The sequence below is a fragment of the Lissotriton helveticus genome, chromosome 3_1, assembly GCF_964261635.1.
Source record: "Lissotriton helveticus chromosome 3_1, aLisHel1.1, whole genome shotgun sequence".
Taxonomy (NCBI): Eukaryota; Metazoa; Chordata; class Amphibia; order Caudata; family Salamandridae; genus Lissotriton; species Lissotriton helveticus.
The window spans coordinates 510,634,632-510,706,720 of NC_136061.1; positions in this window are offsets into that span (position 1 = coordinate 510,634,632).

A 72,089-nucleotide genomic window follows, 5' to 3' on the forward strand; every position below is an offset into this window, starting at 1 on the left:
TCTGGGGGATCTGTAGCTGAGTGTGGTGCAGTGTGTTGCTTGTTGGAGAACTGGATGCCAATGTTGATGTACCAATGAAGGATGGTGGTGTGGTTGTCCCCTTGCCAGAAGTTTATGACCCCCTGCCACATGTAGTCTGTGTAGGTGAGGGCATGCGTGCTGATGTAGTTATTGATGGCTTAGCGTAATTGTGGGAGTAGGCCTGGAGATCTGTAGATGAGTGTTAGACTGTGGGTGGTCAGGGGGTTGGTGTGAAACCTGAAGTGCAGGTGCTTTACTAAGCTGAGTGTGTCCATCTTGGTGTATGTGACTCTGAGGGTGTACTTCTGAATGAATTGCAAGTCATCCTCCTAGATTGTTGGTGTGGTCCCTGCGGGTGATCTTGTATCAGTCTGCGATGGCAATGTTGAAGTTGTGTGCTGAGGATGCCTTCAACCAGGTTACTGTAATGAAGGCTATGTGTGGGGCTGTTGTGTTTTGGAGGTAACAGAGTAAAATGGCAACATGCTGGTGGATGGAGGGGGTGTGCAGTAGGAGGCACATGACCTGGTTGTACGGACATGGTCTGTTATGCGGGGCAGCGCAGTGTTGACAGTAGGAGTTGCACACACAGCATGCGAAGCTTTCGTGTGTGCGCTTAGGCGTTGCCTGATAGCAGGTGGTTGACTGTCTGGTGTTCATTGTTTGGAGGGTGGCTGGAGCATGAGTCTGTTGTGTTACGTGGGTCATGCAAGGACCACAGGGTCTTGCACTGTGCACGTTGCAGGCGCTAACGGTCCTGCCTTTGGCATGGAGTTGGTGCAACAGTGGCACAGACAAGCTGCTGCCTGCATTAAGAATGGGTGGAGGGAGGGAGGAACATCTGGGAGGCGTGTGTGTGGCCGACACAGGGCACTTAGTGGTGCGGTGCCGCAGGGGAGGCAGCAGGAGGAATGAGTGAACACCTGATGGTGAAAGGGGTGAGACACCATGCAAAAACTAGCACACAAAGACAAGGAGGTTTGAAAGGCACAATGTAACAGGTGTATGGAAAATAAGGAGTGTCTGGTTACTCATGGGTCACTGAAAGAAAATGGATGAACAAACACCAAAAATGATGGGCACAGGATCAGGTAGCAAAAGGCCAAGCTGCGCACAGGACACAAAGCGTCAGCAGGTGTTGCCTGCCCGTTGTGGGTAGCAACCTGCACAAATACATACACAACCATGTACTTCATGAACAATAGGGATCATTTGCCATGATAAACTGCATGCATGTTGCCACAGTACACATACTCCCATATGCACAATCTTTGTCATTTATGTCAAAGATGACGCATGCAAAGTGACAAGAGATCTGCGGTGACAGTGATGAGGCACATTGTACTGTGGTGAACACATTTTCTACACAAACAGATCAAGTATGTGTTGAGGCCATACTTCCGGAGCTAATGTCCATGGCCTGTGCCATTGCTCTGAAGAAAAGAACAGTCATGCAATGAGTTTACCTGTACTGCTGTTGAAACAATGTGCACAGAACTTCCTGGGACTGTCAGGGCCTTGAATCCTCAGAAACGTGCGATGCTCAAAGTGGTCCATCTCCCGATAGCCCCTTGGTCTGAGTAGAAATGACAGACTCAAACGGGTGATCGGGCGAGGGAATGAAAGGAAGGGAACAGCTGGGAGGGAGATCTGAAACAAAGGCAAACACGCATAAGGATTCAACACTTCTCGTCACTGAATCACAGAATACCTCAGGACCTATACTGTAACAGTTACACCTGTAAAGGAAAACAACAGCCACTGTATCCTAGTTGGGATCACAGTAATGAAAGTGATACTAGATCTGAGGAGCAGACAAGGGCATTACTACACACTAACAAAGAAGGCTGTTCCATACGTTTACATGTATTTATCCAGCATTTATCATCATACCCAAAAAAGTCTTAACTGCCACGCAGCTGGGAAATTTTAGCTTACTTCTGGACGAGCTCTACATGCCCCTGCCATGAATACATAGATGAACAATCCACATGGATTCATAGCACATGGAAAGGTGATGAAACACCATAACACACCAAAGATTATGTTGTACGAGTTGTTAAAGAACTGGCCAATATTATGATCCTATTCCAAGGATTGTGCAACTAGCACAGGGTTCACAGAAGATACAAAAAAGGTAGCAGAGTATTGCAACTATATGAAGGGGGTATAATGCTCTGCAGGCTGTTTTAATGCAATTAGAGCCATGCGGTAATCCAGAAAATCACAGTGTATGAATAAGGCTCCAATATATAGAAAATCGAATGTGCTGCAGTCCAACTCACACAAAGCCAAATATCCGTAGTTACCCCTGGGAATCGATGAGGGTCAAGAATGGAAATTACACATCCCCCGCAAGAGCCTTAAGAAGCTCATCCAATGAGGGAGGGAATTAGGTAAAGACAAGGCAGCCCCGCGAGAGCCAGTCGTTGGCTCATCCAACTGGGCTTTGAAATGCTAAACAGAACAAGCTGCTGGGCTGGAACTCAACAGAGAGTAATGATGAGCGATGGCACAAAGCCACCCCTACTGTGACCAGGATATGCAGCACGCTACAAGAGTATCATGGGATTAACGACACCCGACTGGTGCCAAGGAAGTGTTTACATTTGCTACAGCCCAACGTTGTGATGTCATCAGCGCAACGTTCTTGGCATCATGTGAATAGAATGTCAAAATCAACTTACCGAGAAGGCTTGCAAAGCAGTGTTCTCCACCGGGCCTGAGGAAGGGACGTGACAGTGACATGACATACTGGAACAAGGGGCAATGCATCCATACAAACAGACTCACAGGACAGTTGACAGAACATGTGGGACGTACGCTGGCCCACAGCTTCACAACATGGTTGTTGGAAAGCAAAATGTACTGGCACACAAGATTAAGTGGATGAGCCAAACACATCCTGTTGCACACAGCGAGGCTGCAATTCCCCATAGAGCCTGTGGTTGTGATGTCCCACACATTGTCAACCCGTGGTATCCGCAATGTGTCAGGGACAAGGTTTACACACATTGATGCCTTCACCAGAGTCCACACTCCACTACAGATGACTGTCAAGAAGGGTGACTGCCCTGTCATGGGAGTGATGTAACATCTAATTTGATCCATGGTGACGAGACATGTATGGATGGTACTACAACATTTACAGAAACAGTTCCCACACATTCCAAAACTATACCAACCCCAAACAGCCTGTTTGGATCTCTTACCCGAACTGACAATTTCACACGTCCGTGCATGGAACCCTGATTCGGCCCACGGTGCAATCATCATGAGGAATAGCAGGAGGACTAAGATGACACGAACAGACAACAGGCACAGCAACCTGGGAATGACAGACACACAGGTCACCGGTAATAATCTTTGCAAAAGACATGGGCATGTACGAAACAGGATCAATGTAGGACACATGTAAATTTCAAGCTAAGTCATTGCGCATTACTGTGTGGCATGATAAAAGCACTTGCGGGAAACATCAGAACACTCATCAAAGTTACTTTGGATACAGTCAACTGGATACACACATTGCAACACAAGCCACTCAATGCTACAAGCTTGCACACTCATTCCCACTGACTCACAATTATGAGAAGAAGTTGCGTATGAGCTGACTCCAGATATCATCCTCCTGCTCCTCATCACTTGCATCGTGACCAAGCCCTAGATCCTCAACGGGTGGATGTTTCTGCTCCTCAGGATCCAGGATGAGGGGCACTGCCTTCTCAACTGCCATGTTGTTCAGAATGCAGCACACGATGAAGATCTTACAGACTTTGTCCGGTGCACATGGGAGGGATCCGCTGGTCTTATCGAGGCATCTGAATCGGCTCTTCAGGAGGCCAAACGTCCTCTAAATCACTCGCCTGGTCTGCCTGTGTGCATTATTGTAAATCTGATCTGCAGCTGTTCTTGGGTTGCGGAGAGGTGTCATTAGCCATGGCATGTTAGGATATCCCGAGTCACCTACAAAAATACATCATGTAAATAAGTGGGTAAGGACATGCCATCGGAGCTAAAGATACTGAAACACACAGGAAAAACAGAGTTTACCCACCAACAAGACAAGCCCAATCGTTGCGCAGCTGCAGCATCATTTGTGGCACCCTGCTATGCCTCATGATGCATGCATTTTGTGCCGATCCTGGAAAACGTGCACAAACGTGGGAAATCAGCATGTTAGCAAGACACACCGCCAGGGCATTTATTGAATGATAATGTTTACGGTTGCGGTAAGCCTGCTCCTGAGCCTGTGGTGGCACCAAAGCCACATGTGTCCCATCAATGTCAATGGACCCAATGGGAAACATTGTTTAGAACGCGGTGTTTACACCGCAGTGCCTTTATAACGCTGCCATTACAACACTAGTCGTTACTACGACTTGCGCTGGATGGCGCTGTTGGGCAAGGAATGTTGTAAATTTATATTCCAACACATTCCCTACTGTTACGTGGACTGGTGTTAGAATATAAAATTATAAGATTCCAAAATCCACGCCCTCTAACGAAAGTCGTTGTAACGACTTGCGTTGTAATGCCCGCGTTGTCAAGTACCGCGATCTTTTAGATCGCGTTGTACTGACATACATCCGACCCAATGACATGTGGCATCCCTCCCAGGGCATAGAAATCACCCTTGACATCTCTCAACTCCTCAGGAGTTGGAAATTTGATGAATTCATCAATGTGCTCCAACATGGCTGCCAAAACATCATGCAGTACACGGCTGAACATCGTCTGAGACATTCCACCGACATCAGCTATGGTTAATTGAAACGTACCTGTAGCAAAAAAAGGAAGGGCTGCCATCACCTTTATTTTTGGGGTCAGCGCAGTAGGATGTGTTGCGGTTGGAGATGTGGTGCCAGCTTGTTCATCAACTCCTGAATCAACTGTCGAGTGAATCTGTAATGTCGGATACAGGCACGTTCCCTCATGGTAGCCGAGTCTGGGAATGGCCTTGGTAGAGGCGGTGCCCTGCAGGACATATTTGGGAATAATGGAGATTAACAGTCAGCCAACATCAATGGCAATGTACATAGCACATGCAAAACTCCTACTACACATCAGGTCACTATGGAGGCTGGCATGTGCAATACATCCAGGACACATATGATATGCCAAGTTGCTGGCACTCTTATGAAAACCCAGATACACCTGTTGATTGACAAATAAACATGACGCCCTGAAATGAGCTGCTGCTCTGGTCTGAGTGAACAGCCCAAGATATCACTGGAGTGGAATACCTGTAGTGGAAGGTTGTCATCCCATCCAGACAGCTGTCTGCAAGGCACATGCACAGGTCACATGGAATGTCAAATGTACATGTCAAACACATTGCGATTAAGGTGTGCATTTGACAACAAAACAACACAGCCATTGTCACGATGCAGACATGTATGCTTGGGGAAAAATGATGTCTGATGCCATCAGACCCAAAAGCCGTGGAAATGCACATGTGGTATGGTCTGCGTGGATGTGAAACCATTCCCATCTCAACATAGACCCATGTTAGATGCACCAACAGCAGATGCAGTTTATGCAACACAAACAGCAAGCTCAATGTTAAACATGACATACACCAGACATAGTCACATAGGGTCATGCTGAGCGTGAAATGTCAAGTGACAAAGTGTCCCGGTCCCTGGCATCAGAAGACCGATGCCAGTGATGATGACTGTGCCATCCCAGTGTTGCTGTGCATGACACAATCTGCATAATGATACACATGGGACAAGTGTCAAGGTGATGTGGGCCACAGAGTGCCCCATCACACATGAAATGTGTCAACAGGTCATCACACATCGATTGTGCAACACGATTAGATGTGCTATATCACTGGCAGCCACACCTAGGGCCTGCACATGAAAGTATGCAATGACAAGAACTTGATAGACATCCTTGTTTGAACCGTACCCCTACATCCCTGCCATGTTTGCACCTCGTATCACTATTGTAATGGTGCCATGTGTGAGCGTGTTAGACGCACCGTACCCCTGCATTCACAACAGCATGTTAAACGCACCCTACCCCTGCATTCACAACAGCGTGTTAAATGAACGTGTTAAATGCCCCGTACCCCTGCATTCACAACAGCGTGTGAAACGCACCGAGTTAAACGCACCGTACCCCTGCATTCACAACAGCGTGTGAAACGCACCGTACCTCTGCATTCACAACAGTGTGTTAAACGCACAGTGTTAAATGCACCGTACCCCTGCATTCACAACAGCGTGTGAAACGCACCGTGTGAAACACACCGTACCCCTGCATTCACAACAGCATGTGAAACGCACCATACCCCTACTTTCAGGGTGTGTGTGCACCTCGTATCACTATTGCAATGGTGCCATACGCGAGTGCGTGAAACGCACCGTACACGTGTGTGGATTTCAAATTAAATGAGGGGACTAGTAGTAGGCCCTGAATGCATCCTGGGTGTCATGGATACTGATTTTTGAGTAGCTATTTGTCCAACAGGTGACGTGCAAAAGTCAGTTGGCCCAAAAAATGCAATGTTGCAAAATTATTGTTGAGCTGAAGCTCAAATTTTGAACGATATGAATGCGTGTCAGAGCTTTATGTTTAAAGGGATTGGAGGAGACATACGATGCAAATGAATCTGACCTATCACTCTGTACTCCTCGAACTGAAAGCCCCTCAGCAGCACAGATTTAAGGCAGCATGAAGCCCTGAGAGGGCACTTGCCTACACAACATTGGAGTGGACCACACTGCTGCTGTCTCTGTATCCTCTGGCATTTCATGGCTCGTACTATGGAGAGGGCCCCAGCCTTCACTGAGGAGGAGAACCCGGCCCTCCTGGACAGCCTCCTACCACAGTACAGCAAGCTGTATGGGAGACCAGAGGAGCAGGTGAGTGCTGACTGCACTTCCTTTGACTGTGCACCTGTTGTGTGAGTGTCACAACAGGCAGTATATATTGGGGGGACAGAAATGCAATGTGGTTTGGAGTGAGTCCCAGGGGGTGTACATGGTGGTGTCTCTCATGCAGAGCATGATGTAGCTCATGTGTGTTCACTCCTCACTTGCATTCTGCTTACTGTGACATTCACTGCATAGTGAATGACACATTCAGCTGTGCCAGTCCTTGGTGGCTTTATTCCCAAATGTCCTGAGGTGGAACAGTGGTCCCCCCGGACAGGTGACTGTACTCACAGATGTTTATGAGTTGAGGGGACCTGTGGTGAGATTTTCCAAATGATGTGTACAACCTCATGGACATTGATGTGTGTGAATGTGCCTTGTCATCTGGGTGAGTGTGTATGTGATGTGTTGTACCACTGCTGCATGGCGTATGCAGCGGCTCTAGTCATCTGATGTGACAAATAAGCAGTGCTGTGTGCCTGACTTGCAAAGCTAGCACGGCACCTGTGACACCCCACTGGCAAGTGGCACATGTGCAAAGTGAGGGTTGTATCCGCTGTTGCCAGAGGCAGGCAAGTGATCTGTGTCAGGGTGTGTCTGTCTGGTGTGCTGAGGGTTCTTCAGTGGAGTAGTTTATGTGACTGCTTTGCATGTGCTGTCCCACACCCTGAAGTTGCATGTGTTGCCCAGTGTGTGCCATAATCAGTGAGTGTGTTGCCCCCCTTACGCCATCTGTTGCCTTTCAATGCCATGTAGTGCATTGGGGCTTGCCCACAGGCCAAATTCACATGGACAATGATGCAAGTCCTGTCAGCATCCTATGCCCTGTTCACATTATCAAAGGTGTGCAAGTGTGTGTCTCTGGGACATGGAGCAGGTGTACTGAGGTTGTTTCACTGTGTCTTCCTGACAGGTAACTGCCTACGAGAAGGGGGAAATCTGGATGGACATTGTCAGGGCCGTCAGGTCTGCGGGGGCCGTCGCCGGCGGCTGAGCAACGTGCAGAAGAGGTGGCAAGACATCCGGTGCTGGACCCGGTATATTGCCCAGGTCAAGCTGAATCTGGAACCTCCACGCCGGCATGGCGGAGGCCATCACCTGACCCCCCACATGCTCCGGGTCCTGGCAGTTATGTTTCCAGACCTCGATAGGCAGTTGCAGGAGAGACAGCAGCAAGGAGGTGGTAGTTACATGGATGTTTGTTGTGCTGTGTGTCACCTGCTTTTTAAAGTGCTCTGAAGCCTGGCTATACTCCCACAGTTGGGGTGTCTGGTCAGACAGGTTATATGTGCAGTGTCTTTTTGGTTGCCCATAGTCACCTGGTGCTCATTTTCATCCTTTCCCCTCCTTAACATGTGTCCCCTGGTCTGCGTGTAATCACATTTGCACATGCTCCTCTAGGGTGCAAGAAAATAAGTGATAATTGATTTCCACATCATGTGGGAGGGTGGTCTGTGACATGGGTTGGGACCTTGCCTGTGCCATGACCCGTGCACTGTGTTTGGGCTTCATATTTGTTTGCACTGATGGTGAGTCTCAACATAGGAGTGTGAGTTTCAACTGCACACCCTTGCAGCATGCATGACTCATGTTGTGTTCTCAGACATGATGTACATCAGTGGGAAATATGCATAGTGCCATGACGGTTGCTCATGGGACAGTCAGCTCATTCCAGACCCACGGATCAGTGTGCCCACTACAGTACCCTGAGACACCCATGCCTCCTAATCATGTGTGTCATCCAATACTGTGCCCATTCTATATGGGATACAAGATTTGGCGTGTGCGTAGTCACACTGAGCAGTGCCTGTGTGCCTATTCACAACAATCTGTTGATGATTGTTTGTCACAAATACGTATTGCCAGCCCCACGAGGTGAGCTTGGGTTACTTTTGGAATTGTTGCTGCACAGTTTTTGTTAGCCTGATTCAGAGGTCTCACTTCTCGAGCTGTATCAATCACATTGACAGAGGGATGGGGGTGTTGTGCAGGAGAGGTCTACCTGGGCCTGCATGATTTAGCCTTGCCAGGTCTGACATGTGGGTGAGAATTGGCTGAACAATGATTCAGCATGCACTGCCCCTGTGATGGTGGCCAGTGATTTCAGTTAGGGCTTGGCAGCCTATGTCATTTTGGTCCAGACATGATTCAGTCTCATACAATGTTGCCCCATGCATGTAGTTCAGATGCAACGCTGTTTTGTGTTAGTGTGCTCACTTCTGTGTTGACATTTTGCCTGGGGATAAGCGTGTGCCCACAATGCAGCAATGATTTTGTTCATCACAATTGCTGGACCAATAGCTTAAGCATTGTCCACAGTTGGGACATGTGTGCCACTCCACATGGCAGCCAGTAGGTTTTATGGGCAAGCAACTGTGTCATCAGGGAATGGATGCCCATTTGAGGACTGACTTATTTCAAGTTGTGTCACATCAATGATTGTACCTTGGCACTCACAACACTTGTTGAAAGTTGTTCATCTTTAGAATGTGTTAATAGGACGAATTGTGTAAAGGACACTTATGTGCCTGCATGATAGTTGTCTCACAAGGTAGTGCACACAAAACAACATTGCAACTTTCTTGAAAGAAGCTGGCACCTTTTCAAAGGGGCCAATGTTAGCGATTAATGGGTGTACCTTGATCTCCATATACATCTCCCCATAGTGGTCTTGAGGTATTGAAACTCCTTTGTTGTCAATTATTCAAACTAATGAGTGTCAAGACATCAAGTCCATTGGTCGATGCATATGGCAAATCTGCAACGCCATTTGTTTCAATCAGTGTTTTATCTTAAAGTGTGCCAGCTGTTTCAATGAATGTGTAAATGTTTTTTGTGTGCATTTCCTTGTGAGACATCTTTCAGGCACATGCGTGTTCCCTTCACAATACGGCGAATTACTCCATTCAATACATGTCGAATGTGTAAAGTATGGTGAGTCTCAAGATATCAACATTTATTTACATTTATTTTTTGCCCAATGTACTTACAGGGCTCTGAGTGTGGTGTCACCTTGGGGAGTGAGGTGGGTTAGTTTGCCATGAGGGACACCACTACTGTTTCTTTTTTTGTGAACTTCAGGTGGCATCACTTCATTGTATTGATCTGCTCTCCTGTAAACAAACACTAGCTTCTCTGTGTAATTCTCATTCAAGTTGTGGCCTGGTGTGTCCTTTGGATCATTGTGTCCAAGTAGCATTGTGGATATACCAACTGGGCAGTACAAGGCTCAAATATGTACAGAGTTATCTGGCTGTTACTCATGATGCAAACAATGACTTGCAGTGTGATCTACTGATTTTGTGTTCATGTGTCAGATGTGTACAGGTGACTGATGCATTTCTGTTTGTTCTCCTTGCCCACAGCATCATCACCAGAAACAGGAGGTGACAGCTGCACAGACCAAGAAGAGGGACCAAGCCACAGTGCCACCAGCGTGGAGGAGTCGGACGGAGCCAGTGGCACGGAGGGTGAGGGGAGCCAGTCTGAGGGCCTGTTGGGAGGCGAAGCATCATTTTACCACGCCAACGGATATGATTCTGGCTCATTGGAGGAGGGGGAATATGCAGCAACCCTAGGCAGCTGCACATAGTCTGTACCCACCCCCTCCAGCACCATCTCCACCCTCCCAGTTGCTCCCGTCCCTTCTGTCAGTGCAGCCCCCCATGTCTCCTTCAGCCTGGCACAGCAGCCCCTGCCCCTGTCACCCCTGCCGCCCTCAGTGTAGAGTCTGTGGACTTACTCCGCCAGTTGCATGTTGGTCAGACATCGATGCTGAGTGTCCCCCATGGCCACACTCAGATACTGACCCAGTTGTTGTCTTTCATGGAGGGCATGTCAGCAATGATGTCTGACCAACGTCGGATAATGCAGTCCATGGACTCCTCACTGATGGCAGCAGTTTCCCTCCTTCAGCGGTCCATCCCCCCTCTCCTTCGGACCCATCCACTCTCCCCTCTCCCATACCTGTCCAACGCACATGCAGGAAGACACCATCACGCAGCCAACAGACACAGGCCGCACACAACCACAAATGGTGAAGCGCACACCTCCTGGCATGCACACTCAGGGGGCTGCAGGCACACCCATGGGGACTGGGCTTAGACCGCATACACGCAGCCAGAGCCACAGTGTGCAAACCTCACAGCCCTCTACCTCCACTCCAATTGTGTCCTCGGGTATAGGGGTTGGGCTGGCCGAACTACGTACTAGTACGAGTCCATCTCTGCACCCACCCCTCATATGTCTGGACACTGCTGGGAGTCCTCTGCACCCACCCTAATACTGTTAGACACTGCTGGTAGTCATATCCACCCATCCCTCAGGTGTCCGGCCACTGGTGGGAGTCATATCCACCCACCCCTCATATGTCTGGCCACTGCTGAGAGTCATATCCACCCACCCCTCATATGTCTGGCCTCTGCTGGGAGTCCTCTGCACCCACCCCCATACTGTTGGACACTGCTGGGAGTCCTCTGCACCCACCCTAATACTGTTGGACACTGCTGGGAGTCCTCTGCATCCACCCGTCATAAGTCTGGCCACTGCTGGGAGTCTTCTGCACCCACCCCAATACTGTTGGACACTGCTGGTAGTCATATCCACCCACCCCTCATATGTCTGGCCACTGCTGGGAGTCATATCCACCCACCCCTCATATGTCTGGCCTCTGCTGGGAGTCTGCTGCACCCAGTCCCATACTGATGGACACTGCTGGGAGTCCTCTGCACCCACCCCCATGCTGTTGGACACTGCTGGGAGTCCTCTGTACCCACCCCTCATATGTCTGGCCACTGCTGGGGGTCCTCTGCACCCACCTCTCTTATGTCTGGCCTCTGCTGGGAGTCCTCTGCACCCACCCCCATACTGTTGGACACTGCTGGGAGTCCTCTGCACCCACTCTTAATATGTCTGGCCTCTGCTGGGAGTCCTCTGCACCCACCCCCATACTGTTGGACACTGCTAGTAGTCATATCCACCCACCCCTCATATATCTGGCTTCTGCTGGGAGTCCTCTGCACCCACCCCTCATATGTCTGGCCACTGCTGGGAGTCTTCTGCACCCACCCCAATACTGTTGGACACTGCTGGTAGTCATATCCACCCAACCCTCATATGTCTGGCCACTGCTGGGAGTCATATCCACCCACCCCTCATATGTCTGGCCTCTGCTGGGAGTCTGCTGCACTCACCCCCATACTGTTGGACACTGCTGGGAGTCCTCTGCACCCACCCCCATACTGTTGGACACTGATGGGAGTCCTCTGTACCCACCCCTCATATGTATGGCCACTGCTGGGGGTCCTCTGCACCCACCTCTCATATGTCTGGCCTCTGCTCGGAGTCCTCTGCACCCACCCCCATACTGTTGGACACTGCTGGGAGTCCTCTGCACCCACCCTTCATATGTCTGGCCTCTGCTGGGAGTCCTCTGCACCCACACCCATACTGCTGGACACTGCTGGGAGTCCTCTGCACCCACCCCTCATATGTCTGGCCACTGCTGGGAGTCCTCTGCACCCACCCCTCATATGTCTGGCCACTGCTGGGAGTCATATCCACCCACCCCTCATATGTCTCGCCTCTGCTGGGAGTCATATCCACCCACCCCTCATATGTCTGGCCACTGCTGGGAGTCCTCTGCACCCACCCCTCATATGTCTGGACACTGCTGGGAGTCAAGTGCACCCACCCCCATACTGTTGGACACTGCTGGGAGTCCTCTGCACCCACCCCTCATATGTCTGGACACTTACGGGAGTTATATCCACCCACCCCTCATATGTCTGGCCACTGCTGGGAGTCCTCTGCACCAACCCCTCATATGGCTGGCCTCTGCTGGGAGTCCTCTGCACCCACCCCCATACGGTTGGACACTGCTGGGAGTCCTCTGCACCCACCCCTCATATGTCTGCCCTCTGCTGGGAGTCCTCTGCACCCACCCCTCATATGTCTGCCCTCTGCTGGGAGTCCTCTGCACCCACCCCCATAATGTTGGACACTGCTGGTCATATTCACCCACCCCTCATGTGTCTGGCCACTGCTGGGTGTCACATCCACCCACCCCTCATATGTCTGGCCTCTGCTGGGAGTCCTCTGCACCCACCCCTCATATGTCTGGAAACTGCTGGGAGTCATATCCACCCACCCCTCATATGTCTGTCCACTGCTGGGAGTCATATCCACCCACCCCTCATATGTCAGGCCTCTGCTGGGAGTCCTCTGCACCCACCACTACACTGTTGGACACTGCTGGGAGTCCTCTGCACCCACCCCTCATATGTCTGGCCTCTGCTGGGAGTCATGTATATGTATAAAATATTTTATAACGCGCTCTGCTACTACAGAGTATCCTGGCGTGATATGTGAACTAAAACAGAGCCAAACCAGAGGGAAAAGAAAAGCAATGTCATATCCACCCACCACTCATATGTCTGGCCACTGCTGGGAGTCCTCTGCACCCACCCCTCTCCTTCGGACCCATCCACTCTCCCCTCTCCCATACCTGTCCAACGCACATGCAGGAAGACACCATCACGCAGCCAACAGACACAGGCCGCACACAACCACAAATGGTGAAGCGCACACCTCCTGGCATGCACACTCAGGGGGCTGCAGGCACACCCATGGGGACTGGGCTTAGACCGCATACACGCAGCCAGAGCCACAGTGTGCAAACCTCACAGCCCTCTACCTCCACTCCAATTGTGTCCTCGGGTATAGGGGTTGGGCTGGCCGAACTACGTACTAGTACGAGTCCATCTCTGCACCCACCCCTCATATGTCTGGACACTGCTGGGAGTCCTCTGCACCCACCCTAATACTGTTAGACACTGCTGGTAGTCATATCCACCCATCCCTCAGGTGTCCGGCCACTGCTGGGAGTCATATCCACCCACCCCTCATATGTCTGGCCACTGCTGAGAGTCATATCCACCCACCCCTCATATGTCTGGCCTCTGCTGGGAGTCCTCTGCACCCACCCCCATACTGTTGGACACTGCTGGGAGTCCTCTGCACCCACCCTAATATTGTTGGACACTGCTGGGAGTCCTCTGCATCCACCCGTCATATGTCTGGCCTCTGCTGCACCCAGTCCCATACTGTTGGACACTGCTGGGAGTCCTCTGCACCCACCCCCATACTGTTGGACACTGCTGGGAGTCCTCTGTACCCACCCCTCATATGTCTGGCCACTGCTGGGGGTCCTCTGCACCCACCTCTCTTATGTCTGGCCTCTGCTGGGAGTCCTCTGCACCCACCCCCATACTGTTGGACACTGCTGGGAGTCCTCTGCACCCACTCTTAATATGTCTGGCCTCTGCTGGGAGTCCTCTGCACCCACCCCCATACTGTTGGACACTGCTAGTAGTCATATCCACCCACCCCTCATATATCTGGCTTCTGCTGGGAGTCCTCTGCACCCACCCCTCATATGTCTGGCCACTGCTGGCAGTCTTCTGCACCCACCCCAATACTGTTGGACACTGCTAGTAGTCATGTATATGTATAAAATATTTTATAACGCGCTCTGCTACTACAGAGTATCCTGGCGCGATATGTGAACTAAAACAGAGCCAAACCAGAGGGAAAAGAAAAGCAATGTCATATCCACCCACCACTCATATGTCTGGCCACTGCTGGGAGTCCTCTGCACCCACCCCTCTCCTTCGGACCCATCCACTCTCCCCTCTCCCATACCTGTCCAACGCACATGCAGGAAGACACCATCACGCAGCCAACAGACACAGGCCGCACACAACCACAAATGGTGAAGCGCACACCTCCTGGCATGCACACTCAGGGGGCTGCAGGCACACCCATGGGGACTGGGCTTAGACCGCATACACGCAGCCAGAGCCACAGTGTGCAAACCTCACAGCCCTCTACCTCCACTCCAATTGTGTCCTCGGGTATAGGGGTTGGGCTGGCCGAACTACGTACTAGTACGAGTCCATCTCTGCACCCACCCCTCATATGTCTGGACACTGCTGGGAGTCCTCTGCACCCACCCTAATACTGTTAGACACTGCTGGTAGTCATATCCACCCATCCCTCAGGTGTCCGGCCACTGCTGGGAGTCATATCCACCCACCCCTCATATGTCTGGCCACTGCTGAGAGTCATATCCTCCCACCCCTCATATGTCTGGCCTCTGCTGGGAGTCCTCTGCACCCACCCCCATACTGTTGGACACTGCTGGGAGTCCTCTGCACCCACCCTAATATTGTTGGACACTGCTGGGAGTCCTCTGCATCCACCCGTCATATGTCTGGCCTCTGCTGCACCCAGTCCCATACTGTTGGACACTGCTGGGAGTCCTCTGCACCCACCCCCATACTGTTGGACACTGCTGGGAGTCCTCTGTACCCACCCCTCATATGTCTGGCCACTGCTGGGGGTCCTCTGCACCCACCTCTCTTATGTCTGGCCTCTGCTGGGAGTCCTCTGCACCCACCCCCATACTGTTGGACACTGCTGGGAGTGCTCTGCACCCACTCTTAATATGTCTGGCCTCTGCTGGGAGTCCTCTGCACCCACCCCCATACTGTTGGACACTGCTAGTAGTCATATCCACCCACCCCTCATATATCTGGCTTCTGCTGGGAGTCCTCTGCACCCACCCCTCATATGTCTGGCCACTGCTGGCAGTCTTCTGCACCCACCCCAATACTGTTGGACACTGCTGGTAGTCATATCCACCCAACCCTCATATGTCTGGCCACTGCTGGGAGTCATATCCACCCACCCCTCATATGCCTGGCCTCTGCTGGGAGTCTGCTGCACCCACCCCCATACTGTTGGACACTGCTGGGAGTCCTCTGCACCCACCCCCATACTGTTGGACACTGATGGGAGTCCTCTGTACCCACCCCTCATATGTATGGCCACTGCTGGGGTCCTCTGCACCCACCTCTCATATGTCTGGCCTCTGCTCGGAGTCCTCTGCACCCACCCCCATACTGTTGGACACTGCTGGGAGTCCTCTGCACCCACCCTTCATATGTCTGGCCTCTGCTGGGAGTCCTCTGCATCCACACCCATACTGCTGGACACTGCTGGGAGTCCTCTGCACCCACCCCTCATATGTCTGGCCACTGCTGGGAGTCCTCTGCACCCACCCCTCATATGTCTGGCCACTGCTGGGAGTCATATCCACCCACCCCTCATATGTCTGGCCTCTGCTGGGAGTCATATCCACCCACCCCTCATATGTCTGGCCACTGCTGGGAGTCCTCTGCACCCACCCCTCATATGTCTGGACACTGCTGGGAGTCAAGTGCACCCACCCCCATACTGTTGGACACTGCTGGGAGTCCTCTGCACCCACCCCTCATATGTCTGGACACTTACGGGAGTTATATCCACCCACCCCTCATATGTCTGGCCACTGCTGGGAGTCCTCTGCACCCACCCCCATACGGTTGGACACTGCTGGGAGTCCTCTGCACCCACCCCTCATATGTCTGCCCTCTGCTGGGAGTCCTCTGCACCCACCCCCATAATGTTGGACACTGCTGGTCATATTCACCCACCCCTCATGTGTCTGGCCACTGCTGGGTGTCACATCCACCCACCCCTCATATGTCTGGCCTCTGCTGGGAGTCCTCTGCACCCACCCCTCATATGTCTGGAAACTGCTGGGAGTCATATCCACCCACCCCTCATATGTCTGTCCACTGCTGGGAGTCATATCCACCCACCCCTCATATGTCAGGCCTCTGCTGGGAGTCCTCTGCACCCACCACTACACTGTTGGACACTGCTGGGAGTCCTCTGCACCCACCCCTCATATGTCTGGCCTCTGCTGGGAGTCATATCCACCCGCCACTCATATGTCTGGCCACTGCTGGGAGTCCTCTGCACCCACCCCTCATATGTATGGCCTCTGCTGGGAGTCCTCTGCACCCACCCCCATACTGGTGGTGGACACTGCTGAGAGTCCTCTGCACCCATCCCTCATATGTCTGGCCTCTGCTGGGAGTCATATCCACCCACCCCTCATATGTCTGGGCACTGCTGGGAGTCATATCCACCCACCCCTCATATGTATGGCCTCTGCTGGGAGTCCTCTGCACCCACCCCCATACTGGTGGTGGACACTGCTGAGAGTCCTCTGCACCCATCCCTCATATGTCTGGCCTCTGCTGGGAGTCATATCCACCCACCCCTCATATGTCTGGGCACTGCTGGGAGTCATATCCACTCAACCCTCATATGTCTGGTCTCTGCTGGGAGTCTTCTGCACCCACCTCCCATATGTTTGGCCTCTGCTGGGAGTCATATCCACCCACCCCCATACTGTTGGCCTCTGCTGGGAGTCATATCCATTTCACCCACCCCTCATGTGTCTGGCCACTGCTGGGATTCATATCCACCCACCCCTCATATGTCTGGCCTCTGCTGGGAGTCCTCTGCACCCACCCCTCATATGTCTGGCCTCTGCTGGGAGTCATATCCACCCACCGCCATACTGTCGGCCTCTGCTGGGAGTCATATCCATTCCACCCACCCCTCATGTATCTGGCCACCTCCTGTGGGGCATCTGATCTGCATGCCCTGCACTGTGAAAGGAAAGGAGAAGTCTGGTAAGCAGAGTGCTTCAGAACTGGTTTGGACTGGGCAAAGGTCCCTCTCCCCTCATAGAACAAAGGATTTTGGGGTATAAATATTGGGACCCTGATCCCATGAAATTAGATCACTTTGGACTACAAGAAGAAACCTTTACTGAGGAGAGGAACCTGAAGAAACTGAGGAAAGACTATTCCCAAGCTGAAGTGCTGCTTGGGGGATTGGCCTGCAGTGGTTGCCTTACTGCCAAAGGAAGGAGAAAGGAACTTTCTGTACCTTGCTTTCAACTTGTGAAGGATCTCCAAGGGCTTGGAAAAGAGATTGCCTCCTGCTGAAGCCTCAGGGACAACAGACTTCAACCCCCAGCTCCCCAGAGTTCTTTGGATGTACCTGCTGCTGTTTTGGGCCTTCTGAGGAACTTCGTGTGGCAAGGAGCTGGAAGCGCGACTCAATGAGAAGAAGCGTGTCGCTGTCGCTGTGCCTGCCGTCGCAACTCGGAAGGAGGGTGTCGCCGCTGGAACTGTTGCACTGCACCTCATCGGAGAGAAGCGTGCCGCAACGAAGAGGAAGCATGTCTTTGTCGCTGCTGCTGCGGTCGCAACTCCAAAGGAGGGTGTCGATGCTGTCGTTGTCGCATCAGGAGAAGAATCTCGCAAGGAGGTCGGAGCGCGTCGCCATTGCTGTACCTGCCGTCGCAACTCCGAAGGAGGGTATCGCGGCTGGAGCTGTCTCATTGCACCGCATCGACCAATAGCACCTCGCATCCCCGAGAAGCGCGCCGCCGTTAGAGCAGCTGCCATCGCATCTTGGATGTTGCCGCTGTAGTTGTCGCATCGAGCGGCAGCTTCACTCATTGTGGGAGAAGAGCGTCGCCACTGGAGCTGTTGTCGTCGAATTGTAAGGGTGTCGCAACTGCAGTCCACGCATCGAACCGAGAACTTCTTGCATCCCCGAAAAGCGTGCCGCATCTGGAAGATCTTCACATCTTTATTTCTTTGTACCTGAACTTTGATGCATTTCCCATCGCTGCGACTTTGCTTGTTGTGGAAGCGCAACGCAACCTAAGGTACATTGACGCAGAGTGTTGCATCTAAGAACTGAACTGAATTAATGCTTAAATCTACCATCTTAAAGTAATCTGATTGTGTATTTTTGGTCGTTTATGGTCTTGTGGTAACTCTATATAAAGTCTACTTACTTTTTTATATAAAACCTGTGTGCTGTCCATTTGTAGTGTTGTCACTGGGTTACTGTATGTGGTCACAACTACTTAACTTACAATGCCTCTGAAATAAAGCCCTTCTGCTCGTGCCAAGCTACCAAGAGGGTGAGCAGGGGTTATTTTAGGAGTGTAATCCCCTTTTCCTGACTAGAGGAGAGGGTCCCTATTTGTCACAAGTACCTACCTGTGCCAACTACAGACCCCCAAATCTAAGATACACAATCAGTGAGATGAGGGTGGCTAAGCCACTCCAATGCTGAGTCTTTGCATTGTACAGATGTCTTCAAAGAGAACCCACTTCCTGTTGATACCGAAACCACATTAGGTGGTCAAACTCCTTCTATGCACTGTCTTCACTCTGTACAGTGCCTTTTGCTGGTAAGTGAGCCCTTATATGCAAACAATGAATGGGAAACAATGAGACACAGGGGGCCAAGCCCCTACAGCCCAAAACCTTCCCTTTGTACAGAAGCCTTTATGCAACGCTCACTCTTGCCAAACACCCAAGCCCCATTAGATGACCATGCCTCAACAGAGTGCAGCCTTCACCCAGTGCACAGCTCTTCTAGAGTGCTCACTCTTTCCAGACAGGCAAAAACCCTTAGTTGGCCAAGAACCTACTTCATACAGACTTAGCTCTGTGTACAACTCTTCATTGAAAGTCCACTCTCTCCATACACTTAATTCCACTTAGGTTGTCAAGCCCCTACTACCACAGCCTTCACCATGTTCTCAAATCTTCTAGGAGAACCATCTCCCTCTAGACACCCATGCCCCATTAGGTGGCCAAGACCCGACCATGTGCAGCCTCTGCCCTGTACTGACTATTTTGTGAGTAGCTAACCTCTTTTATGCGGTAAACGGTCAAAATATCGAGTAAAAAATATCGAATGGACATAATATCGAGTTTAAAATATAGAATGGACAAAATATCGAATGGACAGAATATAGACATCAAAAATATCGTTTTTAAGGTAAGTAATGTAATATCAAATGTTAAAAATATAGAAAGTTAAAATATCGAAGTATATAATATAGGTTATTAAAATTATCGAATTTTTTATAATATCGAATTTTTATAGTGTTTTTTATGTTATTATATGTGTGAAAAGTGTGTATTTATGTTATAATTAATTTTAATTAATGAATTTTGTTTTTTTAATTTTTGCGTAATTTAATTCTGTAGCGGGTTGTGGGTTTATAGGGGAATAGGGTGGGAAGTAATTTAATTATAATTAATTAAATATGTAAATGTATTTATTGGCATTCATTTTTAATTAATTGTTAATTAATTTATATTTGGTAATTAATTACATTTTAATTGGCAATTAATTTTAATTAATTGATTAATTGCTAAATATGTTAATTTTACTAATTTATTTTCTGTTGCGGGTTGTGGGTTTATAGGGGAATTGGGTGGGAAGTAATTTATTTATAATTAATTAAATATGTAAAAATATTTATTGGTATTTTTTTAGAATTAATTGTTAATTAATTTTTTATGGGTAATTAATTAAATTTTAATTGCCAATTCATTTTATTTAATTGATTAATTGCTAATTATGTTAATTTTACTAATTTATTTTCTGTAGCGGGTTGTGGGTTTATAGGGGAATAGGGTTGGAAGTAATTTATTTATAATTAATTAAATAATTCAATGTATTTAATTGTACTTAATTTGAATTAATTGTTAAAATAATTTGTTATTGTTAATTAATTAATTGTTAATATGTAATTAATTTGGATTAATAGGTAACTAATAGTAATAATTAATTTTAATTTGTAATTTTAATTGATTAATTATTATATTATATTAAATTGGTAATTACTTGTAATTATTTTTTTATAGATATTAATTTATATTTTTTTTAATAATATATGAAGTATTTACTTTCCCTACTGTTGCACTCTCTGGAGTGGGAATAGTAATTTTCACCCCAAGGCTATCCAACGCTTTCCCTACTGTTGCACTCTTTGGAGTGGGAATAGTAATTTTAACCCCTACGCTATCCAATGCTTTCCCTATTGTTGCACTCTTCGGAGTGGGAATAGTAATTTTAACCCCTACGCTATCCAACGCTTTCCCTACTGTTGCACTCTTTGGAGTGGGAATAGTAATTGTTACCCCTACGCTATCCAACGCTTTCCCTACTGTTGCACTCACTGGAGTGGGAATAGTAATTTTTACCCCTACGCTATCCAACGCTTTCCCTACTGTTGCACCCACTGGAGTGGGAATAGTAATTTTTACTTCTACGCTATCCAACGCATTCCCTACTGTTGCACTCACTGGAGTGGGAATAGTAATTTTTACCCCTATGCTATCCAACGCTTTCCCTACTGTTGCACCCACTGGAGTGGGAATAGTAATTTTTACCTCTACACCATCCAACGCTTTCCCTACTGTTGCACTCTTTGCAGTGGGAATAGTAATTTTAACCCCTACGCTATCCAACGCTTTCCCTACTGTTGCACGCTTTGGAGTGGGAATAGTAATTTTTACCCCTACGCTATCCAACGCTTTCCCTACTGTTGCACTCTTTGGAGTGGGAATAGTAATTTTTACTCCTACGCTATCCAACGCTTTCTCTACTGTTGCACTCACTGGAGTGGGAATAGTAATTTTTACCCCTACGCTATCCAACGCTTTCACTACTGTTGCACACACTGCAGTGGGAATAGTAATGTTTACCTCTACGCTATCTAACTCTTTCCCTACTGGGGCACTCACTGGAGTGTGAATAGTAATTTTTACCTCTACGCTATCCAACGCTTTCCCTACTGGAGTGGGAATAGTAATTTTTACCTCTACGCTATCCAACGCTTTCCCTACTGTTACACTCTTTGTAGTGGGAATAGTAATTTTAACCCCTACGCTATCAAATGCTTTCCCTACTGTTGCACTCTTTAGAGTGGGAACAGTAATTTTTACCCCTACGCTATCCAACGTTTTCCCTACTGTTGCACTCTTTGGAGTTGGAATAGTCATTTTTACCCCTACGCTATCCAACGCTTTCCCTACTGTTGCACCCACTGGAGCGGGAATAGTAATTTCTACCCCTACGCTATCTAACGCTTTCCCTACTGTTGCACTCTTTGTAGTGGGAATAGTAATTTTTACCCCTACGCTATCCAACGCTTTCCCTACTGTTGCACTCACTGGAGTGGATAGTAATTTTTACCCCTACGCTATCCAACGCTTTCTCTACTGTTGCACTCACTGGAGTGGGAATAGTAATTTTTATCCCTACGCTATCCAACGCTTTCCCTACTGTTGCACTCACTGGAGTGGGAATAGTAATTTTTACCGCTACGCTATCCAACGCTTTCCCTACTGTTGCACTAATTGGAGTGGGAATAGTAATTTTAACACTCTTGCTATGCTATGGTAATAATATTGTATATTTTGTAATAATAATATGTTAATATATATATGTTTTAAGAAATAAAATATATATTTTTTTATAACTTAAAATTAATTATTTAATAATTTTAAGGTTATTTAATTATTTTTAAGTATATTTTAGTTATTTAAATTTAATATTTTTTTAATTTTACATTAATTTTAATACATTCTATATTTTTACAAAGTACATATTTTTAAACGATATTTTTGATTAGATATTTTTGTACTTACCTGTTTGTAGATAGGACTTCGATATTTTTGTAGTCGATATTTTGGAGTCGATATTTTAAATGCCTATATTTTTGTTGTGGATATTATGTCAGTGATCTCTTTTATGCATTCATTGAGATACAGATGGTCAAGTCCCTACAACACACAGCCTTTGCCTTGTACAGAAGTGCTTACGGAGAGCCCACTGTCTCTATACATGCAAACCCCATTTTTGGTGAAGAGTCTATTATGCAGAATCCTCACCCTGAATACAACTGTTCATTGAGAGGATACTCTGTCAAGAATACCCAAGCCCCATTAGGTGCTCGATTTCGATCCGTTAAAATCACCGTCCGTACGACTCGCATCCGGAGCCGTTTCCGTACGACTCGTACGGACGCCGTACGACCGGACAATTCCGATCCCGATCGGGCGACCCGGACGCGATTCGTACGGTCCACGTCGATTGGTACGGAAAAGCGCACGATCACCTACACACAGTACGGCGCGTACCCCCCATGATCGCAGGGGTATGCGCCGTACCCCTGCGATCATGGGGGTACGTGTCGTACACCCAGCGTACATGGGGGTACGTGCCGTACACCCAGCGTACATGGGGTACGGAACGTACCCCATGTACGCTGGGTATACGGCACATACCCCCCATGATCACAGGGGTACGGCGCACACCCCTGTGATCATGGGGGGTACGCGCCGTACCCGGGGGGGATGTTCCGTACCTGTTTCGGGGCGAACTCTGACTGTACGACAGTTTCCAGCTCCCGTAGAAAAAGGGTCGTACGAAGCGTACACAACACGCATCGTACTTGTTTGGTCGTAAAAAGCAGCCGCGAAACGTATAAACGTCTTGTACAGGGCTTCCGAGGGCGATTCGTATGGGAATTTCATTCGTACGGTTCCTGGTACGATTCGGACAGATAGCTGCATCGGGTGTGGATCGTGCTACGTTGTTCATACGGGGATGGTTACGGGTACGATTCGTATGGAAAAAAATGCTCCGTACGACGATTCGGAGCGCTTTTTACGGGATCGGAATCGACCCCTAGGTGTCCAAGCCCCTACTACACATAACCTTCACCCTCTCCTAACCTCTTCACAGGAAGCTGATCTCTTATGGAAAACCAACCAGACACAGATGGGCAAATCTCTATTGCAAATGTTTTTTTAGGTCTCGCCTACGCAGCGCGCTCACGCTGCATAGGAGGACCTTTAGCCGTTGTTCAGCTCTTTTTCGAAGCACATACTCGTGATTGTAGTGGCATACACCTTGCGGGAGCGCGCAGGGGCACGCCACAAGCACAAGTGTGTGCTTCGAAAAAGAGCAGACTGCTCTCCCAAGCGTGCGTGCCTCGCTCCTCCTCTCCTTCTTGCTTGCGCTCCTTGTTTTCTGGGCTTAGACCGCATACACGCAGCCAGAGCCACAGTGTGCAAACCTCACAGCCCTCTACCTCCACTCCAATTGTGTCCTCGGGTATAGGGGTTGGGCTGGCCGAACTACGTACTAGTACGAGTCCATCTCTGCACCCACCCCTCATATGTCTGGACACTGCTGGGAGTCCTCTGCACCCACCCTAATACTGTTAGACACTGCTGATAGTCATATCCACCCATCCCTCAGGTGTCCGGCCACTGCTGGGAGCCATATCCACCCACCCCTCATATGTCTGGCCACTGCTGAGAGTCATATCCACCCACCCCTCATATGTCTGGCCTCTGCTGGGAGTCCTCTGCACCCACCCCCATACGGTTGGACACTGCTGGGAGTCCTCTGCACCCACCCCTCATATGTCTGCCCTCTGCTGGGAGTCCTCTGCACCCACCCCCATAATGTTGGACACTGCTGGTCATATTCACCCACCCCTCATGTGTCTGGCCACTGCTGGGTGTCACATCCACCCACCCCTCATATGTCTGGCCTCTGCTGGGAGTCCTCTGCACCCACCCCTCATATGTCTGGAAACTGCTGGGAGTCATATCCACCCACCCCTCATATGTCTGTCCACTGCTGGGAGTCATATCCTCCCACCCCTCATATGTCATGCCTCTGCTGGGAGTCCTCTGCACCCACCCCTACACTGTTGGACACTGCTGGGAGTCCTCTGCACTCACCCCTCATATGTCTGGCCTCTGCTGGTAGTCATATCCACCCACCACTCATATGTCTGGCCACTGCTGGGAGTCCTCTGCACCCACCCCCATACTGGTGGACACTGCTGAGAGTCCTCTGCACCCATCCCTCATATGTCTGGCCTCTGCTGGGAGTCATATCCACCCACCCCTCATATGTCTGGGCACTGCTGGGAGTCATATCCACTCAACCCTCATATGTCTGGTCTCTGCTGGGAGTCTTCTGCACCCACCTCCCATATGTTTGGCCTCTGCTGGGAGTCACATCCACCCACCCCCATACTGTTGGCCTCTGCTGGGAGTCATATCCATTTCACCCACCCCTCATGTGTCTGGCCACTGCTGGGATTCATATCCACCCACCCCTCATATGTCTGGCCTCTGCTGGGAGTCCTCTGCACCCACCCCTCATATGTCTGGCCTCTGCTGGGAGTCATATCCACCCACCGCCATACTGTCGGCCTCTGCTGGGAGTCATATCCATTCCACCCACCCCTCATGTATCTGGCCACCTCCTGTGGGGCATCTGATCTGCATGCCCTGCACTGTGAAAGGAAAGGAGAAGTCTGGTAAGCAGAGTGCTTCAGAACTGGTTTGGACTGGGCAAAGGTCCCTCTCCCCTCATAGAACAAAGGATTTTGGGGTATAAATATTGGGACCCTGATCCCATGAAATTAGATCACTTTGCACTACAAGAAGAAACCTTTACTGAGGAGAGGAACCTGAAGAAACTGAGGAAAGACTATTCCCAAGCTGAAGTGCTGCTTGGGGGATTGGCCTGCAGTGGTTGCCTTACTGCCAAAGGAAGGAGAAAGGAACTTTCTGTACCTTGCTTTCAACTTGTGAAGGATCTCCAAGGGCTTGGAAAAGAGATTGCCTCCTGCTGAAGTCTCAGGGACAACAGACTTCAACCCCCAGCTCCCCAGAGTTCTTTGGATGTACCTGCTGCTGTTTTGGGCCTTCTGAGGAACTTCGTGTCGCAAGGAGCTGGAAGCGCGACTCAACGAGAAGAAGCGTGTCGTTGTCGCTGTGCCTGCCGTCGCAACTCGGAAGGAGGGTGTCGCCGCTGGAACTGTTGCACTGCACCTCATCGGAGAGAAGCGTGCCGCAACGAAGAGGAAGCATGTCTTCGTCGCTGCTGCTGCCGTCGCAACTCCAAAGGAGGGTGTCGATGCTGTCGTTGTCGCATCAGGAGAAGAATCTCGCAAGGAGGTCGGAGCGCGTCGCCATTGCTGTACCTGCCGTCGCAACTCCGAAGGAGGGTATCGCGGCTGGAGCTGTCTCATTGCACCGCATCGACCAATAGCACCTCGCATCCCCGAGAAGCGCGCCGCCGTTAGAGCAGCTGCCATCGCATCTTGGATGTCGCATCGAGCGGCAGCTTCACTCATTGTGGGAGAAGAGCGTCGCCACTGGAGCTGTTGTCGTCGCATCGTAAGGGTGTCGCAACTGCAGTCCACGCATCGAACCGAGAACTTCTTGCATCCCCGAGAAGCGTGCCGCATCTGGAAGATCTTCACATCTTTATTTCTTTGTACCTGAACTTTGATGCATTTCCCATCGCTGCGACTTTGCTTGTTGTGGAAGCGCAACGCAACCTAAGGTACATTGACGCAGAGTGTTGCATCTAAGAACTGAACTGAATTAATGCTTAAATCTACCATCTTAAAGTAATCTGATTGTGTATTTTTGGTCGTTTATGGTCTTGTGGTAACTCTATATAAAGTCTACTTATTTTTTATATAAAACCTGTGTGGTGTCCATTTGTAGTGTTGTCACTGGGTTACTGTATGTGGTCACAACTACTTAACTTACAATGCCTCTGAAATAAAGCCCTTCTGCTCGTGCCAAGCTACCAAGGGGGTGAGCAGGGGTATTTTAGGAGTGTAATCCCCTTTTCCTGACTAGAGGAGAGGGTCCCTATTTGTCACAAGTACCTACCTGTGCCAACTAGAGACCCCCAAATCTAAGATACACAATCAGTGAGATGAGGGTGGCTAAGCCACTCCAATGCTGAGTCTTTGCATTGTACAGATGTCTTCAAAGAGAACCCACTTCCTGTTGATACCGAAACCACATTAGGTGGTCAAACTCCTTCTATGCACTGTCTTCACTCTGTACAGTGCCTTTTGCTGGTAAGTGAGCCCTTATATGCAAACAATGAATGAGAAACAATGAGACACAGGGGGCCAAGCCCCTACAGCCCAAAACCTTCCCTTTTTACAGAAGCCTTTATGCAACGCTCACTCTTGCCAAACACCCAAGCCCCATTAGATGACCATGCCTCAACAGAGTGCAGCCTTCACCCAGTGCACAGCTCTTCTAGAGTGCTCACTCTTTCCAGACAGGCAAAAACCCTTAGTTGGCCAAGAACCTACTTCATACAGACTTAGCTCTGTGTACAACTCTTCATTGAAAGTCCACTCTCTCCATACACTTAATTCCACTTAGGTTGTCAAGCCCCTACTACCACAGCCTTCACCATGTTCTCAAATCTTCTAGGAGAACCATCTCCCTCTAGACACCCATGCCCCATTAGGTGGCCAAGACCCGACCATGTGCAGCCTCTGCCCTGTACTGACTATTTTGTGAGTAGCTAACCTCTTTTATGCGGTAAACAGTCAAAATATCGAGTAAAAAATATCGAATGGACATAATATTGAGTTTAAAATATAGAATGGACAAAATATCGAATGGACAGAATATAGACATCAAAAATATCGTTTTTAAGGTAAGTAATGTAATATCAAATGTTAAAAATATAGAAAGTTAAAATATCGAAGTATATAATATAGGTTATTAAAATTATCGAATTTTTTATAATATCGAATTTTTATAGTGTTTTTTATGTTATTATATGTGTGAAAAGTGTGTATTTATGTTATAATTAATTTTAATTAATGAATTTTGTTTTTTAAATTTTTGCGTAATTTAATTCTGTAGCGGGTTGTGGGTTTATAGGGGAATTGGGTGGGAAGTAATTTAATTATAATTAATTAAATATGTAAATGTATTTATTGGCATTCATTTTTAATTAATTGTTAATTAATTTATATTTGGTAATTAATTAAATTTTAATTGGCAATTAATTTTAATTAATTGATTAATTGCTAAATATGTTAATTTTACTAATTTATTTTCTGTTGCGGGTTGTGGGTTTATAGGGGAATTGGGTGGGAAGTAATTTATTTATAATTAATTAAATATGTACAAATATTTATTGGTATTTTTTTAGAATTAATTGTTATCTAATTTTTTATGGGTAATTAATTAAATTTTAATTGCCAATTCATTTTATTTAATTGATTAATTGCTAATTATGTTAATTTTACTAATTTATTTTCTGTAGCGGGTTGTGGGTTTATAGGGGAATAGGGTTGGAAGTAATTTATTTATAATTAATTAAATAATTCAATTTATTTAATTGTACTTAATTTGAATTAATTGTTAAAATAATTTGTTATTGTTAATTAATTAATTGTTAATATGTAATTAATTTGGATTAATAGGTAACTAATAGTAATAATTAATTTTAATTTGTAATTTTAATTGATTAATTATTGCACCCACTGGAGTGGGAATAGTAATTTTTACTTCTACGCTATCCAACGCATTCCCTACTGTTGCACTCACTGGAGTGGGAATAGTAATTTTTACCCCTATGCTATCCAACGCTTTCCCTACTGTTGCACCCACTGGAGTGGGAATAGTAATTTTTACCTCTACACCATCCAACGCTTTCCCTACTGTTGCACTCTTTGCAGTGGGAATAGTAATTTTAACCCCTACGCTATCCAACGCTTTCCCTACTGTTGCACGCTTTGGAGTGGGAATAGTAATTGTTACCCCTACGCTATCCAACGCTTTCCCTACTGTTGCACTCACTGGAGTGGGAATAGTAATTTTTACCCCTACGCTATCCAACGCTTTCCCTACTGTTGCACCCACTGGAGTGGGAATAGTAATTTTTACTTCTACGCTATCCAACGCATTCCCTACTGTTGCACTCACTGGAGTGGGAATAGTAATTTTTACCCCTATGCTATCCAACGCTTACCCTACTGTTGCACCCACTGGAGTGGGAATAGTAATTTTTACCTCTACACCATCCAACGCTTTCCCTACTGTTGCACGCTTTGGAGTGGGAATAGTAATTTTTACCCCTACGCTATCCAACGCTTTCCCTACTGTTGCACTCTTTGGAGTGGGAATAGTAATTTTTACTCCTACGCTATCCAACGCTTTCTCTACTGTTGCACTCACTGGAGTGGGAATAGTAATTTTTACCCCTACGCTATCCAACGCTTTCACTACTGTTGCACACACTGCAGTGGGAATAGTAATGTTTACCTCTACGCTATCTAACTCTTTCCCTACTGTTGCACTCACTGGAGTGTGAATAGTAATTTTTACCTCTACGCTATCCAACGCTTTCCCTACTGGAGTGGGAACAGTAATTTTTACCTCTACGCTATCCAACGCTTTCCCTACTGTTACACTCTTTGTAGTGGGAATAGTAATTTTAACCCCTACGCTATCAAATGCTTTCCCTACTGTTGCACTCTTTGGAGTGGGAACAGTAATTTTTACCCCTACGCTATCCAACGCTTTCCCTACTGTTGCACTCTTTGGAGTTGGAATAGTCATTTTTACCCCTACGCTATCCAACGCTTTCCCTACTGTTGCACCCACTGGAGTGGGAATAGTAATTTCTACCCCTACGCTATCCAACGCTTTCCCTACTGTTGCACTCTTTGTAGTGGGAATAGTAATTTTTACCCCTACGCTATCCAACGCTTTCCCTACTGTTGCACTCACTGGAGTGGATAGTAATTTTTACCCCTACGATATCCAACGCTTTCTCTACTGTTGCACTCACTGGAGTGGGAATAGTAATTTTTATCCCTACGCTATCCAACGCTTTCCCTACTGTTGCACTCACTGGAGTGGGAATAGTAATTTTTACCGCTACGCTATCCAACGCTTTCCCTACTGTTGCACTCATTGGAGTGGGAATAGTAATTTTAACACTCCTGCTATGCTATGGTAATAATATTGTATATTTTTTAATAATATTATGTTAATATATATATGTTTTAAGAAATAAAATATATATTTTTTTATAACTTAAAATTAATTATTTAATAATTTTAAGGTTATTTAATTATTTTTAAGTATATTTTAGTTATTTAAATTTAATATTTTTTTAATTTTACATTAATTTTAATAAATTCTATATTTTTACAAAGTACATATTGTTAAACGATATTTTTGATTAGATATTTTTGTACTTACCTGTTTGTAGATAGGACTTCGATATTTTTGTAGTCGATATTTTGTAGTCGATATTTTAAATGCCTATATTTTTGTAGTGGATATTATGTCAGTGATCTCTTTTATCTATTCATTGAGATACAGATGGTCAAGTCCCTACAACACACAGCCTTTGCCTTGTACAGAAGTGCTTACGGAGAGCCCACTGTCTCTAGACATGCAAACCCCATTTTTGGTCAAGAGTCTATGATGCACAATCCTCACCCTGAATACAACTAATCATTGAGAGGATACTCTGTCAAGAATACCCAAGCCCCATTAGGGGCTCGATTTCGATCCGTTAAAATCACCGTCCGTACGACTCGCATCCGGAGACGTTTCCGTACGACTCGTACAGACGCCGTACGACCGGACGATTCCGATCCCGATCGGGCAACCCGGACGCGATTCATACGGTCCACGTCGATTCGTACGGAAAAGCGCACGATCACCTACACACCGTACGGCGCGTACCCCCCATGATCGCAGGGGTATGCGCCGTACCCTGCGATCATGGGGGTACGTGTCGTACACACAGCGTACATGGGGGTACGTGCCGTACACCCAGCGTACATGGGGTACGGAACGTACCCCATGTACGCTGGGTGTACGGCACATACCCCCCATGATCACAGGGGTACGGCGCACACCCCTGCGATCATGGGGGGTACGCGCCATACCCGGGGGGGATGTTCCGTACCTGTTTCGGGGCGAACTCTGACTGTACGACAGTTTCCAGCTCCCGTAGAAAAAGGGTCGTACGAAGCGTACACAACACGGATCGTACTTGTCGGGTCGTAAAAAGCAGCCGCGAAACGTATAAACGTCTTGTACAGGGCTTCCGAGGGCGATTCGTATGGGAATTTCATTCGTACGGTTCCTGGTACGATTCGGACAGATAGCTGCATCGGGTGTGGATCGTACTACGTTGTTCATACGGGGACGGTTACGGGTACGATTCGTATGGAAAAAAATGCTCCGTACGACGATTCGGAGCGCTTTTTACGGGATCGGAATCGACCCCTAGGTGTCCAAGCCCCTACTACACATCACCTTCACCCTCTCCTAACCTTTTCACAGGAAGCTGATCTCTTATGGAAAACCAACCAGACACAGATGGGCAAATCTCTATTGCAAATGTTTTTTTAGGTCTCGCCTACGCAGCGCCCTCACGCTGCATAGGAGGACCTTTAGCCGTTGTTCAGCTCTTTTTCAAAGCACATACTCGTGATTGTGGTGGCATACACCTTGCGGGAGCGCGCAGGGGCACGCCACAAGCACAAGTGTGTGCTTCGAAAAAGAGCAGACTGCTCTCCCAAGCGTGCGTGCCTCGCTCCTCCTCTCCGTCTTGCTTGCGCTCCTTGTTTTCTGGGCTTAGACCGCATACACGCAGCCAGAGCCACAGTGTGCAAACCTCACAGCCCTCTACCTCCACTCCAATTGTGTCCTCGGGTATAGGGGTTGGGCTGGCCGAACTACGTACTAGTACGAGTCCATCTCTGCACCCACCCCTCATGTCTGGACACTGCTGGGAGTCCTCTGCACCCACCCTAATACTGTTAGACACTGCTGGTAGTCATATCCACCCATCCCTCAGGTGTCCGGCCACTGCTGGGAGCCATATCCACCCACCCCTCATATGTCTGGCCACTGCTGAGAGTCATATCCACCCACCCCTCATATGTCTGGCCTCTGCTGGGAGTCCTCTGCACCCACCCCCATACGGTTGGACACTGCTGGGAGTCCTCTGCACCCACCCCTCATATGTCTGCCCTCTGCTGGGAGTCCTCTGCACCCACCCCCATAATGTTGGACACTGCTGGTCATATTCACCCACCCCTCATGTGTCTGGCCACTGCTGGGTGTCACATCCACCCACCCCTCATATGTCTGGCCTCTGCTGGGAGTCCTCTGCACCCACCCCCATACTGTTGGACACTCCTGGGAGTCCTCTGCACCCACCCTAATACTGTTGGACACTGCTGGGAGTCCTCTGCATCCACCCGTCATATGTCTGGCCACTGCTGGGAGGCTTCTGCACCCACCCCAATACTGTTGGACACTGCTGGTAGTCATATCCACCCACCCCTCATATGTCTGGCCACTGCTGGGAGTCATATCCACCCACCTCTCTTATGTCTGGCCTCTGCTGGGAGTCCTCTGCACCCACCACCATACTGTTGGACACTGCTGGGAGTCCTCTGCACCCACTCTTCATATGTCTGGCCTCTGCTGGGAGTCCTCTGCACCCACCCCCATACTGTTGGACACTGCTAGTAGTCATATCCACCCACCCCTCATATATCTGGCTTCTGCTGGGAGTCCTCTGCACCCACCCCTCATATGTCTGGCCACTGCTGGGAGTCTTCTGCACCCACCCCAATACTGTTGGACACTGCTGGTAGTCATATCCACCCAACCTTCATATGTCTGGACACTGCTGGGAGTCATATCCACCCACCCCTCATATGTCTGGCCTCTGCTGGGAGTCTGCTGCACCCACCCCCATACTGTTGGACACTGCTGGGAGTCCTCTGCACCCACCCCCATACTGTTGGACACTGATGGGAGTCCTCTGTACCCACCCCTCATATGTATGGCCACTGCTGGGGGTCCTCTGCACCCACCTCTCATATGTCTGGCCTCTGCTCGGAGTCCTCTGCACCCAACCCCATACTGCTGGACACTGCTGGGAGTCCCCTGCACCCACCCTTCATATGTCTGCACCCACACCCATACTGCTGGACACTGCTGGGAGTCCTCTGCACCCACCCCTCATATGTCTGGCCACTGCTGGGAGTCATATCAACCCAACCCTCATATGTCTGGCCACTGCTGGGAGTCATATCCACCCACCCCTCATATGTCTGGCCTCTGCTGGGAGTCATATGCACCCACCCCTCATATGTCTGGCCACTGCTGGGAGTCCTCTGCACCCACCCCTCATATGTCTGGACACTGCTGGGAGTCGTGTGCACCCACCCCCATACTGTTGGACACTGCTGGGAGTCCTCTGCACCCACCCCTCATATGTCTGGACACTTACGGGAGTTATATCCACCCACCCCTCATATGTCTGGCCACTGCTGGGAGTCCTCTGCACCAACCCCTCATATGTCTGGCCTCTGCTGGGAGTCCTCTGCACCCACCCCCATACGGTTGGACACTGCTGGGAGTCCTCTGCACCCACCCCTCATTTATTTATTTATTCATTTATTTATTTATTTTAAAATATCTAGAGCGCACAAATACTTTACGGTGTCTCGGCGCTAGAGTTTGCAGATTACGAGGGTTCCGGTGACATCTTACTGATTAAAGAGCCATGTCTTAAGATGTTTTCGAAATGAAAGTAGAGAAGAATGGTCTTTAATCTGGGAAGGGATCTGATTCCATAATTTTGATGCAGCCACTACAAAACGTCTATCTCCCCATGTTACCTTTTTTGTGCATGGGATTTGTAGCTGTTGGGCCGAAGATGAGCGTAGTGTTCGACTGGGTTTATACATTTTAAATGCTCTTTTGAAGAAGTCAGGTCCGTTGTTGTTCAAGGCTTTGTGAATAATGCACATGGCTTTAAACTTTATCCGACTTCTAATAGGTAGCCAGTGGAGCTCGCGAATTGTGGGAGAAATAGAAGCGTGCTTCGGTATCCCCATAAGAATCCTTGCAGCAGCATTTTGGACAAGCTGCAATTTGTTCACAACCTGCTCCTATGTCTGCCCTCTGCTGGGAGTCCTCTGCACCCACCCCCATAATGTTGGACACTGCTGGTCATATTCACCCACCCCTCATGTGTCTGGCCACTGCTGGGTGTCACATCCACCCACCCCTCATATGTCTGGCCTCTGCTGGGAGTCCTCTGCACCCACCCCTCATATGTCTGGAAACTGCTGGGAGTCATATCCACCCACCCCTCATATGTCTGTCCACTGCTGGGAGTCATATCCACCCACCCCTCTTATGTCAGGCCTCTGATGGGAGTCCTCTGCACCCACCCCTACACTGTTGGACACTGCTGGGAGTCCTCTGCACCCACCCCTCATATATCTGGCCTCTGCTGGGAGTCATATCCACCCACCCCTCATATGTCTGGCCTCTGCTGGGAGTCCTCTGCACCCACCCCTCATATGTCTGGCCTCTGCTGGGAGTCATATCCACCCACCGCCATACTGTCGGCCTCTGCTGGGAGTCATATCCATTCCACCCACCCCTCATGTATCTGGCCACCTCCTGTGGGGCATCTGATCTGCATGCCCTGCACTGTGAAAGGAAAGGAGAAGTCTGGTAAGCAGAGTGCTTCAGAACTGGTTTGGACTGGGCAAAGGTCCCTGTCCCCTCATAGAACAAAGGATTTTGGGGTATAAATATTGGGACCCTGATCCCATGAAATTAGATCACTTTGGACTACAAGAAGAAACCTTTACTGAGGAGAGGAACCTGAAGAAACTGAGGAAAGACTATTCCCAAGCTGAAGTGCTGCATGGGGGATTGGCCTGCAGTGGTTGCCTTACTGCCAAAGGAAGGAGAAAGAAACTTTCTGTACCTTGCTTTCAACTTGTGAAGGATCTCCAAGGGCTTGGAAAAGAGATTGCCTCCTGCTGAAGTCTCAGGGACAACAGACTTCAACCCCCAGCTCCCCAGAGTTCTTTGGATGTACCTGCTGCTGTTTTGGGCCTTCTGAGGAACTTCGTGTCGCAAGGAGCTGGAAGCGTGACTCAACGAGAAAAAGCGTGTCACTGTCGCTGTGCCTGCCGTCGCAACTCGGAAGGAGGGTGTCGCCGCTGGAACTGTTGCACTGCACCTCATCGGAGAGAAGCGTGCCGCAACGAAGAGGAAGCATGTCGTCGTCGCTGCTGCTGCCGTCGCAACTCCAAAGGAGGGTGTCGATGCTGTCGTTGTCGCATCAGGAGAAGAATCTCGCAAGGAGGTCGGAGCGCGTCGCCATTGCTGTACCTGCCGTCGCAACTCCGAAGGAGGGTATCGCGGCTAAAGCTGTCTCATTGCACCGCATCGACCAATAGCACCTCGCATCCCCGAGAAGCGCGCCGCTGTTAGAGCAGCTGCCATCGCATCTTGGATGTCGCATCGAGCGGCAGCTTCACTCATTGTGGGAGAAGAGCGTCGCCGCTGGAGCTGTTGTCGTCGCATCGTAAGGGTGTCGCAACTGCAGTCCACGCATCGAACCGAGAACTTCTTGCATCCCCGAGAAGCGTGCCGCATCTGGAAGATCTTCACATCTTTATTTCTTTGTACCTGAACTTTGATGCATTTCCCATCGCTGCGACTTTGCTTGTTGTGGAAGCGCAACGCAACCTAATGTACATTGACGCAGAGTGTTGCATCTAAGAACTGAACTGAATTAATGCTTAAATCTACCATCTTAAAGTAATCTGATTGTGTATTTTTGGTCGTTTATGGTCTTGTTGTAACTCTATATAAAGTCTACTTATTTTTTATATAAAACCTGTGTGGTGTCCATTTGTAGTGTTGTCACTGGGTTACTGTATGTGGTCACAACTACTTAACTTACAATGCCTCTGAAATAAAGCCCTTCTGCTCGTGCCAAGCTACCAAGGGGGTGAGCAGGGGTTATTTTAGGAGTGTAATCCCCTTTTACTGACTAGAGGAGAGGGTCCCTATTTGTCACAAGTACCTACCTGTGCCAACTAGAGACCCCCAAATCTAAGATACACAATCAGTGAGATGAGGGTGGCTAAGCCACTCCAATGCTGAGTCTTTGCATTGTACAGATGTCTTCAAAGAGAACCCACTTCCTGTTGATACCGAAACCACATTAGGTGGTCAAACTCCTTCTATGCACTGTCTTCACTCTGTACAGTGCCTTTTGCTGGTAAGTGAGCCCTTATATGCAAACAATGAATGAGAAACAATGAGACACAGGGGGCCAAGCCCCTACAGCCCAAAACCTTCCCTTTGTACAGAAGCCTTTATGCAACGCTCACTCTTGCCAAACACCCAAGCCCCATTAGATGACCATGCCTCAACAGAGTGCAGCCTTCACCCAGTGCACAGCTCTTTTAGAGTGCTCACTCTTTCCAGACAGGCAAAAACCCTTAGTTGGCCAAGAACCTACTTCATACAGACTTAGCTCTGTGTACAACTCTTCATTGAAAGTCCACTCTCTCCATACACTTAATTCCACTTAGGTTGTCAAGCCCCTACTACCACAGCCTTCACCATGTTCTCAAATCTTCTAGGAGAACCATCTCCCTCTAGACACCCATGCCCCATTAGGTGGCCAAGACCCGACCATGTGCAGCCTCTGCCCTGTACTGACTATTTTGTGAGTAGCTAACCTCTTTTATGCGGTAAACAGTCAAAATATCGAGTAAAAAATATCGAATGGACATAATATCGAGTTTAAAATATAGAATGGACAAAATATCGAATGGACAGAATATAGACATCAAAAATATCGTTTTTAAGGTAAGTAATGTAATATCAAATGTTAAAAATATAGAAAGTTAAAATATCGAAGTATATAATATAGGTTATTAAAATTATCGAATTTTTAATAATATCGAATTTTTATAGTGTTTTTTATGTTATTATATGTGTGAAAAGTGTGTATTTATGTTATAATTAATTTTAATTAATGAATTTTGTTTTTTTAATTTTTGCGTAATTTAATTCTGTAGCGGGTTGTGGGTTAATAGGGGAATAGGGTGGGAAGTAATTTAATTATAATTAATTAAATATGTAAATGTATTTATTGGCATTCATTTTTAATTAATTGTTAATTAATTTATATTTGGTAATTAATAAAATTTTAATTGGCAATTAATTTTAATTAATTGATTAATTGCTAAATATGTTAATTTTACTAATTTATTTTCTGTTGCGGGTTGTGGGTTTATAGGGGAATTGGGTGGGAAGTAATTTATTTATAATTAATTAAATATGTAAAAATATTTATTGGTATTTTTTTAGAATTAATTGTTAATTAATTTTTTATGGGTAATTAATTACATTTTAATTGCCAATTCATTTTATTTAATTGATTAATTGCTAATTATGTTAATTTTACTAATTTATTTTCTGTAGCCGGTTGTGGGTTTATAGGGGAATAGGGTTGGAAGTAATTTATTTATAATTAATTAAATAATTCAATTTATTTAATTGTACTTAATTTGAATTAATTGTTAAAATAATTTGTTATTGTTAATTAATTAATTGTTAATATGTAATTAATTTGGATTAATAGGTAACTAATAGTAATAATTAATTTTAATTTGTAATTTTAATTGATTAATTATTATATTATATTAAATTGGTAATTACTTTTAATTAATTTTTTATAGATATTAATTTATATTTTTTAAAATAATATATGAAGTATTTACTTTCCCTACTGTTGCACTCTCTGGAGTGGGAATAGTAATTTTCACCCCAAGGCTATCCAACGCTTTCCCTACTGTTGCACTCTTTGGAGTGGGAATAGTAATTTTAACCCCTACGCTATCCAATGCTTTCCCTATTGTTGCACTCTTCGGAGTGGGAATAGTAATTTTAACCCCTACGCTATCCAACGCTTTCCCTACTGTTGCACTCTTTGGAGTGGGAATAGTAATTGTTACCCCTACGCTATCCAACGCTTTCCCTACTGTTGCACTCGCTGGAGTGGGAATAGTAATTTTTACCCCTACGCTATCCAACGCTTTCCCTACTGTTGCACCCACTGGAGTGGGAATAGTAATTTTTACTTCTACGCTATCCAACGCATTCCCTACTGTTGCACTCACTGGAGTGGGAATAGTAATTTTTACCCCTATGCTATCCAACGCTTTCCCTACTGTTGCACCCACTGGAGTGGGAATAGTAATTTTTACCTCTACACCATCCAACGCTTTCCCTACTTTTGCACTCTTTGCAGTGGGAATAGTAATTTTAACCCCTACGCTATCCAACGCTTTCCCTACTGTTGCACGCTTTGGAGTGGGAATAGTAATTTTTACCCCTACGCTATCCAACGCTTTCCCTACTGTTGCACTCTTTGGAGTGGGAATAGTAATTTTTACTCCTACGCTATCCAACGCTTTCTCTACTGTTGCACTCACTGGAGTGGGAATAGTAATTTTTACCCCTACGCTATCCAACGCTTTCACTACTGTTGCACACACTGCAGTGGGAATAGTAATGTTTACCTCTACGCTATATAACTCTTTCCCTACTGTTGCACTCACTGGAGTGTGAATAGTAATTTTTACCTCTACGCTATCCAACGCTTTCCCTACTGGAGTGGGAATAGTAATTTTTACCTCTACGCTATCCAATGCTTTCCCTACTGTTACACTCTTTGTAGTGGGAATAGTAATTTTAACCCCTACGCTATCAAATGCTTTCCCTACTGTTGCACTCTTTGGAGTGGGAACAGTAATTTTTACCCCTACGCTATCCAACGCTTTCCCTACTGTTGCACTCTTTGGAGTTGGAATAGTAATTTTTACCCCTACGCTATCCAACGCTTTCCCTACTGTTGCACCCACTGGAGTGGGAATAGTAATTTCTACCCCTACGCTATCCAACGCTTTCCCTACTGTTGCACTCTTTGTAGTGGGAATAGTAATTTTTACCCCTACGCTATCCAACGCTTTTCCTACTGTTGCACTCACTGGAGTGGATAGTAATTTTTACCCCTACGCTATCCAACGCTTTCTCTACTGTTGCACTCACTGGAGTGGGAATAGTAATTTTTATCCCTACGCTATCCAACGCTTTCCCTACTGTTGCACTCACTGGAGTGGGAATAGTAATGTTTACCGCTACGCTATCCAACGCTTTCCCTACTGTTGCACTCATTGGAGTGGGAATAGTAATTTTAACACTCTTGCTATGCTATGGTAATAATATTGTATATTTTTTAATAATATTATGTAAATATATATATATGTTTTAAGAAATAAAATATATATATATTTTTATAACTTAAAATTAATTATTTAATAATGTTAAGGTTATTTAATTATTTTTAAGTATATTTTAGTTATTTAAATTTAATATTTTTTTAATTTTACATTAATTTTAATAAATTCTATATTTTTACAAAGTACATATTTTTAAACAATATTTTTGATTAGATATTTTTGTACTTACTTGTTTGTAGATAGGACTTCGATATTTTTGTAGTCGATATTTTGAAGTCGATATTTTAAATGCCTATATTTTTGTAGTGGATATTATGTCAGTGATCTCTTTTATGCATTCATTGAGATACAGATGGTCAAGTCCCTACAACACACAGCCTTTGCCTTGTACAGAAGTGCTTACGGAGAGCCCACTGTCTCTAGACATGCAAACCCCATTTTTGGTCAAGAGTCTATTATGCACAATCCTCACCCTGAATACAACTGTTCATTGAGAGGATACTCTGTCAAGAATACCCAAGCCCCATTAGGGGCTCGATTTCGATCCGTTAAAATCACTGTCCGTACGACTCGCATCCGGAGCCGTTTCCGTACGACTCGTACGGACGCCGTACGACCGGACGATTCCGATCCCGATCGGGCGACCCGGACGCGATTCGTACAGTCCACGTCGATTCGTACGGAAAAGCGCACGATCACCTACACACCGTACGGCGCGTACCCCCCATGATCGCAGGGGTATGCGCTGCTCCCCTGCGATCATGGGGTTACGTGTCGTACACCCAGCGTACATGGGGGTACGTGCCGTACACCCAGCGTACATGGGGTACGGAACGTACCCCATGTACGCTGGGTGTACGGCACATACCCCCCATGATCACAGGGGTACGGCGCACACCCCTGCGATCATGGGGGGTACGCGCCGTACCCGGGGGGGATGTTCCGTACCTGTTTCGGGCGAACTCTGACTGTACGACAGTTTCCAGCTCCCGTAGAAAAAGGGTTGTACGAAGCGTACACAACACGGATCGTACTTGTCGGGTCGTACAAAGCAGCCGCGAAACGTATAAACGTCTTGTACAGGGCTTCCGAGGGCGATTCGTACGGGAATTTCATTCGTACGGTTCCTGGTACGATTCGGACAGATAGCTGCATCGGGTGTGGATTGTACTACGTTGTTCATACGGGGACGGTTACGGGTACGATTCGTATGGAAAAAAATGCTCCGTACGACGATTCGGAGCACTTTTTACGGGATCGGAATAGACTCCTAGGTGTCCAAGCCCCTACTACACATAACCTTCACCCTCTCCTAACCTCTTCACAGGAACCTGATCTCTTATGGAAAACCAACCAGACACAGATGGGCAAATCTCTATTGCAAATGTTTTTTTAGGTCTCGCCTAAGCAGCGCGCTCACGCTGCATAGGAGGACCTTTAGCCGTTGTTCAGCTCTTTTTCGAAGCACATACTCGTGATTGTGGTGGCATACACCTTGCGGGAGCGCGCAGGGGCACGCCACAAGCACAAGTGTGTGCTTCGAAAAAGAGCAGACTGCTCTCCCAAGCGTGCGTGCCTCGCTCCTCCTCTCCGTCTTGCTTGCACTCCTTGTTTTCTGGGCTTAGACCGCATACACGCAGCCAGAGCCACAGTGTGCAAACCTCACAGCCCTCTACCTCCACTCCAATTGTGTCCTCGGGTATAGGGGTTGGGCTGGCCGAACTACGTACTAGTACGAGTCCATCTCTGCACCCACCCCTCATATGTCTGGACACTGCTGGGAGTCCTCTGCACCCACCCTAATACTGTTAGACACTGCTGGTAGTCATATCCACCCATCCCTCAGGTGTCCGGCCACTGCTGGGAGCCATATCCACCCACCCCTCATATGTCTGGCCACTGCTGAGAGTCATATCCACCCACCCCTCATATGTCTGGCCTCTGCTGGGAGTCCTCTGCACCCACCCCCATACTGTTGGACACTGCTGGGAGTCCTCTGCACCCACCCTAATACTGTTGGACACTGCTGGGAGTCCTCTGCATCCACCCGTCATATGTCTGGCCACTGCTGGGAGTCTTCTGCACCCACCCCAATACTGTTGGACACTGCTGGTAGTCATATCCACCCACCCCTCATATGTCTGGCCACTGCTGGGAGTCATATCCACCCACCTCTCTTATGTCTGGCCTCTGCTGGGAGTCCTCTGCACCCACCCCCATACTGTTGGACACTGCTGGGAGTCCTCTGCACCCACTCTTCATATGTCTGGCCTCTGCTGGGAGTCCTCTGCACCCACCCCCATACTGTTGGACACTGCTAGTAGTCATATCCACCCACCCCTCATATATCTGGCTTCTGCTGGGAGTCCTCTGCACCCACCCCTCATATGTCTGGCCACTGCTGGGAGTCTTCTGCACCCACCCCAATACTGTTGGACACTGCTGGTAGTCATATCCACCCAACCCTCATATGTCTGGCCACTGCTGGGAGTCATATCCACCCACCCCTCATATGTCTGGCCTCTGCTGGGAGTCTGCTGCACCCACCCCCATACTGTTGGACACTGCTGGGAGTCCTCTGCACCCACCCCCATACTGTTGGACACTGATGGGAGTCCTCTGTACCCACCCCTCATATGTATGGCCACTGCTGAGGGTCCTCTGCACCCACCTCTCATATGTCTGGCCTCTGCTCGGAGTCCTCTGCACCCACCCCCATACTGTTGGACACTGCTGGGAGTCCTCTGCACCCACCCTTCATATGTCTGGCCTCTGCTGGGAGTCCTCTGCACCCACACCCATACTGCTGGACACTGCTGGGAGTCCTCTGCACCCACCCCTCATATGTCTGGCCACTGCTGGGAGTCATATCAACCCAACCCTCATATGTCTGGCCACTGCTGGGAGTCATATCCACCCACCCCTCATATGTCTGGCCTCTGCTGGGAGTCATATCCACCCACCCCTCATATGTCTGGCCACTGCTGGGAGTCCTCTGCACCCACCCCTCATATGTCTGGACACTGCTGGGAGTCGTGTGCACCCACCCCCATACTGTTGGACACTGCTGGGAGTCCTCTGCACCCACCCCTCATATGTCTGGACACTTACGGGAGTTATATCCACCCACCCCTCATATGTCTGGCCACTGCTGGGCGTCCTCTGCACCAACCCCTCATATGTCTGGCCTCTGCTGGGAGTCCTCTGCACCCACCCCCATACGGTTGGACACTGCTGGGAGTCCTCTGCACCCACCCCTCATTTATTTATTTATTCATTTATTTATTTATTTTAAAATTTCTAGAGCGCACAAATACCTTACGGTGTCTCGGCGCTAGAGTTTGCAGATTACGAGGGTTCCGGTGACATCTTACTGAATAAAGAGCCATGTCTTAAGATGTTTTCGAAATGAAAGTAGAGAAGAATGGTCTTTAATCTGGGAAGGGATCTGATTCCATAATTTTGATGCAGCCACTACAAAACGTCTATCTCCCCATGTTACCTTTTTTGTGCATGGGATTTGTAGCTGTTGGGCCGAAGATGAGCGTAGTGTTCGACTGGGTTTATACATTTTAAATGCTCTTTTGAAGAAGTCAGGTCGTTGTTGTTCAAGGCTTTGTGAATAATGCACATGCTTTAAACTTTATCCGACTTCTAATAGGTAGCCAGTGGAGCTCGCGAATTGTGGGAGAAATAGAAGCGTGCTTTGGTATACCCATAAGAATCCTTGCAGCAGCATTTTGGACAAGCTGCAATTTGTTCACAACCTGCTCCTATGTCTGCCCTCTGCTGGGAGTCCTCTGCACCCACCCCCATAATGTTGGACACTGCTGGTCATATTCACCCACCCCTCATGTGTCTGGCCACTGCTGGGTGTCACATTCACCCACCCCTCATATGTCTGGCCTCTGCTGGGAGTCCTCTGCACCCACCCCTCATGTCTGGAAACTGCTGGGAGTCATATCCACCCACCCCTCATATGTCTGTCCACTGCTGGGAGTCATATCCACCCACCCCTCATATGTCAGGCCTCTGATGGGAGTCCTCTGCACCCACCCCTACACTGTTGGACACTGCTGGGAGTCCTCTGCACCCACCCCTCATATGTCTGGCCTCTGCTGGGAGTCATATCCACTCAACCCTCATATGTCTGGTCTCTGCTGGGAGTCTTCTGCACCCACCTCCCATATGTTTGGCCTCTGCTGGGAGTCATATCCACCCACCCCCATACTGTTGGCCTCTGCTGGGAGTCATATCCATTTCACCCACCCCTCATGTGTCTGGCCACTGCTGGGATTCATATCCACCCACCCCTCATATGTCTGGGCACTGCTGGGAGTCATATCCACTCAACCCTCATATGTCTGGTCTCTGCTGGGAGTCTTCTGCACCCATCCCTCATATGTCTGGCCTCTGCTGGGAGTCATATCCACCCACCCCTCATATGTCTGGGCACTGCTGGGAGTCATATCCACTCAACCCTCATATGTCTGGTCTCTGCTGGGAGTCTTCTGCACCCACCTCCCATATGTTTGGCCTCTGCTGGGAGTCATATCCACCCACCCCCATACTGTTGGCCTCTGCTGGGAGTCATATCCATTTCACCCACCCCTCATGTGTCTGGCCACTGCTGGGATTCATATCCACCCACCCCTCATATGTCTGGCCTCTGCTGGGAGTCCTCTGCACCCACCCCTCATATGTCTGGCCTCTGCTGGGAGTCATATCCACCCACCGCCATACTGTCGGCCTCTGCTGGGAGTCATATCCATTCCACCCACCCCTCATGTATCTGGCCACCTCCTGTGGGGCATCTGATCTGCATGCCCTGCACTGTGAAAGGAAAGGAGAAGTCTGGTAAGCAGAGTGCTTCAGAACTGGTTTGGACTGGGCAAAGGTCCCTCTCCCCTCATAGAACAAAGGATTTTGGGGTATAAATATTGGGACCCTGATCCCATGAAATTAGATCACTTTGGACTACAAGAAGAAACCTTTACTGAGGAGAGGAACCTGAAGAAACTGAGGAAAGACTATTCCCAAGCTGAAGTGCTGCATGGGGGATTGGCCTGCAGTGGTTGCCTTACTGCCAAAGGAAGGAGAAAGGAACTTTCTGTACCTTGCTTTCAACTTGTGAAGGATCTCCAAGGGCTTGGAAAAGAGATTGCCTCCTGCTGAAGTCTCAGGGACAACAGACTTCAACCCCCAGCTCCCCAGAGTTCTTTGGATGTACCTGCTGCTGATTTGGGCCTTCTGAGGAACTTTGTGTCGCAAGGAGCTGGAAGCGCGACTCAACGAGAAGAAGCGTGTCGCTGTCGCTGTGCCTGCCGTCGCAACTCGGAAGGAGGGTGTCGCCGCTGTAACTGTTGCACTGCACCTCATCGGAGAGAAGCGTGCCGCAACGAAGAGGAAGCATGTCGTCGTCGCTGCTGCTGCCGTCGCAAATCCAAAGGAGGCTGTCGATGCTGTCGTTGTCGCATCAGGAGAAGAATCTCGCAAGGAGGTCGGAGCGCGTCGCCATTGCTGTACCTGCCGTCGCAACTCCGAAGGAGGGTATCGCGGCTGGAGCTGTCTCATTGCACCGCATCGACCAATAGCACCTCGCATCCCCGAGAAGCGCGCCGCCGTTAGAGCAGCTGCCATCGCATCTTGGATGTCGCATCGAGCGGCAGCTTCACTCATTGTGGGAGAAGAGCGTCGCCACTGGAGCTGTTGTCGTCGCATCGTAAGGGTGTCGCAACTGCAGTCCATGCATCGAACCGAGAACTTCTTGCATCCCCGAGAAGCGTGCCGCATCTGGAAGATCTTCACATCTTTATTTCTTTGTACCTGAACTTTGATGCATTTCCCATCGCTGCGACTTTGCTTGTTGTGGAAGCGCAACGCAACCTAAGGTACATTGACGCAGAGTGTTGCATCTAAGAACTGAACTGAATTAATGCTTAAATCTACCATCTTAAAGTAATCTGATTGTGTATTTTTGGTCGTTTATGGTCTTGTGGTAACTCTATATAAAGTCTACTTATTTTTTATATAAAACCTGTGTGGTGTCCATTTGTAGTGTTGTCACTGGGTTACTGTATGTGGTCACAACTACTTAACTTACAATGCCTCTGAAATAAAGCCCTTCTGCTCGTGCCAAGCTACCAAGGGGGTGAGCAGGGGTTATTTTAGGAGTGTAATCCCCTTTTCCTGACTAGAGGAGAGGGTCCCTATTTGTCACAAGTACCTACCTGTGCCAACTAGAGACCCCCAAATCTAAGATACACAATCAGTGAGATGAGGGTGGCTAAGCCACTCCAATGCTGAGTCTTTGCATTGTACAGATGTCTTCAAAGAGAACCCACTTCCTGTTGATACCTAAACCACATTAGGTGGTCAAACTCCTTCTATGCACTGTCTTCACTCTGTACAGTGCCTTTTGCTGGTAAGTGAGCCCTTATATGCAAACAATGAATGAGAAACAATGAGACACAGGGGGCCAAGCCCCTACAGCCCAAAACCTTCCCTTTGTACAGAAGCCTTTATGCAACGCTCACTCTTGCCAAACACCCAAGCCCCATTAGATGACCATGCCTCAACAGAGTGCAGCCTTCACCCAGTGCACAGCTCTTCTAGAGTGCTCACTCTTTCCAGACAGGCAAAAACCCTTAGTTGGCCAAGAACCTACTTCATACAGACTTAGCTCTGTGTACAACTCTTCATTGAAAGTCCACTCTCTCCATACACTTAATTCCACTTAGGTTGTCAAGCCCCTACTACCACAGCCTTCACCATGTTCTCAAATCTTCTAGGAAAACCATCTCCCTCTAGACACCCATGCCCCATTAGGTGGCCAAGACCCGACCATGTGCAGCCTCTGCCCTGTACTGACTATTTTGTGAGTAGCTAACCTCTTTTATGCGGTAAACAGTCAAAATATCGTGTAAAAAATATCGAATGGACATAATATCGAGTTTAAAATATAGAATGGACAAAATATCGAATGGACAGAATATAGACATCAAAAATATCGTTTTTAAGGTAAGTAATGTAATATCAAATGTTAAAAATATAGAAAGTTAAAATATCGAAGTATATAATATAGGTTATTAAAATTATCGAATTTTTAATAATATCGAATTTTTATAGTGTTTTTTATGTTATATGTGTGAAAAGTGTGTATTTATGTTATAATTAATTTTAATTAATGAATTTTGTTTTTTTAATTTTTGCGTAATTTAATTCTGTAGCGGGTTGTGGGTTAATAGGGGAATAGGGTGGGAAGTAATTTAATTATAATTAATTAAATATGTAAATGTATTTATTGGCATTCATTTTTAATTAATTGTTAATTAATTTATATTTGGTAATTAATTAAATTTTAATTGGCAATTAATTTTAATTAATTGATTAATTGCTAAATATGTTAATTTTACTAATTTATTTTCTGTTGCGGGTTGTGGGTTTATAGGGGAATTGGGTGGGAAGTAATTTATAATTAATTAAATATGTAAAAATATTTATTGGTATTTTTTTAGAATTAATTGTTAATTAATTTTGTATGGGTAATTAATTAAATTTTAATTGCCAATTCATTTTATTTAATTGATTAATTGCTAATTATGTTAATTTTACTAATTTATTTTCTGTAGCGGGTTGTGGGTTTATAGGGGAATAGGGTTGGAAGTAATTTATTTATAATTAATTAAATAATTCAATGTATTTAATTGTATTTAATTTGAATTAATTGTTAAAATAATTTGTTATTGTTAATTAATTAATTGTTAATATGTAATTAATTTGGATTAATAGGTAACTAATAGTAATAATTAATTTGTATTTGTAATTTTAATTGATTAATTATTATATTATATTAAATTGGTAATTACTTTTAATTAATTTTTTATAGATATTAATTTATATTTTTTTAAATAATATATGAAGTATTTACTTTCCCTACTGTTGCACTCTCTGGAGTGGGAATAGTAATTTTCACCCCAAGGCTATCCAACGCTTTCCCTACTGTTGCACTCTTTGGAGTGGGAATAGTAATTTTAACCCCTACGCTATCCAATGCTTTCCCTATTGTTGCACTCTTCGGAGTGGGAATAGTAATTTTAACCCCTACGCTATCCAACGCTTTCCCTACTGTTGCACTCTTTGGAGTGGGAATAGTAATTGTTACCCCTACGCTATCCAACGCTTTCCCTACTGTTGCACTCACTGGAGTGGGAATAGTAATTTTTACCCCTACGCTATCCAACGCTTTCCCTACTGTTGCACCCACTGGAGTGGGAATAGTAATTTTTACTTCTACGTTATCCAACGCATTCCCTACTGTTGCACTCACTGGAGTGGGAATAGTAATTTTTACCCCTATGCTATCAAACGCTTCCCCTACTGTTGCACCCACTGGAGTGGGAATAGTAATTTTTACCTCTACACTATCCAACGCTTTCCCTACTGTTGCACTCTTTGCAGTGGGAATAGTAATTTTAACCCCTACGCTATCCAACGCTTTCCCTACTGTTGCACGCTTTGGAGTGGGAATAGTAATTTTTACCCCTACGCTATCCAACGCTTTCCCTACTGTTGCACTCTTTGGAGTGGGAATAGTAATTTTTACTCCTACGCTATCCAACGCTTTCTCTACTGTTGCACTCACTGGAGTGGGAATAGTAATTTTTACCCCTACGCTATCCAACGCTTTCACTACTGTTGCACACACTGCAGTGGGAATAGTAATTTTTACCTCTACGCTATCTAACTCTTTCCCTACTGTTGCACTCACTGGAGTGTGAATAGTAATTTTTACCTCTACGCTATCCAACGCTTTCCCTACTGGAGTGGGAATAGTAATTTTTACCTCTACGCTATCCAACGCTTTCCCTACTGTTACACTCTTTGTAGTGGGAATAGTAATTTTAACCCCTACGCTATCAAATGCTTTCCCTACTGTTGCACTCTTTGGAGTGGGAACAGTAATTTTTACCCCTACGCCATCCAACGCTTTCCCTACTGTTGCACCCACTGGAGTGGGAATAGTAATTTCTACCCCTACGCTATCCAACGCTTTCCCTACTGTTGCACTCTTTGTAGTGGGAATAGTAATTTTTACCCCTACGCTATCCAACGGTTTCCCTACTGTTGCACTCACTGGAGTGGATAGTAATTTTTACCCCTACGCTATCCAACGCTTTCTCTACTGTTGCACTCACTGGAGTGGGAATAGTAATTTTTACCCCTACGCTATCCAACGCTTTCCCTACTGTTGCACTCACTGGAGTGGGAATAGTAATTTTTACCGCTACGCTATCCAACGCTTTCCCTACTGTTGCACTCATTGGAGTGGGAATAGTAATTTTAACACTCTTGCTATGCTATGGTAATAATATTGTATATTTTTTAATAATATTATGTTAATATATATATGTTTTAAGAAATAAAATATATATTTTTTTATAACTTAAAATTAATTATTTAATAATTTTAAGGTTATTTAATTATTTTTAAGTATATTTTAGTTATTTAAATTTAATATTTTTTTAATTTTACATTAATTTTAATAAATTCTATATTTTTACAAAGTACATATTTTTAAACGATATTTTTGATTCGATATTTTTGTACTTACCTGTTTGTAGATAGGACTTCGATATTTTTGTAGTCGATATTTTGGAGTCGATATTTTAAATGCCTATATTTTTGTAGTGGATATTATGTCAGTGATCTCTTTTATGCATTCATTGAGATACAGATGGTCAAGTCCCTACAACACACAGCCTTTGCCTTGTACAGAAGTGCTTACGGAGAGCCCACTGTCTCTAGACATGCAAACCCCATTTTTGGTCAAGAGTCTATTATGCACAATCCTCACCCTGAATACAACTGTTCATTGAGAGGATACTCTGTCAAGAATACCCAAGCCCCATTAGGGGCTCGATTTTGATCCGTTAAAATCACCGTCCGTACGACTCGCATCTGGAGCCGTTTCCGTACGACTCGTACGGATGCCGTACAACCGGACGATTCCGATCCCGATCGGGCGACCCGGACGCGATTCGTACGGTCCACGTCGATTCGTACGGAAAAGCGCACGATCACCTACACACCGTACGGCGCGTACCCCCCATGATCGCAGGGGTATGCGCCGTACCCCTGCGATCATGGGGGTACGTGTCGTACACCCAGCGTACATGGGGGTACGTGCCGTACACCCAGCGTACATGGGGTACGGAACGTACCCCAAGTACGCTGGGTGTACGGCACATACCCCCCATGATCACAGGGGTACGGCGCACACCCCTGCGATCATGGGGGGTACGCGCCGTACCCGGGGGGGATGTTCCGTACCTGTTTCGGGGCGAACTCTGACTGCACGACAGTTTCCAGCTCCCAAAGAAAAAGGGTCGTACGAAGCGTACACAACACGGATCGTACTTGTCGGGTCGTAAAAAGCAGCCGCGAAACGTATACACGTCTTGTACAGGGCTTCCGAGGGCGATTCGTACGGGAATTTCATTCGTACGGTTCCTGGTACGATTCGGACAGATAGCTGCATCGGGTGTGGATCGTACTACGTTGTTCATACGGGGACGGTTACGGGTACGATTCGTATGGAAAAAAATGCTCCGTACGACGATTCGGAGCGCTTTTTACGGGATCGGAATCGACCCCTGGGTGTCCAAGCCCCTACTACACATAACCTTCACCCTCTCCTAACCTCTTCACAGGAAGCTGATCTCTTATGGAAAACCAACCAGACACAGATGGGCAAATCTCTATTGCAAATGTTTTTTTAGGTCTTGCCTACGCAGCGCGCTCACGCTGCGTAGGAGGACCTTTAGCCGTTGTTCAGCTCTTTTTCGAAGCACATACTCGTGATTGTGGTGGCATACACCTTGCGGGAGCGCGCAGGGGCACGCCACAAGCACAAGTGTGTGCTTCGAAAAAGAGCAGACTGCTCTCCCAAGCGTGCGTGCCTCGCTCCTCCTCTCCGTCTTGCTTGCGCTCCTTGTTTTCTCTCACCAGCTCTCGCTCTCAGACTCTCCCTTTCTCTGGCGCCTCTTTCTCCCTCTATGTCGCTCCCCCCTTGGTGTCTGTCCTTCTCTGCCTCTTCCCCATCTCTTTCTTCCCTTTTTTATCTCTCCCCATGCTCTAAATCCTACTTCCTTTTCGGATTATTCTCTTTTGCTGTTCTGTCCACTTTGCACTCGTGGGACATGTAATGTTGTTTACCCAATAATTTAGCAGGACTACATGCCCCAAAATGCAAAGGAAAACAATCTGCACTAAGAAACCTGTTCACATGTGTAGCTGGAACTCCTGAGCTTTGCTTCAGATCCCTGTGATATAAAAGAATATTGGTCAAACGCAGTCCCATTCTAGTGCGAAGATAGTATGACCCTCTGACTGATCTCTTTCCATGTAGAGGTGCAGTTGCCCTATTCGTCCCTCAGATGGGCCCTTATGCAGCTGTGGCAGATTACACGAAGCCCCTGGTGAACTTGTTTGGGTCACAGCATCCACGCTCACCAAGGACGATCTATTTGATCATACCAGGGGTTGTAAATGCTCAGCCTTCTTCTTGGAATTCCGGAATTAAGTCATACCCACTGCATGAGAACAGCAGGGAGACAGGCCATCTGTTCTGCATTGTGATCAAGTCCAGCTGCCCGAAGGACAGGATTATTGACTGTGATGCCCAGCAGGTCCGTGCGATTCACGAAAACTCTCATGCCCTGCTCTGGTCAAGTGGGACCTGGGCGAGGGTTCAAAGGTAGGTGTGCGGTCTTGCCTGGACAACGGAAGTATTGCTAAGTACCTTTTGTGTAATATTGGAGTGGATATGAGCCTCAACTCTCTGGGAGACAGCTTGCTCTAACAATTAACAACAGTGGTTTTTATCTGTTTCAACTTTCATGATTACACATTGAGTTCAATTTTCTAGGAACATTGGGTGCAGTCAGGTTCTAAAAATCTGTAAATCTGGCCCTGAAAATGTTATTGAAGCCCAATCTACTGCATTTGATAATTGTTCTTAAGACTATTAATTTTCATGTATGACGTACTCCTGTATGGTGGGTGAGTAAAATATCCTCTGCTATTTTCATTGAATTTTATTTCACTGAGATTACGTATTCTAAAACAACACATTTGTAGAAGTTCTAAAGAGGTCTTGTCTTCTGATCAGCCTTATTTAATTCTCAGCATACAGAGAGCCTAATTACGAGTCAGTTTGGGCAGAATTACCACATAGAATACCTCTTTGCCTGATTCTGAGTGGGTCAGTGTTCTTTGACATGGTTTTCATAGGCATTGGAACTCCGGACCAGATTTTACCCAGTGGTATATCTACCTGGAAAAATGGCATCAGACACTGGCAGCAGCAGCCAGACCTTTTTGCCCATTTTTTCTGGCACGGGCAGCTTATCATGCTTTCCAACAGACAGAACTTATCTTCCCCTTCCTTTCCCTACTACCCGAATACCCCCTCCTTCCACCTCACCACACACAAAGACACATTTACCTCCTGCTCGGAGCAGATGGTAAATATGTGTTATTTGTAATTCCTTGTGGGTTATGACTAATACTAAATCTGGGTCCACAAGGTTATTCCCCATTTTGTGGGGCTTAACTCATAATTGCATGGCACTAGTGTAGTGGTGACGTAATGCAATATGATTTTTGCTTGGAGAGTTTGCACCCTGCAAGTACCATGCGACTCGTAATCAGGGTCAGAGTGTTCAAGTAGCCGGGCTGTCAGCAATATAGCCTTGATCCACCAATCATCAGCAGATGGAGGCAGCACAGGTACTGATGTTAGTGGCTTATTTACAAGCCCCTTGTGCAGCTGATGCGTCACTTACCGGTGGCAAAAGGTCACGTACCGGTGGTGCAACGGGCTTGTAAATAAGCACCTTTGTTTCTGAATGTTGCCAAGAGTTGCTTCCGGCTACCAAGCTCCCACATGGGAGAGTGAAGGGAAACCTATTCCTCTCCGATACCCCTTGAGTACCTGGGGCCATATTATGGATTAGGGCACACTTTCCCTGTTTGCACCTGGCACACACTAAAACAGGAGCACCAGGTGCAAACAGGGAAAGTGTGTCCTATTACATAGAATGCGCTGCCCCCAGGGCAGCCGTGAACTCGTGCTGCCCTGTGGGCAGCGCATACCTGTGAAATATGGGGCGACTTGGAAGCAGCCGCTCCATGTTTCGCTGTACAGGGGGCAACCCGCCTGCACTATGAAGGGGGATTACAGATCCCCTTGCAGGCAGGTGCAGTCAGTGACTTCACCCACCTGCAGGAGGATGTGTGGGAGGTCCATAGCGCCCTCTTTAGCCCCTGCAGAGTGCTGCTTTCAGGGGGTGCACCGACAGTGCGATACCTTTCAGATGGCGCACTGTCAGTGCGCCTCCTGACAGCTTCTTCGCCTGAGGGAAAGGGATTCCCTATGGGGCATGCCCCCATGCAAATGAGGGAACATCCCCTGTAGATAGCGCTGGTACTTTGTGTGCGCCAGCGCTATCAGTATTACAGAAGGGAACGCACAAGCATCTGTGGCCCTTTCTGTAATACCAAAGTGCCCCGGGGCGCGCAAAGCATGTGCAAACGCACGTTGCACCCCCCGGGCACTCTCTGTAATACGGCCTCTGGTTTCTCACCTCAGAGCACGCACCAAGTGAACTGAACTGCACACCAAACTAAATTGTGAGATTTAGGAATACATTATTGGGCCATATGTATCAAGGCCAAATGGGTTCGCAAATGCCGAAATTCGCAGAATTTCGGCGTTTGCAAACTCATTTTCGCAAAATGGTGCGTATAAAAGAATTTGGGTGCAAAATAAGGAATCGCAAAATTTGCCATTCCTTATTTTGCGATTGCATTTAAGGAATCGCAAATTTTGCGATTCCTTAAATGCAATGTATTAAGCAAAAAAAAAATTCCAAAATGCCCTTACGGAATCGCAAATTAGCACCAAGTTCTAGTTGGTGGTAAGTTGCGATTTCCTTGAAAAATGCACATTTCAGCATTTTTCAAAGTGCCATGTGACGCACATACATGCCCTTAGGGCATGTATGTGCACCACATGTGCACCCATACTTATTTCAGGGGTGCAACAGGGTGTCCTTTGGACACCCCTGCACCCTTGAAATTATTCTCGATTTGCGATTAGCAAATTGCGAATCGCAAATTGTGAATAAATTCTCATTCCTTCCTATGGGCCAGGAGGCCCATAGAAATGAACGGGAAAGTATTCCTTAATTGCGAATTCGCAATTTGCGAATTCGCAATTAAGGAATATCAAGAAAACGCAAAAAAATTGCATTTTTCTTGATACATACCATTTTGCGATTCTTAAATAGCGATTTCTTAAAAATCGCTATTACAGAATCGCAAAATGGTTCCTTGATACATATGGCCCATTGTTCCTAAATTGTGTAGCAACTAAGTGGTGGCTCTTAACAAATTTTCCCCCTTTATTACTATGTTCTGTTGCCCAGTTTGAGAGTTATCACAGTGACCAGGGCTTTAAGTGGGATGAAAAAATTGGGAGGTCTCTCAAAGGGGTGTGGTCAATGTAATTAAGGGCGTGGCTTAAAACACTTAAGCTAAAAATCTGTTTAGCACAGTGTGCCACCCGACATGTATTTTGCTGTTCCTGCCATTGCGACCAGCTATATGATACAAGTCACATCATATCTACAAGTCAGGACTATTGGCTTTGTCAATGGTTGCTAATTGCATACTATAAACAAACATTGGGATAGCCAATAGGTCTCATCTTTGGGACCTTATGAGTGTTTAGCCATGCAATACTTGATGTTCTTGCACCAAGGATATTGTGCTGGATAACTAAACACTTATAAGGTCCCAAAGGCAAGACCTATTATTATATGCACATACCCTCACTAGGTAGCGCGTTGTACTCAATTTAACAATTTTTGTTATAAACCATTGCAAATATTGATTTCTGTTGATTTTTAAATACCAACCTGAAGTTTGTCTCAAGCCTACAACTCTATTATTCTACATGTTTGGTTTTACTTACACTTATAACAACATACTTACCTTTTATTATTATGTTCAGACTGCTATAGCAGGGTATTACAATACACTAACAAAGAGGCACACACGATAAACAACTTGAAATGTTTCTATATTTAAACCAGAAAAGATTGTTCTAAAAAGAACTTTGTAATTTGTAAACGTTTTAAAACTCATTTTGTATTTCTGAAATTCTTTTGCAAGGTTCAACTTAAAAAAGATAAACAGTGTACTTGAACTTGGAGAGAGAAAAAATAAACTATTATGTCTTGGAACACGTGTTCCGAGACTAATTTATTCTGCACCGATGCACTTTATTATACAGCAACCTTGCTGCATCTCCTGCACTAAATGGCCACCCATCTGCTGGCACATCGTATTAGGATCGCTCTGTTCCTGCAGCACTTGGTTGGCACAGTATCACCTGTTCCAATATGGGATCCTGCGTGGAAATGGATGCCTCCTGTGCACCCCCGTTGCCACTCACCTAGAGCACGGCATACATGATGACATGAGCACATGTGCTTCAGCACCTTTATATGACCATGGTAATACTTCATGGAAGTACCGCTCGAAAACTGTTTGTGGCAGATGGTGAATGTCACAAATAGGAGACGTTCTTCTTTCATGGAGGGCAGAAAACTGCCTCAGCAGGGACTCCTGCGTGGTCAGATTTCAAATCTGTCAAAAATAAAGATATAATCACTGTGAAAAGAATACAAGATACAGGGGTTAAATAGTAGAGGCTACATGCACAGCATTGCTGGCCACAATAGCTACTGCTTGTTTCCCTAAATGGCAAACATACACTACGTTTGGGTTGTATATATTAAGAAAAAAATCCGTATCACCTCCGGTCTCTTAAATGGGACATCGAATTGCGCACCATTCACGATTATCAGACATGTCCCAAAAAATAAACAAAGAAGCCGCGTGCCTGTCACGTTCTGTGCCGTTCCATGCTCAGGCCTGATCGCTGGATTTCCTGCCGTTTCCAGTACTTCATACGGAAGATGTTTAGGGGCAGATTTATGAGGCCATTGCGCCACGTTTACGCCGCTGTTGCGTCACGCAAGGCGGCGTAAACGTGGCGCATCCCTACGAACGATTTACAACGTGACGCATCTAGGCAGATGCGTCACGTTGTAAAGCCCTGCGCCGCTTGTGGGCGTTCCGGCGCAGGGGGGGGCGTTCCAGGGCAGGTGCGCCTCTCAAAAGTGGCTGAGTGAAATCTATGAGATTTCACTCAGTCACTTTCAGGCCAATGCTGCGTCAAAAGCCTGCGCCTGCTTGAAGTAGGCGTAGGTCTTGACGCAGCATTGTTAAGATGGGCACCCCCGAGATTTGCTGGAGCTGCGTCGCGCTTGCGACGCAACTCCAGCAATGCGCCACCTTTACGGCACAGATGCGTCACGCATCTGTGCCGTTTTTGCCCCATGGTGCGCCGCATCATAAATGCGGCGCACCATGGGTGGCGGAGCAGGGGCGCACTGTGGCGCATGTTAACTGGCGCATCCCTGGGGATGCGCCAGTTAACATAAATCTGCCCCTTAGTATTTACCTTTGAAACCTGTCTAGTAAAACTGGTTTGCAATATCTGGAATTCTTGGATAGGGAAACTATTTCGAAGACATGTTCGACTGCCCTGGTCTCGACACGACTCTTCTTCGCCTATCATCACTCTGAAAACAGAACGTGTAACAATGACGGAACACTGACTGCTCTGCGAATTCAGTTCACAGAGATGCAGACACGCTCCTGTGTGTGCTCTGGCAGACTCAAGCTGCACGCACACACGCTAATGAGAGGGAACTTGGGACACGAGTGTGAGGGTAACGTGGTCTTCATTGAACGTATTTCATCGACTGCTCTCTTCTTCCAGCCGATGCCTCACAGCACATCAGAAACTCCGCAATGGCATCGACACAGATGGCTGATCTCCCACGGCAAAATAAATCATTAGAGCATTATTCAAAAGCTAGGTTTCTGATAGCATCAGAGTGGTGACTAATAACCGTTAGATCATTTCCGCAGCTATTTAAATAACTACAGGGTATATTCACAAGAACTTGTGATAACTACCGCAAGAGTAGCGTAACACAACTTTCAACATCGCAGCACATCGCGGGAAAATAACCATGTGTCAACGTGGAATTCACAACAAGGAGGTAGCATGCAAAATCAACGCCACAACGCAAATATGCGGTACGCGAATGCAACAAAAATGCAATGAGGCCAAACACGGTACAAAAAGTAGCGAAAACCGGCCACAGACCTGCAAATCCCACACGTCTGTCGGGACAATCCACCATAAAAACCCCTGTTAAAATATACCAGAGACAAGCCAAAGCACGTAGCAAAATGGATGCACCCTGACCCATCGCAGAGCCAAATTCGAACCCCACAACCCCCAAAGACTACCAGCAAGGAGCAATTGTGTTGGGGAAGGCTAAGGAGAAGAGAGAGAGGAAGACAGGGTGCAGACCACAGGAAAACAAGATCAGCGTCACGGAGGTGACAGAACACTACCAGAAACTGACCCACAAGCAGAGGAATCCAGCACCCCCCAAACAGACACAATGTACACCGCCATAGAGTCTGCATGCAAACAACAATGCACCAACATATATGCCAACACAAAGGCAACACGCACCTCCCCTTCACATCGCAGAGGGGCACACAACACCTGCAGCAGAGCACACAATACAAAGCATCAGTGATGCCAGAGAGGACCACCACACCGTCAACACCGACATCCTACAAAAGCCCATGGATAACCCATGCAACTCCCACCAGGACCCGGACAGCCAAGATACCCAGAGGAGAACACTGAGCCTGCAACAGACCAAACAGCAGGAAGCACCAGCAGGCACAGCTGGATCACAACACTTCACCCACCCACACCTGGCACCCCAATGGCATATGTCAGCAAGCCAAAAGGAGGTGGCCCAACAGGTGTTGGAGGGGACTGAACCCATGGAATGCAAACCAGGACACATATGTAGGGGTCTATCACCCTACAGGGCCCACCCACACCCCACAAAGGAAACCCACACTGCCATAGAGACACAAGCAGATGCACATGCACAGCGCAGAACCACACCTAGGGGCACACAATTAACAGTCACACACCCATGTTGGCTGTGCGTATGACGGCCCTGGCCACTCCCCTCACAAATGGAGTGGGTGACAACAAAGCTACATGTCCAAGCCTCAACCCGCTGCCTCCGGTGACATGTCTGCATCCGTGGTAAACCACACAATGTAAAGGCGTAGGGCCCAGGGACTACATAGGGCATACTACAAGACCACAGGGAAACACGCGGCGATCATGTAGAACTGGCTAAAGGCATGTGTGCCCTGCCCCTTTATTGGCAGAGCCACATGTACAGTGACGCATGTGCTGGATGTTTGTGGGGTGAGTGTAAGCCATTCCGCATGGAATGTCTGGTGTTGGCAACCACTTGGTCATTGTACACTAGTGCAACGCAAACAGAAAGCACATGCAATACAGAGTCAACTGATGAGCAACATGGGGTGATCCGGATAAAGTCCAGAGAACAGCTAACATGCAAACAGAAGTGTCCGTGAGTCGCAGAGCACTGGGCTTTTGACACTGGAGATGAGTGCGCACATGTGCAGAAAAAGTCTCGGATTGTGTCCCTACGATTCATTCCTGATGCAGATGCAGTGGGGTGTGTCAGACCTGCATCATCTTCACCATCAGCGTCTCAGGGCCCCAACAATGTTTGAGGTGAAATACGTGCGTAACCACTCCGCAGCACAAAACACAATCAGCTACGGACAATGGCATGCGGTGCACAGATTCACTGGCACCTGGACTACTGAGCAGGGTAACAGGCCGATGATGGCAGCCACAACAGGCCTGAGCAACCACGAAGTCTGTCAGGACCACTACTTCATCTCTGGCAGATGGCATTTGGAAGTGACCCTTGCGGTGGTAGCGTGTGCCTCCTGTGGTGATGCATTGTCCGAGCCGGTCTGGACTCGCTTTGGTGTGTGAGCCCTGGTGAGACGCATTTGGGTGCGGAGGCTGCGTATAGTGCAAGGCCACAGAGTCATGGTGTTGATAAGCCCATGCTTCAGGGGCCAGCCTGTGTCTCTGGTGAAGGGGGCCCGGACTTGACCAGCACAGAGTTAGTGGCCCCGGATGCACTGCGGCCAGCACAGGCACCCAGCCACAGGACGGTGACTTGTGGTGCTGTCAGATACGCCTTTCAACCTGAGTGGGTAAGCATCATTGTCTGAGGTGTATGTTTCGGAGTGTTTCGGGGGACAGTGGAAGGTGTACTCCAGGGCAAGACGCTGAAAGGTTTGATTTTATCAGGATGCAGCTAATGGAGGAGTGGAACGCAACAGCCCCTTGTCACCACCAATTCAGTACCAGCTAATGGGGGGTGAAAACTGCCCCCTAGTCAATAGGCTCAGACGCCACCACTGTTCGACCAGAGAGTGTCTATGAATGTCGGGTAACAGACTTAGTGGCACCGGGTCTGAGTGGGGATGCAGACTGCGAGGATGCCGGTACACTGATATGGACTCCGCCATTGCTGAATCATGACTCAGTGACATACAGGACCACAGTGTAGGCTGTAGGCAGCAGTCAGCAATGGCCCACAGCCATGTGTCTTTGGCTTGTGATGCACAGCGCTAGTGACACCAGAGCAGTTGTCAGTAGTATACGAACACCTCTGTAACGATGATCCTTTTCTCTCCGCCAAGTTGCAAGGTGACATCCTCTAAGGCCTCCCCTTGCGTGCAATGATGTGTAATCAAAAGTTCTATCCCAAACCTGTGGCCTACTCGAGCACAGCCAGGGCCGAAAACAGTGTAGGCCGGAGGCAGCGGACAGCACAGGCCATTCACAGAGTGTCACCAGCATAAGTTGGTGGCCTCACCAGCCTGCGTAGTTCAGGTTCAGTGGCACCACATTATTATTATTATTATTATTAAGCGTTCTTATATAGCGCTCGATTACCCGTAGGCAAGGGGCCGTAGTGGAGATTACGCAAGCTAATGCCCAGTGCTGCAGAGTGTGAACCTGTGACTTGAGTAGGCGCCGAAACGAGAATTATCGAGTCCGTGGATATTTGGGCTCAAGACCCTGCCGTGTCCGGAATTGAACCCTGATCCCGGGTCTGACCTCTGCTTCAGGGTCTGCCGCCTCTAACCAGTGAGCCACATGTCCGGTCACCTCCCTGAATGTGACCCATCTTTCGCTCGGACAGGGTGGCATCTTCCTATTATTCCTCTCCGTGTGTCCACTGCTTGTGGACTCAACCAATCGTAATTTGCGACTAGGTGCTGGATGTGAGACCTACTGGTCCGCAGGGTTGTCCTGGTCCCTCATCCACAGTACGCCGGATGGCGTAAGACAGGGTTTGTGGCAGCACGGCTCACCGGATGGCATTGGACAGGCATTGTGGCAGCACGGCACTCCGGATGGCGTTGGACAGGGTTTGTGGCAGGATGTGTCACAAGAAGCATATATGGCACTATGCTTTACTGATCGAAGGGAGTCTCGAGCTTGGAGCTTACACTGGCACGTGGTAGGTCCTCCATGACACACGTCGGTGTCGGATGCTGTTCAGTGTGGCCTTGCTGCGTAGGGTCGGGCCTGACGGGTTTGTGGTCCAGCGGGCCAGGGTATTTTAGGCACACAGGATCTCAGGCAACTCTGCTAACAAGGACGGCGTCAGCCTCGTGGCGGGGTGGGAGGCACCGCCCTGGCAGCCTAGGGCTACATGCTTTTGATTCATACCTCTATGATGGCCTGGCGTACGCCAGCCATCCCACTCTGCTCGCGTTCACGGGTGGGGCGTAACAGGCAACATATCCCCAAGGACCCCCACTGGCTGGGGTGACATGGTTGCGTCCACTGTCCACTACACTCCATTTACCAGAGGTGTATGTCACCGTGGATATGGGTGTGTTCTGCATACTGCAGTTTGTTCAGTACTTCGCCGCCACTCTTGGCATTATATACTCTCCCAATCAAGGTTCTACTGCATCCTTCACACATGCCTGGTTGACCACTCTCTCCACATTCGGCTATTGTGTGGCTAAGATGCCATGCCGTTGATGGATCTTGTACACAGCTTGCCCAAGTTACCATTGTGAGTTATTCTGCTGTGTCTGGTGGGTGGGCATGTTGTTGTGCATGTTGGTTGTGATTTTGTGACGTGTGCATTGCCAGAGTTGTGGATTGCATGGTTGTGGAGCTGAGGTGAGTGGGGTGTTAATTGTGAAGTTGGCAATGGGTTTTGCATTTTTCCTTTGTGTGGTCTTGGGATGGCTGGTTACTATTGGACTGTCAGAGAGTGAAGGGATCATCCACACTGGCTGTGTATTTGGAGGCGGCATTGGTGAGGGTCCCACATTGTTCGGGTGTTGCCTGCACATTGATGTGTGACATGTGCTTCCTGTTGCATTGATTGTGTGCTGTGTCACCAGGGGACACAGGTGGGACATGTGTGCAATGGATTGCCCCCTACACGTGCGTGCATCCGGCTTTGGTGTATGATCCTTGCTTGGTCACCAGTAGTTCCTGCGCATTATGTAGCCGTACGGGAACAGGCGGGGGGTCTTGGATGTGGCTGGCAGTGAGACGACTCTGGCGGGTGTTGTTTGGGGTGTGCCGGGGGCCAACAGGTGGTGTACGGCCAGCAGCCTGGTGTGGGGTGGGATGTTGGTTGTCTGCTGTGTTGGTGCCCCAGGCCTGTTAGGCGATGATGGCCAGGATGCATGGGATGGTTGTCCCTTTCAGCCTGTAGTGGACAGTGGCATTGTCAGATGTTGTGCCTGTGAGGCAGGTGCATTTCCTGGGGGGCCGTTGTGATTGGCTGCGCTGCTCCTGTGGTGGTCCGGGGGGGGGGTGCCGCGAGGATGTTGTGTCCCTCTTGGGTCTCCGTGCTGCATGTTCAGTTGCTCCATGGCATCTGTTGCCCTTCCGATGACGCCCTGGGCAGGGCTCCCTATTGTGGTGCAGGCTGCCGTCCAACTTTACACCAGGTCAGAGCAGGTGTAAAATTCCTACTGTTAACGCGCCTTATCGCGTGTTTTGTGTTCTTATCGCTGATCTGTCTGGTTGTTGTGAATGTTGAGGTGTGGTGTTGTCACGGCTTTTGTCACTTGAACACTTACTCTGCATCTCATTAGCGATAGTTGTGGGGGTCCTCTGTGGCGATGTTTTTTGCGGCTGCTATCACTAGAAAAAACGGTGCTGTAGGCTGTTAGCACCAGCTTGTGAATGGTCGGGTAAATTTATCATGACTTTGGCTGCGATAAATTGCAGTTAATTCTGCGATGGCTCCTTATGAATATGCCCCATAGTGATGACATGTTTGTTCTAGAAATGTTTCAACCAAGCTCGGTGTTCACAAGAAATCATTTTAGCCCCCCACATGTGTTTCCCTTGAGTTTTGCAAATCTTAAACGCTGGGTTTATCACATAGTTGAATATGCCCCTTAGTGATGACATGCTTGTTCTACACATGTTTCAACCAAGACCATTGTTCACAAGAAGTCATGTTAGCCTCCACCGCATGTTTTTCCCTTGAGTTTTGCACATCTTAAACGCTGGGTTTATCACATAGTTTTCAACACTTGATGAGACTGATCGTTGATTGATCAGACCCCTGACCCTATTAACTGCAGTCAGGCGCCCAAATGTTTGGTGCCTGTGCTGATCGGTGCTGCGGTGTTATTTTAGGGGTATTTCATAGTTGAATTGGTTTGCGATTCTATCCCAAATGTCTTTTTTACTGCCATGATCAGTGTTGATTTTTTTTTTCTTTTTGCATTTCAAGATTCCATGCTCAGATTAAATAGTTGAAACCAGAACACCCCCTGTACACACATAATGTGCTTCTATGTATCATTTATGTGCAAACTTATACAGTTAAAAAACTCCCTCCATGCCGTGCAGTTTAGTAATGTAGCTGCATATAGTATGTTGGTAGCTCCGAAAACAGTATTTAGGCTTATCAACGGTTTATTCGCGTTTAATATTAGTCTATGAATTTCATGGCAGCAACTAAAAAACAATATTTAAGAAAATATGGTTTTCTCTTTTTTACTTTTGTCAAAAGGGAAAGCGGACATCAAGCGTTGAAGCATCAATGTGAGTGCTTTCCAGTCTTTCATGCAACCATCAAGTATGCTGGCTCAGCTGCTGGATGAGAGGAAACATTACATTCTCATCTTTGGACCTCCATTAAGATGAATGTGCACCTGATGTACTGCAAAATTACTGGTGCTGTTTAATGCAGTGGCCACAGAACGAGCTAATACGGTAAACATCTTCCCACCTTATAAGCAGACGAATAATAAAATATAGGTCATCTTGGCTCAATGAAGAGAAACTCGCATTTTTTTTTTTTGCAGTAGTCACTCTTCGTAGGGATTCAGGCTCATACTGTTTTCTGTAGAGTTGTTTTAAAAGTCAGTCATTCTTTCAAACAAACAGAAAGAAACATAATTAATATTACTGGGAGAGGCAAGATTGTCTTTAACAGAACTGTCAGCACTCTTCAGCTTGAGGAGCAGGGGAGGGGACCGAGCCGATAGTTTATCCTCGGTAAGTTCACCCCGGCTCTCCCACAAACCCTTAATGCAGTGATTTAAGCCAGCCTGGATGTAAAATGTGTCCTTGCTGCCTCGGTCAGGCGGGGGCCGAATGAAGCAATTTCTGGTGACACACTATGAGGAACCGGAGCCAATTAGGCTCCAGTGTTGTTCCCGGGTATTCCCCTACCTGCCAGGGGAGTGTGCAAGCCCCGCTCACTCTGATCTACGAGCATCCATATGAGGCTCAGCTTTCTCTCAAGGGAAATCTGCGACCAACACTTGAAGCAAAGCACCGCTGGCGACGAACAATTGACAACAACAAAAAGTCTGACATATACAATCAAATACTAGACCAGGGGAATTAGGGCACTACGTTAATCTTTAGCCAAAACGAGATACTGCTGCCTTCGATGTTTAAGCTGGGTTAATATTGTTCGTTTGGCTTAAATCACAAAGGCTGCAGTGGGCTGCCTTTCACTCTCCAGGCAACTTGTGTAAATCCCTCTCCTAAGCGTAAGGACGAGGCGAAATAAGCAATCTCTGGCAACTGGCTTTTTTCTCTCCCCAACGGTCATCTACAAATCATCCTATACAGCGCAGCACACAGCCGGAAGCTAAAAAAAATGAACACAGTAATAATTTTCTGTTGACAATGATGTGCCACCAGGTTGATGGAAGGAGCTAACCGTGTGACCTCCAGACTGTAAGTCCTACTGAACAGGGATTCACTCCCAACACCCATGGGGTTGTGAATTCCTGCTAATGGCAGCAGTAGGAGAGATGATAAAATTATGGCAGAGCAGTAATGCTCTCTCAATTAATTTACCATCATGTCGAGGCCATTATCATTGGATGTCATCTGCTGAAATGGAACAAAAATCCAATACCTCTGAAAGTTCCACTCACTTAGCACACTGCACACTCGCAAATCATGTCAGGGCAGCCACTTCGCATAGCTAACCCGCTCATGAAACTTTGATGCTGCTGAGATGGGTGGCAGCTGAGGCAGGGTCAGATGTGACAGACGCTATTGTGTCTGCATTAAAAACTGGGTGAAGCCAGTTTATGTTAGCGGTTGTGCATCGGTTGCCTTCAAACTTTTGTGGGCCATTTACAGAATAAGGGGCATGTTTACATTGCCCCTGCAGCACTTTTACGCCGCTGGGGAGTCACTTTTGTAATGCTCCGAAGGTGCTGTATGCAGGCCTATATTTACAAGGCCATCCAAAGCCACCCTGTGTGCCTGTTCATGGTCTTGTAAATATGGAGTAAAGCAACACTCCGGCAATTTAAATTGCTGCCGGGATATTGTAAATATGCCCCCATGAATGTTGCTCTGGGTGTTCCCACACAACACCCATGGTTTTTGACACTGTCCCAGATTTACGACATAGCGTAAACCTGAGGCATAAATATTGGGCAGCGCCAAAAGTAATACTTCCCAAAGCAGGCGTAACGAGGAGAAATGTTCACATTTCTCCCCTTTCCCAGTGCGCTGCATTCTGCAGCACTCATAGAACAAGAAAAACGCCTCATTTTATTGCTTTTATGCAGGAAGGGAGACCTTCGTGCAGAAAAACAATCATGTGAACAACACAGACACACTTGCACCATGGTGTAAGGGTGCCTGCATTAGTGCTCAACTGCAGTTTATGCGCCGGCACTGGCAGAGAGGACAGGAATGCGTTGTATCTTCTAGACAAGGCGCATTGCTCCCTCTGCTTTTGAAGAAGGGCAGCGCAGGGAGAAGGCTTGCGGCACTGCCCTACGCCAAAATATTGTAAATATGCCCCTAAATGTATACACAGAAAATATAAATACACAATTAATGCAAACATAGTTTTAACTGGGGTGTGTTAGGTTGCAAAAGTAAACTTCGGAAAGTAATTTAAAACTTTACAATTTTAGTCTAATGCTGATATAAAGTGGAGCCATCTGTTGCTAAAATTAGATTTTTAGGCTAAAAGAAATTATAAAAATCGCATTAAAGAATAAAAAAATCTACTTTTTTTGCTGAGAATACATTTACAAAACAATTTTGCAAACTTGAAACAGGGAAAAGTACAGCTTTTGCCAACTTCGACATAAGTTTCCAATTTGACGAAAACCCTTCATTATATTAAGCCTTCACTACAAACTTCGAGAAAATCATGCATTGCAGTGTAAAGTTTATGTACAAGAGAATTTAAACATCCTTTTCTTGCTCAAGAAGCCATCCACAGTATAGTACATAAAATCATCCTTCTGTAAATGTTTAGGCTTAAATGTTCTCTCTGATTTGTTTGCTGTTGACCGCTGTTGCAATTCGTGATACTTTGATAACAAGATCAAAAGACACCAAATGAGATGAGTATAATGGACCAAGAAAAAGGAACTGCGCGTGGGACTCAGAAAAGAAATAAAACGGGATGTACTGCTCATTTGGGTATTGATGGCTCTCCTGACTCAAAATAGCCCATCGCCCAAGCACCGGAATTAAGCTCTGTGATGGGAGCAGTGAAGGGCTCTTCACATGCTGTTTAGACCATAAACCTGACTGCATTATCCGAGCTGTCACTCCTGTAATGAAGCAGTGGTTCCTGGAGGAGGCTTTCAGAGTCGGGCATATCTCCTCCAAGCTAGTTGACATTTTTGAGTGACACTGTATCAAAGGGCCCCAAAGGAGACAAATTGTTCTGCTTCTTAAAGTCAAGCGTCATTATTTATTTGAATGAACATGTTTAAGCTTGTTTTTGTGAAAGGAAATCACACGTATTTTAATGTAAAGTCAAATTAGCGGAATCATTCATAATGAATTGTTGAAAATATTAATGAATCAATAAACCTAGGGCAGGGACATTGTTTAAGGGGTTCACCAGTAGACTGTGCAGTGATCACGCCTTGTAGGCAAATATATAGAAGCGCAATAAACATCATTTATTTTTCCCAGTTTGTTGTGTTCAAATGAATTAGGAATTAGTTAATGTCTTTCAATTGGAGAAAAATTAATTCGATGTGTTGGCCATAAGTAGTGTAAGAATGTTTAGGAGAAATGTCAGCACCAGTTACATCAGTGGTCAGCAACGGAGGGTTGCAGGGGGTGGGTAAGAGAGAAAGTCCCCCTCTTTTACCCGTGGCCGCCACAGTGCAGCAAACGTGGGAATCGGCAGCACCCCCCCACTCTTACTTGCCGCTGTTGTGGGGTGGCAAACCCAGGAATCGCCAGCACCCCCGCTCTTAGCTGTGGCTGCTGTGGGGATTGGGGGGGGGAAGGCAGCAAACGCAGAGACCGCCAGAGACGGCTAAATGTCTAGCCAGTCACTGACTTAGATTACCTTCTGGTCTAGTCTTCCTTTTCCACTTTACTTTTGAGCAGTGCCTGGACACTCAATAGACCTTTATTTGAAAAGATTAACAGTATCCTCCCCAAAAGCAGGCCGATCCTACCCTTCCCCTATCTAGGCCTGACACTAGCCGAGACATTCTGGGGCATATTACCAAGCAATAGCGATAATTATCGCTATTGCTTGGTTAGAGACAAAATTTTACCGCTGAGCTGCGGCGATTTTTATCGCAGATACCAAGGTTTATCACAAATGCGATAAAAAACGGCCGCAATGCATGAATATCGCTGAGAAGTCAGCGATATTCATGCATTACCGAGCTAATGCTCTTAGCCATGTTATCCACCTCCCATTTGATAACATGGCTAAGAACTGCTCAGGGCAGGTGTTAGCTTTTGGAGAATATCTCCAAAAGTTGGTAATAGGAGATAGCGATGTTAGCGACTGTTTCCAGTCGCTAACATCTTGGCACGCCCACTTTGCATGTCATTAGTGATAAATATCACTGACATGCAAAGTGGGGCCCAAGATGGTCGCTATCTCCTACTAGCTGTCGCTAACTGGTGTTAGCGACAGCTAGGTAATAGGGAGATAATTTTATCTCCGCTTTCTTGGGGTTTAAAGCCAAAAAAGCAGAGATAAACCCCCTTGATAATATGCCCCTCTGTTTTTAACAAAAGCGCTTAATAAAAAAATACAAACATGCGCATACAATCATAGAGGGGCTTTCAGGCAGCCCTCTTCATTCAATAATTTGTTGTTGTGTCATTATAATAATAATAATTCCTATATGTAAAGCATAAACATATCACATCTTAAGGTTTCAAGGTGCTGGGGGTGTAGGCAAGATTAAGTGAGCTATTGGCCAGAGTCACAAGGGGGCATATTACCAACGTTAAGCGATATTTATCGCTAACGATGCTTAGCAACGAATTTTTTAACGCTAAGCATCGTCAGAAATTATCGCAGATAAACCTTGCTATTATCAAGGTTTATCGCAAATGCGATAAAAAACGCCCGCAATGCATGAATATCGCTGAAAAGTCAGCGATATTCATGCATTACCGAGCTAATGCTCTTAGCCATGTTATCCACCTCCCATTGGATAAGATGGTTAAGAACTGCTCAGGGCAGGTGTTAGTTTTTGGAGATATTCGCGCTTAGCGCGAACATCTCCAAAAGTTGGTAATAGGAGATAGCGATATTAACGACTGTTTCCAGTCGCTAACATCTTTGCACGCCCATTTTGCATGCCATTAGTGATAAATATCACTGACATGCAAAGTGGGGCCCAAGATGGTCGCTATCTCCTACTAGCTGTCGCTAACTGGTGTTAACGACAGCTAGGTAATAGGTAGATAATTTTATCTCCGCTTTCTTGGCTTTTAAAGCCAAAAAAGCAGAGATAAACCCCCTTGATAATATGCCCCATGGTGCTGAGCTGGGCTGCCGCCGGAGTCAGCCGCTCTGGCCGCAGCGCCACACCTCTCACATAAACATTTTGCTTCTGCCCATCACAGCATAAAGCACAGAGCAATGGGAATTTTGCCCACTAATATATGAGTGCAGTTTTTTGTTTGTTGTAAAAGAGCTGCACCTCAAGTGTCATTCACCAGTAGTCATTGATCAGTCAAGTTCCTCATGGCCATTTTCACATGAAAATCATCCTTGTATTGTTAGGACAAGTTTCTGGTTCTGAAGATTGAAGAAAGTGGGTTATTAGTTGCAAGGATGTGAGTCCTTCATGAGAAATAGTCTGCAATCTTGTGTCTACTGGAAACCACGTACCCCATTTTAGCACGTTATACTCTCAGAGGAAAGAGGCAGAGCAGTTCAATGCTTATTCAGAGGAGGTGGTGTGTGCAAGCACATCAGACAGCATGCATATCACAAACACCCAATCAATTATTGTCCACTCAGTTCTTTTACTTAAAAAAGGAAAAGTACTTTATTTCATACATACTAGGAAACACTACTCATTAACTTACAAATATATACGTGATGGTAGGTGAAAATACCTGTGGTGACACCCCTTAACAGTTCCAACCACTAGAGTGCCCCAAATCCAATAACCACCTTTGCCCCCACATATGCTAGATATAATGCAATTGCATGTAGGTTTAAAAGAGAATCCCTACTGGTTTTGTCAAGGTGCAACCTTATTAATTAAAGCAGAAATATGCAATAAAAACCAATGCAACTCCATTAGAAACACTAAGGATGATAACATCTTAGAATGATATTCACTAACATGCACTGATTTACTGTTAACTTTGTCATTGTCAATAACGCATTTCATTGACCTTCACTAATACATGGAATGATTCACTGATAACGTAATTTTCCATAACATATTTCAGTAATTTATATACAAATGTTTTTCTACTTTTACACATGCAGCCTTATAACTCACCCCAGGTGCCCCTACACTAGAGAACATTTGAGCCTTAGCTCTAAGAGTGCTTGAAACCTGATCACACTTCTCCTAGGGTCAATATTTTTACACTAGAGGAGACTTAAAGTGACATTGGTGGAACTGATGTGGGTGCTTCACTCTTGTCAATGCCCAGAACAATTCACAACCAGTTCATGGTGCCACTCCCCTCTCTGGTGCAGAAAAGGGGGTGGTGATGGACAGAGCATCTGAGTTAAACAGAACACTCATACCCAGTCAAAAGATCAGGGCTTGATCCATCACCGTTTTTTAGCTCACTGCACCATCCCAGTTCAGAACCTGGCTATATGCAAATTAGTCTGTCCCTGTTGACTGGGTATGAGTGTTCTGTTTAATTCAGATGCTCTGTCCATCACCACCCCCTTTTCTGAATCCTCCCCTCTCTGGAGCACCAAAAAAAAGGCATTCACAAATGTTCGAGCTTGCCTCAGGGACTTATAGAGGGAGCCTCCGCAGTGGTTAGTTACAGCACCCGCAGCACTGCCTTTAATGTGGAGTAGGCCGGTCTCTTGTGTGCTTTCTATTTTTTTATGAAACCTTGCACTGCACTTTTTTCTTTTTTGAAAGAGACCAATGATTCCAAACATGGAACCTGCATTCTTCAGATGGTGAGAGCTATTGGGTGCTCCACAGCATCTGCGGCCCATGCCAGCCCAGCCGAAGGCTCCAGGTTCCTGCCGTGAGCTTGTTTCATCCTCGCTCTCATTCCTACAATAAGCACAGGTAGGAGCAGGTATTAAACACTCTTCTCACCTAGAGTTATGACAGGAGGGAAGCTCAGTGGCGTGCACGCCGGGTATAGAGGAGTGGGAAAAGCACCCGACTACAAGACTGCAAAGACTCCAGACATTTTGGGTCTCCAAGGAGATTGGGTCAATGGGGGATGCATTCCAACACCCAAAGATCGGCCCTCATTTTTTATCACCATGTCAGGTATCCTTGGCTTTGCCCCCAGAGTGATGGTGTCTCAATGGACCTATATAATTAGGACGAGGGCCACTTCGCCCCATGGCAATCTTCCCACAGGGGGTTTGGAACTCCATAGGAAGTTTTGGAGATTTCAGTAGGGGGTTGCTACTTGTGTCCCTCACAAATTCAGTCCCTGAGGGATCGTACTTCTCCCTTTGATTTCTTGGGCTCCACTGGGCCAATTTTGATGGTGAAGGTGTAATTATGCGCCAGAGGGCGAGCTGCTGCCACTTGGGGTTTGCCCTTTAGACCTCTAAAGTTTATATTCTTGTCTAAGCTTTTTCTCTCTGCACTTTAGCTGCACATTCAGGTTCTGACCTGCGTCCAGCATCTTGTGTTCTCCTCAACCTCAGCTCTCCTCTGTTGGTGCCCATCAACCATCAAGGCAGAAAAAGCTTGATGTTATTTATTTATTTAATTTGAAGTATTTGTAGAGCATGAACACTCATCCCAAGGGAGATATCACAGCACTAAAACTTACACACATCCACTTTACTGAAGTACTGGGGGAAGGGACGATCTAAGAGATGAAATCAGTCACTCTGGGGAGAGACATGTTTTAAGCTTCTCTCTGAAACTGAGGTAGTCACTCATGAGGCAGAGGTCCAGCAGTAACAAGTTCCATTAGGCTGCAGAAAGATAAGTGAAGGATCAGCCTCCAGCTCTGATCTTTTCTTGATACGATTGTTTTAAGTAAGGCCTGATTTGCAAATGTCAGATTTCTTGTGGGTTTATAGAACTCCACTTTAGACTGAAGGACCACAGGACCTGAGTCATGAAGAGCTTTGTAAGCATGCGGGTGCCGCTCGACTTGGGAGCAGGGCAGTTTTCATTGCTGTGACCGGAACTGTGCCTATGAGGAGGCTGTAGCGATTGTCACCAGGCGGAATCCCTTCACCGGCGCACCAGCGGGACTGCGAGTCCCAGGGAGCAAAGCGGCTCCTCACACGCCGCACCTGGTGGCTCTTCCCGGCTGGCCGCGCCTCCTGCCTGGGAGGCTAAAACCGCGACTCGCGGCCCCCGCTCCGCGGGGGCTGCTCGACTTGGGAGCAGGGCAGTTTTCATTGCTGTGACCGGAACTGTGCCTATGAGGAGGCTGTAGCGATTGTCACCAGGCGGAATCCCTTCACCGGCGCACCAGCGGGACTGCGAGTCCCAGGGAGCAAAGCGGCTCCTCACACGCCGCACCTGGTGGCTCTTCCCGGCTGGCCGCGCCTCCTGCCTGGGAGGCTAAAACCGCGACTCGCGGCCCCCGCTCCGCGGGTGCCGCTCGACTTGGGAGCAGGGCAGTTTTCATTGCTGTGACCGGAACTGTGCCTATGAGGAGGCTGTAGCGATTGTCACCAGGCGGAATCCCTTCACCGGCGCACCAGCGGGACTGCGAGTCCCAGGGAGCAAAGCGGCTCCTCACACGCCGCACCTGGTGGCTCTTCCCGGCTGGCCACGCCTCCATAGAGTTTTGCCTATAGAATAACGCCCCTAGACGCGCAACGCGGGACGCGCGCGGGCGGTCGCCGGGCTAAGCCCGGGCAAAGGGCGGGCCGTTCTAGGCCGTTAGAGGCCGGCAGAGACCGGACCGGGCCACCTCTCTGACTCCTGGCCTTGCCGGTCCTTCTCCTTGCATTCTCGAGTTGCCTTCTTTTGCTAGGATACCATCATGGCTTCCAGAGGATCCCGGAGTAAGTCTGCCCTGCAGCACGCTAACACTCTTTGTAAGCATGGCAGCGAACTTTAAATGTTACCCTCTTTCAGATTGGAAACCAGTAGACTTTATTGCACACGCAAAGGTGAATCCATCTTTATTGCAGATGAGTATGGCTGCCTGGTTTTGTATCACCTGCAGGTGAGTAAATAGATAATCAGCCATCCCCATGTATAGGGCGTTTCCATAGTCCAACCTACTGGCAATAGGGCTTGGACTATGGTTCTGTGCCAAACTACTTGATTCCAGCAGAAAAGTGTTCTAAGGAGTTTGAGCAAGCTAAAACATTTGTCACAAGTGGCATTGACTTGCTCCTGCTTAGATAAAAAATCATCTTTGAGTACTCCTAGGGCTTTTGCAACTTTTTTGTCCTGCACTCTTCAGATACCATATCCTTGTTGACAACGTGATGTACACCCTTGTGATAGCAGAAGTCAGGGGATGGCCCCTCTGATGAGGCCAACCCCTTTGCAAGCCCAGTCCTCATCCCCTCTACTTTCCTCGGAGGATTTAGGGGCCAGTGCCAGACCTGAAGAGGTGAATTCATAAAGACCCATCCAGTCTGTGTCCAGGATGTGCAAGCACCCCAGGCAGGGTCTGGCCTTCTTCAGAGTCTTTTGAATTCAACCTTCTCCCACTGTCTCTTTCCCCTGTGCAGAGGTCTTTAAGTGAGGGGTGGAGGGATCCAGGAGGTAGACATCTCAAACCAATCCTTAGAAGGCATGTTATTAAACCACACACATCACAACCTTCCTGTACAGCATACTGGCAACATTCAAGATGGCAACTTGAAGTGGCTTGCTGAAAGAGCTCTCTGAGCTCCTGAAACTATGCTCCTAACTGTCTTAGCTGCCTGCTCCATTTCCTCCAAAACTTCAAGGGTGATCCCCTCCTGTGACTGGCTGCAGATGTCTGGCCTTCTCCCCCTTGTCTTCTTTTGGATGAGTCGTCCCAGGCCTGGTGCAGTGTAAAAAGTAATAATCCCATGCAAATTCAGAGCATAACCTTTCCTTTTCCAGGTACAGACTGAGTCACTTGTGAATAACCCAATTGTGAGGAAAAGCCTTTAATCCTCCTGCTTGCTAGCAGAGTAATTACCTTGGGCCAGCAAGGGTATCATAGGCCAAGAATCTAATTCGGAAATGAGTCTGAGAAATATGACAACTCCCCAATAGCATAAAGAGATCTGATGTCAATCTACATTTGGGACATTAAATCTGCACTTCATATCAATGTTTACCATAGAGCCAGCATGCCATGCTAGTCTCTAGGCCTAACTATAGCAAGACGTTACTTCAGTGCAGAGTTTGCCAACAATGTATAACACAACCCAGCACACCCTTTTCAGTGA